Raw genomic sequence first — 72,089 nt, forward strand, 5'->3', positions numbered from 1 at the left:
TACCTGTGCCAGATGATTGCCTGAACTTCTGACCAGAACTTTCCTTAAAGGAAACTGTGACTGGTTGGAGCAAGTCCTCCTTCGTTGCCGTTAGGCTACATTCAGCACCTTCTTTTGCAAAGAAGATAATAGTGATGCTGTTTGCAGAAAGTACAAAAGCATCAGTTAGATACAGCAATCAGTTAGATATTGAAGAATGATGTTGAATCAGGAAATGTGGATATTCTGAACAAATTAATCTGGCTGGGTCACATGCTATCTTTCGGGAAGTGAAATTACAGACTTGGGCATATCTCAGCAGGATCTGGAAATCAAATGATTATGCTGCTACTTATTCAACAACCGAAGCAAGCCAAGCCGATTTTCCAGAGTTCTAGGTGGTCTCACTTAAGTTCCATTTGAGCCTTAATCAGCTTTAAACAATTCCATATGAACTCACACAATCTTTTGTTGATTTTTTTTTCCATGATCCTAATACTTAAGCAAGTTTTTTTTTTGTTTTTGTATAAAAAAGTTGTATCTATTTTCATAAATAAATCCATGGTCATGTCTTCCGAGTAATTCCAAGAAGCATATTTGGGTGAAAGCTATATGATTACAAGAAGATCATTATAATTTGCAGACAATTAAAAATAAAACACACGTTCGAGTAACATAGTTAGAGCTCCAACAATCCAAATATTCATAAGAGAATACTTCTAAGAACATGCAAAATAGAAGTTGAAAGAGTTATAAGTCATGCTGTGACGACCTCTGATTGATATTTATTCGACATCTGTAGGGGGGCCTTCAAAAGTGTTGGCTTATCCAACCTTGAGGGTGCAACTACTGTTGCTTGAGGCCTGCTAGTCTTAAGTGATCCAGAATGTTTCAAACTAAAGCGACCACCTCCTCAACAACACTATCCCTACATATTCATCCCTTCTAGAGATCTGCAAACTTAGATTTTGGTCTAATCAGAAATCTAAGATGGAGTTAGTCCCTCCTTTGAATGTAGTCATCCTTTAAACAGATTTTGATATGATTTCCCGACATAAATGTTAGCCTTTCAATGGTTGTGTGGCCATCCATGATCTTTGGCCTCTTTAAGAGATTGCAAGATTAGATTTTGCATCAACCAAAACAAAAACACTAGAAACTACTGAGAAACCCAAAGACCTTAAATGTAGATACAATGGGCAGGGAATCCCATCTCCTTTGCTTTGCTCAAGTGTGCACACGACACTTAGTCCACCCACCCTTGCCTTGGACCTACTAGAGACCCTTCGGATGATAGCTTCCCAAAGCATCTTGTATGAGCTAGTTCTGCAGAAATACAATGCCTATGGAAACCAAAATTAAAAACCATCTGTCTTCCTGCTAATAACTCTTCTTTGTAAGAAGTTGGCTGGACATCTAGGGGTAGAGAAACAGTGGGCAGTAAGAGCAGTATCAAATCGAATCAACCTCCGCATACTAGAAATGACTCAAAAATAAGAGTTATCAAGGTTCGCAGTGATGAAAGATAAGCTTCATCGTCGTCCGAGACGGAAGATCGCTTGGAACAAGTCGATACATGATTGGAGACGCAGAAAAGGGAGAGAACAAAAGTTTGATAGGAAAGATATAATTTTGCACATGAATAATACAGCAGCAAACATGTGAAACAACATTCATTATTATAGCAAGATAACAAAAGGAAAAAAAATATCACCTTCCTGCGACGGTCGCATCGAAGAAGAAGGAAACGAGGAATCGGCCTGGATTTTCCTCATCGGGCTCAACACCGAGAGTCTCTTTCTTAATATCAACAAAGTTCCTGATTGCTACGGTATTCTGATGTTCGAAATTCGAAGACGGAACAGCCAGAGGGCCATCAGGCGGATACCTCCCGCGACCCATCCACCCCGATTGACGAACAGAGTACTCTCCATGAGGTCCACCGATGACACGGTGGTACTGATATGAAGGCACCGGCGTCGCCAGTGGTGGAGGCGGGTGGTACCCGGAAGGATAGTACTGCGGGGGGTTTAGATTAGGGTATTGTGGCGGATAAGGCGTCGTCGCGGCGAACGCATGGAGATTGGAAGACGCCTCAGTCGGCTGTGGCGGGGAAGGCAAGGGGCCGAAGGGATTGGACTGGTGATGGCCGGAGTTACTCCGACCACCGCCGTTTCTGGTACCATTGCTCGCGGCGTTTCCCATGGGTCTAAGGAAACTAGTAACAAACAGAATACGATCGAATTAATTACGAATGTTTTCCATTTTTGCCCCTATAAAATTTATCTTCTGTAAAAATACCCTTTAAAAATATTAAATTATATATATGCCTCTAAAATTTTAAATTATCGAAATATCTTTTATAATATCAATCCAATATGGATGAAATAAACTACGGATGACTATTAGTTCTGGAAATAATAACTGACGTACGATAAAAATATTTATTTTAATTATACTGAGATTTAAATCTCCAACCTCAAGTTAGTAGCACCTGCATTAGTTACTAGACTATCTCGAGAGAATTCTTTCAAATACTTTAAGGTGGACATGGAAGGATGCTCGAGTCAGATTGTTGGTTTTAAAATTTCAAAGAAAACTTATTAGAGAACATGATTCAGGAGTAAATTTATCTCCCAAAAAACTAACATTGGATTTTCTACTATCAGTAAGTTGCAAAAAATTGACTTTTGGTTTTGCAACATGTTAAGTCATTTATTTATGTTTATTTTTTATTTTTTTTATAATCATATATTCTAAAATTTTATTCAATTAAATTGAATAATATTTTCTTTCAAATAATTTTAGATATTAATTTGTATTTATCTCAGAAATTAATTTACAGTGACCTACTTATAAAATAGTTCATTCACAACCCTATTTGTTCAATCAGTTAGACACCAATTTCCAGTGGCGACAACTTCAAAGAAGCGTTTTGCTTGTTAGCAATCAAAATAGATGAACAAGAAAAGAGACATGAAAAACAACTCAAAATTGATGCTGAAAGCAGCTTCTTACAAGGTTTTTGGAGATTCACCAAATTTATAGCCTTTTCATATCATGAATGAACCTGTTCATGATTGAAATGACTGAAAGATATAAACAATCCATGTGGTGATGCATTCTCAACTGTGCTGATCCAACCTCGAGTTAGAATTATACTCTGGAAGTTGATTAATGGAACAACCAGGGGCAGTCGTGCTATGGCACCCAAATAAATGCTATAGCCTGCAATCACTCTCAAATGATTATTGATGTAAATATGCTCTCGCAAACTACCAACAATCGACATAGTAAATAGTAAACAAAATCTTCATAAGCATAATAATCTTACTATATGAGTTTCTCCTACCCAACCATTAGGAGGCAGATAGCAGTAATTATCCAAGTTGAATTACCTTGTGAAGGGGAAAGAAAAACTACTTCATGTTAATCGAACCACAGCATCAGAGTTCCTAGATACTTGCCATCCTTTAGGATAAACAAGATCTTTTGCCTCTAGAGGGAGGTGCCAATTCATGATCCTTGAGCAACCATATGGTATGCCTTCCATTTGACTCTCATCCTCTACTATTTGCTCTATAAATGTTGTCTCCTGCAAACAATATGAATAGGTAATAATATTTACCCATGAATAAATGGACTCGAGTACCCAAAAAAAAACATAAACAAGATGCAGTAAGTATTTACCAATCAAATTGACAAGTGTATTTTGTACATAAGTGGTCCTGGGTTGTAATTATAAATCACAATTATGCGCCTCAGTGATACAATGTAAACCTCATTATCAGTCAATCTATGCCAATTAGTGTCACACCAAACCATATTATATTAGTAAAACTTGGCAGGTGCACGAAGTTCCCGTCAATGTAGGACCTCGATAAAGAGTCTAACCACATTGGATCTATTATTGTACACAGCTTTATCCTGCATTGCAAGAGGTTTGTTTATGCGACTCAAATCCGTGACCACAAGCTTACATGGCAGCAATTTTATCATTGTGTCAAGGCTCTCCTTATACAATAATTGCTTGGAGATTCAAAACTACATGGTATTTTATGAATAATAATTGATAAATATCTACTGTAGCCATTAAGGAATGGAGAGAGGTCATATGACAAAGTCAGATAAACCAAATGTGTATCCTCTCTATCTAGCAGTATGCCATCGATCATTCCATAGCACTTGATATGCAATGCATTTTTAAAAGATAAATAAAGCACATTTATAGGGATAAAATGGTTAACATGGATAATAAATTCTCCTAATCAACAATATCCTGTAAAATAATTCCACAAAACAATTGGAATCATCAAATGCAAAATAAACGATAGATAGCAATCTGTATTAATCAACAATGGAGAAGATATCACATAAGTAGAATGCATATAATTTATCAATTGCAATAGAATTAGCAGTAGATTGTATTTAAGCACAAAAAAGTAATCAAGCATCAATTTGTTAGCAATCTTGACAGCTATGGTGAGATGATTAAATTAGCCTTAGTTCATGAAGCAAACCCAAATTTCTAAAGCCAATGAACTATAGTTTTTCCAATTTAACTTTTATATGGTTCATTATGGAGCTGGAAAGGCCTAGAGGATTAGCAAGAGGCAATTGGGAGGTAATCCATAAATCTAACATTTTGAATTGAGGAAAACTCTTGAGGGTTCACCAATCAAGGCAGAACTACTACTCTATGACGAAAGAGGGACTAGTTGTCTGTTGTCTAAAATAGGTTGTTGTCCACAGGAACAAGAGTAAGCAAGGAATTTGCTTCTCGAAGATGCATGTGAAGAAGAAAATGTAGCTCAGTTAGAGGAAGGGTGGCGATATTGCCAAAGAAATATCGAGTCAGCTTAAAGGGGTGATAGATGGAAATGCTAACACAAAGTTCTACACATCAAGGAGATCACACGTGTAGAAAGTTCCATAAAAGGTCATGCAAAGATACTGCTTGTGTGCAGGAGTGTGCAAAGGATATTGTACAACTGAATATGGGAGGCAAGAATAGAGGCATCGCCTCACATGGAAGAGGCCTCTTGTGTATGAGACACTGATGATGGATTGTGTGGAGGAGTTGCAACATGTAAAACAGAGCCATGCATGCAGGAGAGTCAGATGATGGGTTGTGCATATGAGATTGGCCGAGTAGTATCAACCATGATGTCTCCAATACCATGTTGAGATTAATGGGGGAAATTAATAAGGTTTCTTACACTATATATATATTAATGTAACTTTACAATTGACACCCTGCAATAGGTTGCATTTGCATCCCAGCATAATTTACCAAGAGGTCCCTAACAAATAGAGTTGCCAAATATGCCTTTGCCAACAAAAGAGAATGCAACCAAATAACCAACCAAACATGAACTCCATTAGCTATTTTTACTTAACACAATAAAATGAATAGTAAAGAAGGCATTCACCTGCCCCAGAATAACAAGTGAAAGAATGACCTAAACAGACAAGAATCACAAGTTTATGCTCTTGATAATACCTAAGTGTATTGCTAGTGTTCAAAGAATGCCTTCACATTTGTGTTTCTAGTTAAACTGAACTATTGTTTTAGATCCCCGCAGTTTTTTGTTCTAACAATGCACTTTGCTGAGCCAGAGAAACTGATAAGGGAAAGCATACCTGAAGGCCCTTGTTCATTGTATCTAGTTGCTGAATGGCATCCATATTTGGACGATTCCATCTCCTGGTGTCCCATATTATGGAGCTGTTGAATGCAAAACCAGACATATCAACATGAAATCTCCTCAATCTCTTGCTTTTCTCATTAGTATGCCATCCAATTACTTGACTTCCATTACACACTGGACCTTCAAGTATAGCCTCGTTTTTGTTCTGAGCAAGCATTGCAACAGGCCAAACACCAAATCTCCTAAACAAACAGACCAGTATTGCATTTAACTTACAAATTTATCTATGAAAGAGAGAAAACTTATCGTACATATACTATATACTGATTATTATGGTTGAAGATTAAGAAAATAGGCAATGGACCAGATATGTGAATCCTACCAGAATGGATCCTGAGGGCGTCCAGGCTGCAAATTGCATAATGGAGGATCAGGTTGGATTCAAGTAAAATTCCAAATGATTTTTACAAGTTTCTATCGTTGTTGGTTTAGCAATAACTAATAAGGTTCACATAAAGAAATATTTGAGAAAGGGTTGCCAGTTGAGGGTATAGAACTTTCGAGTCAGAGGCTACTGTTGCATCCAGAAAAAGGAACAGAAGCAAAAAAAAAAAAAAGGTTGACTATCAGCAACATAACTATAATGACAATGTTAATGCATTGAGGTAAACATGATCCAAATAAGATGATGTTGATGAAGAAGATTTTGTTAAGCAAAATAACATTACATTATACGGATCCTCAAGTAATTAGTTTATATACCAGATGCAATTTTCAATTGCCATTAGGCATACAAGTATCTAGGTGTCAAAAAACATTTCTAAAATATTTTCCACGTGATCAACAGGGATGTGTTTCCTTTAAATTTATCAAATCTATGTTTGTGACTTCAAGACCTTGCAAAACTAATTTCACCATTTTTTTCACATTCATCAAATCTATGGATTTAAATTTAAAAGGATATTTGTTTCCTTTTCAAAACTCTCTTATCTCACTTTTACTCACTTTTGACACATTTTCTTTCTCTCAAAGTATCCCATAATTGAAAGTTAAATATTTCTAGTCAATTTTACTAATTTCATTTTTTTGTCCATAACACTTCTACTAATTTCTGTCACTTGCAACTTCAAATTTAGTGACTTCTTGCTACCAACAGATTTTATTATTAAAATAGTTGTATCTATTAGAACCAAAGGTGTAAAAGATAGATGAAAACTTAAAGGAAACATTAGTAATGTAATAAGCAATGATATAATTGGTACAAATATTACTAGTGATATAGTCGTCTTGCATAGAGCTTTAAAAAGAATAAGAGTCCTGTAGTCAACACCAATAGTTAGGACTTGAGAAAATGACAATGACAATGAAATTAGCCACTTCCTATGTAAAATTTTCTCAATCTATTCTTTGATTTATTTTTTTTTTTCATATTTCTTTATCCAATATTTTTAGCTCTTTTATATTCAAGAGAAATATTTAAATCCTAATTTATCTCTTTTTCTTTTGCAGCTATTCACATTTTTGTCTTCATCTTCACACTTCTAAAACATACTTCAATTCAAGGATTAAAGTATCATTTTGTATGGTAAGTTAAGTCTTCAACTAGAGCATCATGATTTCTGCACTGTGCTGGCACTCAACATAATTCAACACACTTCAAAGCATATCAAGATCAACTCAAAAGTGTTTTAATCCTATAATGTTTTGTTACTGACTTGTTGCCTTTTAAATATAATCATAGCAATATGAAAATAAATTTAAAGAAGATACCTGATCTCCCGCAGACGCTCGAACAGTTCAAGGGAATAAATGCTATCTTCATCTGTGAAGTGCACAATACCATCCAGGCGATGCCGCTCGATGTGCTCAAGCGCGGTGTTCCTCTGGTGGACGCCCCTGTTCATGGTGTCGGTCAAATTCTTCTTGCAGACAAGATGCCTGTACATGACGCCCGTTCCCCTGAGGATATCTGCTGTCTCAACTGTGGCTTCATTCATTTCCACCACTATCCAAAGTAGGGGTGGCCGCACCAGCCTAAGTGTCTGGCCCAGCCGACTCAGGTATAACCTTTGGAACGCCGGACTGTACGTGGGAGTGACGATGAGCAGCAGCTTCCCATCGCCCGACTGATCCTGTGGAAGCTTGAATGGCGGCGGATTGCTAGCGTCTTTAATAAATCGCGCACCATCGATCTGACTGGCACGGTAGCGCAAAGCGACGTTCCCCAGAGCACGACGGGGAAGGTAACTGTTACCGCTATTATCGGTGGCCGTCGTTAAGATTGCGGAGGAGGAGGAACCAAAAGAGAGGCGTCGGGGGCGAAAGCTGGAATCTTCGAGGTCAGCGAAGGGGAATAGTCCGAAAAGAAAGCCGAATAGGAAGAAAAGGAGCAACCGAAGCAGGCACCACCTCCGCCAAGAGTTATGGTGCTGCTGTAGCTTCCCGCGGGAGGAGAAGGAAGAGGAGAGGGAGCCTTTCCGGTGCAGTAAGGCGTGGTGGCGGCAGGAACGATCGAGGTCGGTCGCCGCCAAGAAGGTTCGCCTGATGGACGCCATCTGCAACCACGAATCCGTTCGAGACGAAAGGAATGCAGAGATCAGAGGGACCGAAGCAACGGAGGCGGAGGCAAGCCCTACCTCACGAAGAACTCGAGAACGGCGGCCAGTGGGAGTGGATCGCCCGGACGCCGGCGGCCACGGTCGCGGGTTTCGATTTGACTTCCCCGGGGTTTTGAAGGTCGCGTCCTCCTCCCGAAATCATAAAATTTTCACATGCCCTCGAAGCAGCATGTAATTCACCCTACCAACACCAACAACGGCGATTGGGTTTAGAGTGGGGTCCACCCGACGCGTGACGGTAATCGTTAGGGTTGGCGGGCTGTCCATCCAAGCGCCTCTGTCGAACTCTATACGCTAGGCAATAAACACGGTTTTCTTACCTCACTCATGGTTTGCGAAGTTAAGGACTGATATGTGGACCCCAGCTTCCTCGTCCAGTGAAATATAACGTACCAAAACATTTTAAAAAAAAATATATAGAAGAAGTCAATATTCTTTGCCTAATTTCCTAACTAATCGGGGGTTTTCTTCTTTCATATGAGAGCGGTGGACGCAACCGTTGAGAGGAAGTCGCCTAACTTGCCGGAATATTCCCATCGCCTCATTTGTCAATGTGATCATCTCCGTTTTCAACGTCACTTGGTAATTCAGTCCGAACCAATGTGACCTGAATAACTGCAGAAGCTTCAACGCAGAGCTGCACGAACAGTTTACTTTGTTTCAGTTCTACGAAAACTGCTAAACGTTCGCTCTAAAGATGGCAGTTTAGTGGAAATCTTCCTCTTGGCTGTGGAATTCCTAACTCTCTCTGTCGGGCTTGAATTTGGACTTATAACATGGTTTTCAGAACGTTGTTTGTGAAGTTTTGGGATAGATAGATGGATAGATACATAGATAGATAATAATTTAAAGAAAATTTTCTTAGTTCGTTTCATTTAGTTCGTGTAATCGAGAGTATATAACTATTTATGTTTGGATTGTATACGACTTGTAGGTAACAAACAACTTGTCAAAATTGTAAGATTTGTTTGGTTAGTTAGGTCTATTTAGTAGGCTCAATTTGCTTGCCTGGTCCGCTTGACCACCTTCTTGACTCATCTATGTCAATCTGTTTGGTACTAACATCGACATGCCCTTTATTGGCAACTTCAAAGGTCAGTCATTCTAAAGTAAAAGATTGATGCTTTAATGATTTAGTAAACATATCAGCACGAGATACTCCAACTCAATATTCCTTAAATTGACTAACGAAGTCTGGCACAAGTCGAGTGTGTAAACATCATCAACATAATTCTCGGTTGTTCCATCCAATTGCATAACCAGTGTTTGAAATGCACTTGAAGGTGGTCCCATGTCGATCGAGCTAAGCAAGTTCGTTGGATAGGCCGGACATGTGAGTTGGTAAATTAATCGATCTGCTTGGGCCAATCATTCTAGTTGATATGGTTAACCCAGTCCAATCATAAGGATTATCGATAAGACAATATATTATTTACGATCACTCTATGTCAACAAGTCGTGTACCATTATCTAATAATGTAGAGTCACATCTATATGACGCATCAAATATTGAAATTAGCATAAGATTAGTACTCCTTGACTAAGACAACACCAAATTTCAAAATCACTATTCCAATTATTAGTTCCAACTTATCATCCTTAAACATGGCGATCATACCAATTAGTGAGCTAACACACACTAAACTCTACCCCATCGATCCTCATAATAGTCTTTGTATAAAAATTTAAGGAAACTCATCCTCACTAAATGGAGCACAGATCTCCTGGACTACTTTTTTATGGTCTAGGGAATGTGTCATTCGTATTTGTGATCATCGGATCGTGGGCGCGATTCAATCGTAAATGGTTGTGATCCTTTCCTGGGTTCACCGTCCCCACCAGATTATAATTTTTGTTCGGAGCAGGCGGCCGGAGGCCTCTAGTGGTGCATGGATAAGTGGCCAGGTTACTGGACGTCGAGCGAGGGTGTCCTCCGGGCAGCCTCCGGTCGTCCGCTCCAAATAAAAACTATAACCTGATGAGAACGGTGAACCCAAGAAGTGATCACAACCATTTGTGGCTGGATCGCGACCACGATCCGACCGCAAATACGAGTGACACATCCCTAGACCACAAAAAGTGGTCCAGGAGATCATGCCTCCACTAAATGTCTCTACTATCTACACACAATCATAATTCTACCATCTCTAATAACACAATACTAATGATAGCTCATTTACAACACGTGTAACATCGCCAATAAGTTGGCATAAGCCCCCCGGGCATGGAGAGTTGGCAAGAGGTATGATGGATACACTCAGCGTCAAGGGTTCGATTCTCCGATCCAACAATATTCTTTCGAACTCTTGCGATGCTCTAAATATAATGTGTTGGGCCAAGTTGTAGGCCCGCTCATTTTCTGAATTTATTTGATGGGCAAAATGATTGATCATATCATCCACCTCAAAATTAGTCAAGTCATAAGATTTAGATATATGGCATTAAAAAAAAATTGCAATAAAAATGAACTGTCAACATAACGGTCACAAATACCCTAATAAGTTCAACTTTTGTTCTTGCATATAACCCCAAATCCAACTTGGCAGCAAGACAAGTGGGCACAAATTAAATTCAATTTGAACCCAGTAGACAACACGGTCAATCCTACATATAAATATAATCATCCATTCTTTATTTAAAATTGGAGTCCTCCTCCATACTTAATGATGTCCTTCTTCATCCACTCGACTCCTCTTCGTATTTTGCTGATGTTGCGGTGGCATGGGTCCTCGAGTGTGTTTGTTGCTGACATCCTATGAATCAAAGAACTTCAGTCGGAGACTAACATTGCTTGTGTGACCCCTCCGTTGATCATGTCAACAATGGGCTGAAGTGAGAGTTCTTGCGTGCATACGCGAGAGAGTGGAAGAGCTCAAAGAAGACAAAGAGATTGTCTTCGCATGCCAGAAGAAAATTATACCTTCGCTTACCTTCACAAAACGTTATATAACCGCGGAGGTGGAAGGTCTATGTAAGTTACCACGCAAGGCAGGCCTCTTGGACAACCACACGAGCAAAGCACCGCCTACTAACCAACTGCATGAGTGAGACATTACATTAAGGGTGACAACTGTTAGATCGTATTTTTGACGTTGTCTGGTCATTAACATGATATTGCTTTCATGATATACAACCTTGCTAGGTCTGTTTTATGTCAAGGGCTCGGAGGTTGAGGTTAGGAAGAGTCCATTGTGGCAGTAGCGGAGGTCAATGCCCAATGAGACCCTATTGCTATGGAAGATGTCGGTCAGTGTACGACGCCTAAGACCATCTCCAACCCACATCACAAAATTTGGTGTAATTTTCATACTAAAATAATGCAATTTCAACCCCAAATACTATTTCAACTCCAACACATCCACGTCATATCACACCAAGAAAGAATATTCTTTAGAATATTCTATTATTCTTATTAATTTTTTATATGATAATTATTATATTTAAAATTAATACTTCTTAATATTTGATATTTTAAATTTTTTTAAAATTCAGTATCCAACTATAATATATATATATATATATATATATATATATATATATAATTTTTATTTTTAATTTTATTATATAATTACTCAGACATAAATATATTTTAAAAATATTATAAAATCACACACAATTAGAATAAAATATTTTACTATTTTATATTTAAAACAAAAAAGGATACTTAATTGAAAATAAAATATTACAAGACTTTAACTTTAAGACTTTAAATTTCAGAATTACTATATTGTTCCCATAAATACTCAGGGGTGCTTGTTTGGGGGATTTGGAATGGGAATGGAATGAAACATGGTGCTTGGTTTGGGGAAATTATGGTGGGTCCCACGGATTGATTCCTCTAAACATAGGAATGGGCCATTACCCATAGGAATGGGTGGTATGGGAATCATTCCCATTTCATTATTATTGATAATCATTCCTATTCTCATTCCATTTCCCTTACCCAAACCAAGCACCCCATTAATACATTTCGAAGGGCAATATAAGCTTCTTTGTCTTTGATTTGTCTGTATCGAGCTAGAAACTCTTCAAATCGAGTATCATCATATACTGCGGGTTCAACATCTGGAGTCGTCACCTCAAAGTATTCCACGATTGGTGCATTTAAATCATGTTCATCTTCAATTATCATATTATGCATAATAATATATACATGATGTTAGTATATCATGTAAAATATTTTTCTGCCAAAAACGTGAAGGTCCTACAATAATTGCAAAGCATGATTGAGGCATGTGAAATGCTCGCTCAACATCCTTTCTACACACTTCTTGCTTTATTGCAAATAATTTATTCTTTCGACCTTGTGGAGCATAAATCGTTTGAACAAATGTTGACCATTTGGATATATACCATAAGCTAAATAGTAATCTATATTGCACTCTTTTCCTTGAATGACATAACAAGCAGGAATAGTAATACCTGCAACAAGATTAGCAAAAAAATGAGAAGATTCAGATATATTAATATCGTTTGTACCATGTACTTGTTTGTTAAACTTAGTTATTCATGCTTTTAAGTTTGTATTAGTAATATTTTAATTTAATACCATTACTATCTTTATTTTGTATGTCAATGTAATGGGTAATGTATTTTACGTTTATGCATATCAATACTTTTAATATTTTATTGTATTATGTTTATGAAATTAGTGATAATATATAAATGTAATTATAATTAAAATATATTAAATAAAATTAAAATAATAATTTTAATAAATTAAATATTTACAAATATACATAATAAAATTTAAATATGCTATTAAATACACTTAATTTAAATTTATAATAAATAATAATTACATTTAATTATAATATAAATAAAGATAAAGAAAATAATAATTATTAATTAATTACAATTAATTTTATAATAATATAATAAAATTAAAAAGAATTCTTTCCATCATAATATGATGTTACACTATTCATATCATCATATTTGAGGTAGGATTTGATGTATGAGTTAGAGCAATTTGATGTTAAATTTATATCAAATTTGATGTTTTGATGATGGGTTGAAGATGCCCTAACAGGGTGATGATCCTACCAGATTTACCGAGCTGTAATAATACTCCTGTGATATCCATGTCGTAGGGTGGGAAAGATAACAAACTGTTTATTTAAACAAAAAGTAGGACATGACGTGCTTGTGGCAGAATAAAAGTGGCTTCAAGTCCCATCGCCCAACTCATTTAATTCACCAACAATTCATTCAGATTCCATTTCCAGATTGTTTAATAGATCAGTATTAATTATCTTTCATGTGGGTGTTCCATCGAATCATGTTTGCTCTCTGCTGCCTAAAATCAATCGACTAATCCAAATAAACTGAAGAGGAACAGCGGCCATAATAATTAACTAATTATGAATTGCAAGATCATCGTGTCCTCATCAATGTAGTGGGGAAATGCAAGAAATTATATGTTCCTGAACCCTATCCCTGTACAAAAAAGTCTCGGCCCACTGCGTACTTGCCACCGAGCTACCGTGATTTACCTCCCTCGTGATGACCCTGGGCAGGGTGCGGCGGGGGCCCTGAGGGCGAGGGTTTCACCTTTTGCCACTGAACTACTATTGAGTTTTCAACCTGTGCTTTTCTCATAGTGGCTCACATCTCATGAGGTTGGTGGTTATTCATTTTAGAGATGCTATTAAGTATTAATCACTGTTGATAGTTGTGGTTTTGGATAGGGTTGATATCTCTGTTTTCATGTTAGTTTTGAGGTTTGGCGTTTTTGGACTTTTTGGTGGTTTGAGGGTTGATATCTAATATCTTTGCTTCCATGTCTTAGGTTTGAGGTTTGGCGTTTTGGGGTTTGCGACTTTTGGGGGTTTGAGGGCTGATATCGCTTTCATTTCTTAGTTGTGAGGTTTGGGGCTTGGAACTTTTGGGGGTTTGAGGGTTGATATCTCTGTTGTCATGTCTTTTTTAGCATTGAGGTTCGGGATTTTGGAGTTTGGGGTTTGGGACTTTTGGGGGTTTGAGGGTTGATATCTCTGCTCCCATGTAGTTTTGAGGTTTGAGGTTTAGGACTTTTGGGGGTTTGAGGGTTGTTGTTGCATGAGTTGATTGATTAATTTAATTAGGTTTAGTTTGTGGAAAGCTTATTAACTTCGACAACTCAGTGTGGAATCGTTTGTTTTCCAAGCAATGCATTTTTTTACTCTATTAAATTGTTTTTAAAAATCTATTAAAACCTATGTTTCAAATTTTCAATTTTTATATATGAAATTATTTTGAGGAGAATGAAGTCATTCGTCCTGTAAAATAACACTGGCCATCACAAGGACACTCGTGAAAGATATTTTACGATGGTGCTCTTCTTCTCGGGACTGTTATCTTGTCATATAGCATTAAAGTTCGACATTCAAAGGGTCCATGAGAATATATTTCGTCTACATCGCCTTAGAAGGCAACTTTTTTTCCTAAGCATATAGAAATAGAAACCTTTTGGAATGGGTTTGGCATACTCCCATTAGTTTTATGTATGCCAAGAGTAACTTTTTTTTTATTTCTCCACGAGGATGGATCCTAAGGCCTCCACAAGAATTAGAGAGCTCTTGACAATTTATACCTCTATCAGCAACCTTGACTCTACATACAGTCGAATCGAGTCCAGCCGAGCCAACCGATAAGTTAGCAAATACAATGCAAGGCCAAATTTTCTACTTAGACAAAGGTGAAAGGAAGGGGAAGTAATATCGAGAAACTAGTTTACAAGAAAACAAACTTAATTTCTTAATTCTTTATTCATGCCTTTATTTTATGAAAGTTATTATAATATCTAGTAAAGTGCCAAGGATTAGTATTCAAAATTGGGGGAAAGTAAAATTTTCCAAGCATGCTTCTCCCATCCCTCGTTAAACTAATACTTCTATGTCGTTTTCTAATATCCCATAATAATATGCAATTAAAAAGCTGGGATAGCCAAAGAGGCTAGCGCATGTGTAGATTAGACCGATCGAGTCTCAAGAACGCTCAGTACTTAAGTCTCCAAAATATATATATATATATATATAATATTCGACACTCAAACTCAAAATTATATGGTGCTCTACCATTATTAAGAACATTTTCAATAGTTAAACTTTTAAATGAAACTTTTTATAATTCCTAATGTGTCATTTCAAATCATATCAACAATATAAAAATATATTATTTTCTTCACAATTAAAAAACCTTCATATAACTTTTTGTGGGCTCTACATTATATATTACATATCTTTATTCATTATTATTATTATTTTATTTAGTATCTCTATATAATTTTCATTTAATATTTTAATTAATTATGATCTTTAATTTAATTTATTTATATTTTTAATTAATATATTAATTAACTTATGATTTTTAATTTAATTAAATTGATAATTTTTATTTAATGTTTAATTAAATTATAAATTTTAATTTAATTATAGTCATTTGTATTTTTTAAATTTATGTATTTATTTTTAAAATAATAATTTATTAACAATTTTATTTAAAATTTATATTTATATAAAAGAAAAAGGAGTTGTTATTATGAATGCATGTGGTTGCTATAAATTTGAATATATCTTCAACATCTAATGAATCAAGTTAATATATCCAAAGTGCAAGATAAATGCATCTTAAGAATGCAATATATATGAATCTTCGATTTATTCAAATGCATTTAGCTTTAATGTTGACTGTATCTACCCACCCTATAAATAGGAAGTTGTAAACATCATTTTGGTACGAAGTAACAAGGATTTCCTCTTTTCCCTCTTCTCATCCTCTCTCTTTAATAGTTATTCTGCTACTTTTACAACACCTTATCAGCATGAGGCTCTGACCAAGAGAGAAACCGTTATCAAGAGAAAAAGGTTGGAGTCGTTGATTTTCAAAAGCATAGCTTTGGTCAGTAAATAGTAATATCTTATATGATTCTTATTTTATTTGTTAGATTTACTAAACCTTAAAAAAATAGGAGTTTCCCATCAGTGTACTCTCCATTAATGATGGCAAAACATGTCTGTTGAGCAATCTTACTCTAGACATTACTCACTTTTGATGTTTGGTTAAATAAATTTAAGTTAGACATTATTTGTGATCTAACATAAATGTTGAGCAAGCAGGTACGAAGAAAAGACCAAGTATGAAGACTTGACAAGGAAAGTCCAAGAAGATAGACTTGGCGGATGAAGTCCCGTGCGGCCTCTTGCCAAAAAGAGACTTAGCATGACAAAGCCGAAGGTGACACTTGAAGACAAGCGCAAGGGTGAGAAGCCGTGGAAACGGAAGCATCCTAAGGGCGCAAGGTTGATGGAAGATGTTTGGAGGCATGAAGTCTAAGCTAAGGGAACAGTTTAAGTAAACAAAATATATATGTAAAGTGCTGTAAATCTTAGGTTGCAAAATGCTGTAAAACTCAAGCTATAAGGTACCAGTCGACTGGTATCAGGTAACAAAATGAACAGAAAGCAGTCAGACAGATTGTAGCCTAGTATCAGTCAACTGATACCGGTACCAGTCGACTGGTAAGTGACAGTTATGGGATGACGGTAGAAGATCTCACCAAATCTTAAGCTTCGTTGAAGTCTATCAGTCGACTGATTGGTACATCAGTCGACTGATGTTGGGAAAAACTATAAAAGCAATTCTTGAAGTTTGGATAAAATACTCACTTACTGTTCTAATCGAAAGTGCTCTCCAAGTGATTCCTAAGCTGATAGAATCCAGTCTCCTCCTCCTAAGCTTAGCTCTCATCTTGTAAGAGGAAGAGATAATCGTGTAAAGGTTTCTCCACCTTCATTCTTGGTGGAGGTGGAATCTCAGTCTCCTAAGCTGATAGAATCTCAGTCTCCTCCTCCTAAGCTTAGCTCTCATCTTGTAAGAGGAAGAGATAATCGTGTAAAGGTTTCTCCACCTTCATTCTTGGTTCGAAAAGGAGAAAGTCTTAGTGAAGCTTGATTGTGTGGGTGTGTGCCTTGGATTAGTCACCTCAAGGAGGTGGAGACCAAGTAAATCGAGGAGTTAGCTTTGTTTTCTTAGTATTTCACTATTTCTATTCTATTCTATTTGCTTCCGCTAACAAGTTGTAGGTGAAAATCGAATAAAAGCTATTCACCCCCTCCCCTCTAATCGGACGCAAAGGTCCTATCAATTGGTATCAGACCCCGTATCGCATAGGAAGAATTCATCGTCAACTTAAGCATCAAGATGACGTTTCAAGAGGGATATAGCATCGCTCGACCACCTTTCTTTGATGGCAACGACTTCGCATATTGAAAAGGTAGAATGGAGTATTACTTAATGAATGGTATTAAAAATTGGTTTAGTGTTGTAGATGGATTTGAGAACCCAAAAGATGGGTCGGGAGCACCTCTTCCAACCAAGGATTGGACAAAAGAAATGGCAAAGAAGGCTCAAGCAAATGCAAAGGCCACAACGACCCTACAATATGGACTTTCAAAGGAGCAATCAAGCAAAGTAGGATCAACCAACTCTGCTAAAGAGCTTTGGGAAAAACTCATTGAGTTAAATGAGGGATCAAGCGAATCAAGGAGGTCCAAGAGGGATCTCTTGTTGGGGCAACTTCAAACCTTCACCATAAAGACCAATGAGACCGTGAGTCAAATGCATGGTAGATTCAAGGAGATAGTAAATGAGCTTCATGTAATAGGTGAGAAAATTGATAATTGAGACTTAGTAAGGTATGTTTTTCAATCTTTTCTTAGAACCACCTTATGGGCATCAATGGTTGATGCGTGTAAGGTTTCTAGAGATCTTTCTTTAGTTAAGCTTGATGAATTATTTTGCGAATTTGAACTTCATGAACAAGCTAATGTGTCTTCTAAAGAGAAGGGTACAACTCTCTTTGTAGAAAAGAAGGAGAAGAAAAAGATGAAAGAAAAGAAGGTGGAATGTTCATCATCCGAATTCGAGCAAGAGTCATCGAATAGAAATGATTAAATGTCGGCAAGTGAAGTGGCTCATTATGTTAAGAAAATGATGGGAAGAACAAGAAGATTCACAAGAAAGGATATGAAAAAGATGTTTCAACCCTCAAAAGGTAAAAGTAGTCAAAGTTCAAGTTTTAACACTAATGTCATTTGTTATGGATGTAATAAGAAATGACACATCAAGCCAAATTGCCCAGAATTTAAGAAGAAAGAAGAAAAGGAAAAGAAGAAGAAGGAGAAAAAGAAGAAGGAAGCCATGGTGACCCAAGCTACATGGGATACACAAAGTATTGGCTCATCAGATGAAGATGAGCTATGCCACGTTACCCCACATATGACATTTATGGTGTTTGAAGTTGACAAAGAATCAAGTCAAGAGGAAGTGTCAAGTGAAGAGGATTCATCAAGTGAAGGGGAGTCAAGTGATGAATCATCATCAAGTGACGATGAGGTAAAAGAATCTCTAAAAGTAGAATTTCTTTATAAAACTATTGCTCATTTCAAGAATCCTTTTGTTAAATCACAATCTAAGGTGAAGACCTTGAAGGGAAAACTTAAGTCTATTAGAAATGATGCATGTACATCTAGTGAGTCAAGTATGCTCAAGGAAGAAAATGAAAAATTGAAGAATGACGTGATTGAACAAGAGCATGTCTAGAGAAATTCATAAATGGATCCAAATATCTAGATATGATCATTAGAGACCAAAGAGTCGTTTACAACAAAGTCAAAATATGATATAGACCTAAGGAAAAGGAAGTTGCATACATGCCTCTAATCAATGGTATTAGAAATGATGCACTTAGAAACAAAGTCAAGAAGAATCTTAAAGGTAAGGTAAAACAAGCTTGGGTGCCTAAGAAATATTTGAATGACATTTCTAAATCAAGTGCATGGGTACCAAAGAGTTGTATATTTTATGTTGCTTAGGTAGAAGAGAAGAAGGATGCAAGTATGTGGATTGTGCATAGCGGTTGCTCAAGACATATGACCAGTGATGTGAGCAAGTTCTCCACAATAAATTATATAAAGAAAGAAACGGTATAATTTGGGAATAGTGAAAAGCTCAAGATTATAAGCAAATGTATAATTGAGGTATCATCTACAATTATCATTCATAAAGTCATATTGGTTAAAAATATGAAGTTTAATTTGTTTAGTGTTAGTCAATTATGTGATGTTAGATACAGTGTAGAGTTTCACCCCGATAAGTGCTTAGTTAATCACAAGAGTCTTGAATATGTTGTGTTAAAAGGATATAGAAAAATAAATCTCTATTATATTGACCTTTCATATGCTTCTAACCCTTCTAATAAGTGTTTGATATCAAAAGAAGAGGAAGGATGACTATGACATAGAAGACTTGGACATATCAACATTAAGAACATAGCCAAGGTAGCCAAGATGGAGCTAGTAAGGGACTACCAAAAATCAAGTATATCAAGGATAAATTGTGTGATGCATGACAAGAGGGTAAGCAATCAAGGTCATCACATAAAGGTAAAACTTTAACAGTACTTCATTACCATTAGAATTATTGCACTTTGATCTTTTTTATTGTCATAGAACACATTCCTTGATAGGTAACACATATTATTTGGTGATAGTTGATGATTACTCTTGATATACTTGGATTTATTTCTTGAAACATAAGGGGGAAACTTTATAAACAATCATAGGATTTACCAAGAGGGTAGAAAATCAAAAGAACCTAAAAAATTGATAGAATTCGGAATAATCATGGTGGAGAGTTTGAGAATTTGGAATTTGCTAAGTTTTGTTTAGAAAATGGCTATAAGCATGGATTTTCTTATTCAAGGACATCTCAACAAAATGATGTAGTGTAGAGGAAAAATAGGGCTTTACAAGAGGTGGCTAGGACTATGCTTAATACATATTCCTTACCTAGCTACTTGTGGGACGAAGTGGTTAATACCGCTTATTATATCCAAAATCGTGTCTTGATTCATAAATTTTTAGGAAAAATACGGATCAATTCCTACAATTCATTATTTCAAAATCTTTGATTGTAAGGTCTATATTCTTAATACCAAGATGACTTAAGAAAATTTGAGGTCAAGTCAAATGAGGGAATCCTAATTGGATACTCATCTACTAGTAGAGGATATAGAATATACAACAAAAGGACTCAAACGATTGAGAAATCATCCAATGTTGAATTTGATGAGTCTACTAGCACTTATCCTAGGAAATCGTCTATTGATAAGGATATAATTGAACAAAAACAAAACATTACTTAAGGAATACAAGACCTACATTTTGGGGTATTGATCAAGGGAGAGGAAGAAATATTCCGAATGATGAAGAAGCAATGGAAATAATAAACATCATGAAAGTGATGATTCCATAGTTTCTAGGACCTTAAGGCATCATCAAGATCATCCTATTGATCAAGTTGTTGGAGATGTTGCGCAAGGGGTAAGGATTAGATCCTACTTTAGAGATCATGCTAGTCAAATTACTCTAATATCACAATTTGAACAAAAAACAATTGATGAAACCTTATTTGATACATATTGGATTCTAGCAATGCAAGAATAGTTGAACCTTGAACGAAGTAACGTTGGGAGTTAGTTCCAATACCTAATGATAGTACAATTGTTACAACAAAATGGATTTTTAGAAACAAATTGGATGATCAAGGAAGAGTCACTAGAAATAAAGCTAGGTTGGCAGCTAGAAGTTTCAATCAAGTAGAGGGACTTGATTATGATGAAACCTCTAGTAGCTTGGTTAGAGTCCATCCAGATCTTATTAGGGTACGCCGCTCACATGGTTTTTAAACTTCATCAAATGGATGTAAAATCAGCTTTTCTTAATGAGTTTATTAAGGAAGAAGTTTATGTAGAGCAACAATCAGATTTGAAAATATAAATTATCTAAATCATGTTTATAAACTTAAGAAAGCATTATATGATTTAAAACAAGCTCCCTGGACTTGGTATGAGAGACTCTCATCCTTCTTAATCTCTAAGGCTTTAGAAGAGGGATAATTGACCCAACTTTATTCTAAAGTCTAAAGATGAAGACATTTTTGTTGCCCAAGTCTATGTTGATGACATCATTTTTGGCTTAACAAATAATGAACTTCTTCATGATTTTATCAAACACATGGAAAGTAAGTTTGAAATGAGTCTAGTTGGAGAATTGAGTTTCTTTTTGGGATTACAAGTCAAACAAACTAGTAAGGGAACTCATGTCTATCAAACCAAATTCGCTAAAGAATTTATCAAGAAATTTGGATTAGAAAATGCTAAAGGAACATCTACTCCTATGGGAACTAATACCAAGATAGATAGTGATCAAGAAGAAAAATTGGTAGACCTAAAGCAATATAGGAGTATGATTGGTAGTTTGTTATATCTAACCGCTAGTAGACCAGATATATTATTTGTGGTAGGTATGTGTACAAGATACCAATCTTGTTCCAAAGAATCTCACTTAGTAGCGGTAAAGAGGATCTTGAGATACATCAAGAACACTCTTAATATAGGTCTTTGGTACCCTAGGGCTTGAAATTTTGACTTGATTGGGTATACCGATTCTGATTATGTGGGTTGTAAATTAGATAGGAAAAGTACTAGTGGTGGATGTCAATTTCTTGGATCCTCTCTAGTAAGTTGGAGTAATAGAAAATAACCTTGTGTTGCCTTGTCTACCACGGAGGCCAAATATGTAGATATGGGTAGTTGTGTAGCCCAATTACTTTGAATGATGCATACCTTAGAAGATTATGAGCTTCACTACTCCAAAGTTAAAGTGTTGTGTGATAATGTAAGACCATCAACTTAACCAAAAATCTAGTGCACCATTCAAGGACAAAGCACATTGAAGTGAAACATCACTTCATTATAGATCATGTGGCAAGAGGAGATATTGTACTAAATTATGTTGACTCTAAGTCAAATCTTATCGACATATTTACCAAACCACTACCCGAAGCGGAGTTCACCTCTCTTAGGAGAGAACTTGGTATGCGCTTTGTAGAATAATGGGTATAACATTGCATGATCCCATTTAACATCAAGAATATATATACCGCAATACATCTCACAAATGACCTAGGAAGCTTTGCTTGTGTATTTCTTCACTTAGACATTATGTGAGATGTTAGGATGATGTCTTTGGGCCATCATGTTTGTTATGATACATTACCTTGAGCCAATATGACATCTAGCGACATTAATCCTTCATTGGACTAATCATTGGGAAGGATTGTGCAAAATTAATATGTACATAGCTCCTTGAACATGATTAAAAATTTAACTCTATAGCACAAGTTTCATGCAAATTATAAATCATGCCTTATTGCATGCAAATTAGGATGAGATGTATAAATACCATACAAACAAATGCAAGGAATGCATTATACTCTAGTATAAATGGAGACATCATACGGAGGTCAAAATTAGGACTTTAGCTCAAGGATATACTACATCACTTAGCTAGTCTTGTGTCAATCTTGGGATCCGAGATACATATATTTTTAAATATATTTTCTCCAAGTATACACTACTAAAACACACCTCTCCATAAATTTTGGCAATTTTTAGAGGTCTGTAGAATTCTTGGTGAGTTTCTGAAATCTGTTCTGTTTGCAGAATTAAGCTGATATAGGATACCAGTCGACTGGTTCAGATACTAGTCAACTGGTAATAGTGATTTTTACGAACAGAAGCTTCTGTGTGTTTTTATTTAGGGTACCAGTCGACTGATGGATACATCAGTCGACTGGTAATCACGGTGATATAACTTTACGCGAGACAGGCGGCCCGACAGAAACCCTAATTCCACTAGCCGCCTGCCGTCGCCCATGATCCAAAACTTTTCCTCGTCGCCTCCAGTCACCTCCGGCCACCTAAAACCCCTCTACTTCTTCTATCCACTTCTTATTGCTTTCCTTGCTGTGTTTTGGCTTCCTATTTACTTCTCGGCACCATAGGCATCTGAGACACTAGGGCTACGATTTTTAGGCTGCCAACTCATCTCTTCTTCCCTCATCATTCAAATACAGTAGCAAAGGAACGAAGGTAATGATTTCTCACCAATATCTCTCAAGTTTGGTTGTGATTTTGGACTAATCCTTCCTCTTTGTGTGTCTATCCTATTTCCCTCTTCTGATTGGGTGCATATTACGCACATTTGCATTGCATTTACATGACTAGGGTTAGGTAAAAGCGCAGGGCTGGCGAGGGAACCTCCCGGCAGTCTGTCCTGATTCCTTCGGTGGATCGATTTTGTTCAGAGGTCGAACGACAACGGTTCGCAAATACCAACTTTTCTATGATGAATTGTCGGTATCTCAACCAAACGTTTTTTTAATGAGATAGTTCCTGATATCATGGAGATCATTATGTACTTTGGGTTAGATATGTTGGTTCATTGCATGCATATAGTTAATTTGGATTTGTACATGAAATTCTACAATAACCTGCATCCTAGCACCAGTACAGGTCGAGCATGGGTGTCTCGTGTTGGAGGGGTAGACATTGAGTTCACTCGAAGGATTCTTCAATCATTCTTAGGGTGTAGGGGTTCAGATATCACATTCACATTCTTTCCTATTGTTGTTGAGCTTTTTACTGATTCATTTTCTCATCTTTCGGTCGAGGTGATACATCAATATTACTTCAATGCTCCAAGGGCTCCACTGAGGCGTATCTTTGATGCCACGTGTATGTCCGCCCACAGTAACATTCTCTACAAAATTGTCATTGCATGTATCTTACCTATTGTCACTAGAGGGCAAACCAAGATTAGGCTGCCTCATCTGTTCCTGATGTATGTTATAGAGCACAGGATTGATATTGACATTGCTCTACAGATCTTTGAGTCCATATTGCATTTCTCTAGCCCTATCCAAGGAAAGTTATACATGCCATTTTGCCATATCTTGACTTCATTTTTCGCATCTAGAGGTATAGATGTCACTAGGGTGCAACAACATCAGTTATCTAAGGATTATGATCATATCGGGTCCCAACAGCTGTCTCTAGCAAGAATTGAGAGACGTCACGGAGTGATGGTCTGGCGTGGTCAGGCTGTAGAGGACTCTAACGACGAGGAGGAGGCGAATGTTCCTGCTCCAGCACTAGCACCAACTCCTGCTCCTATGACCGTCGTGGATCGACTGACTCAGTTGGAGGAGACAGTGCGTCAGGGATTTCGGGAGTTTCATGGTTTTCGATAGGATTGGGCCGCCTTTCAGCAGCATCAGACAGAGATGTACAAGATGATGCAACGTTGGGATTTGGCTTACCAGGCCCCTCCGCCTCCTTCTAGTGATGATTTTTAGACATGTTGCCTAGGTTCCAGTTGGTGTCGAGATCTTTTTGGTATAGACATATTTCTTTCTTGTTTATCTCGAACACTATTGTCACTATTCTAGTATGCTATGTTTCATGACTGCGCTAGTTGTATATTAGTTGTATGCCTCCTATGACATTGTATGACAGCTATGCGTTGCAATAGTTCTTATCATTTGCCTATGGTTATCTATGTCTTTCCTTATTACTTATTGATAAGTACGTCTATTTCAGGAGTGACTTATTTGGTTGTTTTCTAATTGTTTGCATTTTCTGACTTTTGATCTTGGAAGAAATTTTGGATTAAGGGGGAGTTTAGATTCATGCTGGCGTAGGTTTTCTCTATCTTTTTGTTGTGTGTCAAAGGGGGAGATATGGATAGTTTAAGTTAGATACTTCATTATGCTTATGCTTCATGGATATTACCATATTTCTATGCTTTATGCTTGTTGCATATTTAAAGACCTAACTTAAACAAATTTGCCAAACATCAAAAAAGAAGAGATTGTGAGAGCAATCTTGCTCTAGATATTGCTCACTGTTGATGTTTGGTTAAATAAGTTTAAGTTAAGCATTATTTGTGATCTAATATAACTGTTGAGTAAGCAGGTACGAAGAAAAGACCAAGTATGAAGACTTGGCAAGGAAAGTCCAAGAAGATAGTCTTAGCGGATGAAGTCCCGGAGGTGCGACCTCCTGACAAAAGGAGACTTAGCATGACAAAGCTGAAGGTAGCACTTGAAGGCAAGCACAAGGATGAGAAACCGTGGAAACGGAAGCATCCTAAGGGCGCAAGGCTGATGGAAAATGTTTGGAGGCATAAAGTTTAAGTTAAGGGAACGGGTTAAGTAAAAATATATATATATGTAAAGTGTTGTAAATCTCATGTTGCAAAATGCTGCTAAACTCAAGCTATAAGGTACCAGTCGACTGGTACTAGGTAACAAAACGAACAGAAAGCAGCTAGATGAATTGCAGCCCAGTACCAGTCGACCGGTACTAGTACCAGTCGACTGGTAAATGACCGTTATGGGATGACGACAGAAAATCTCACCAAATCTTAAGCACCGTTGAAGCCTATCAGTCGACTGATTGGTACATCAGTCGATTGATGTCGGGAAAAACTATAAAAGCAATTCTTGGATCTTGGAGAAAATACTCACTTATTGTTCTAATCGAAAGTGCTTTCCAAGTGATTCCTAAGCTGATAGAATCTCAATCTCCTCCTCCTAAGCTTAGCTCTCAACTTGTAAGAGGAAGAGATAATCGTGTAAAAGTTTCTCCACCTTCGTTCTTAGTTCGAAAAGGAGAAAGTCTTAGTGAAGTTTGATTGAGTGGGTGTGTGTCTTGGATTAGTCACCTCAAGGAGGTGGAGATCAAGTAAATCGAGGAGTTAACATTATTTTCTTAGTATTTCACTATTTCTATTCTAGTCTATTTGCTTCCGCTAATAAGTTGTAGGTGAAAATCGAAGAAAAGCTATTCACCCCCCTCTAGCCGAACGCAAAGGTTCTATCAATGTCTTTTAGATAGTGTGTTAACACACACTATTCTTAAAGATAAGAAATTCTTTTCCTCATTAGTAATGAATAATACAACTGTGTGTATATTATATGTGGTAGTATAAAAATGATTGAAGGTTATTGAAGAGCTAACATCCTTTTATTCAAAGAAACAAAAAACTTTATCGATGATGCTTTATATTCCCTTAAGTATAAGAGAAATATATTGAGTTTTACAGATATTTGTCAAAATGGATATCACGTTGAGACTTCAGATGAAGATAATACAGAATATTTATGCATTATAAGTATTATCTTGGGTAAGAAAACTATATTAGAAAAATTAATCGCAATATCACCTTTATGTGTATATATATATATATACTTGAGCAAAATAATTTCACCACATGACATGATTGATTGGGGCATCCTGAATTTATAATGATGCGATGAATCATTAAAAATTCATGTGGACATTCATTGAAAAATCAGAAGATTTTCTTCCTAATGAAATTTTATGCGCTGCTTGCTCATAAGGGAAGTTAATAATAAGGTGTCATCAATAATTATGATTAAGGCAGAGTCCTTAATTTTTTTGAACGAATTCAAGATAATATATGTAGGGTCATACTCCCACCTTTGGACTATTCAGATATTTTATGGTATTAATTGACACATCAACAAGATGGTCACAAGTGTATTTATTATCGACTCGTAATCAAGCATTTGTAAGGTTGCTCACACAAATTATTCGAATACAAGCTTATTTCTCGGATTATCCAATTAAAGTCATCTATTTTGATAATGTCGGATAATTTACTTCTCATGCTTTTAATGATTATTGCATATCCATTGGAATAAATATTGAATATCCTGTAGCACATGATTACACACAAAATGGCCTTGCAGAGTCATTGATAAAATGTCTTCAATTAATTTGCAAGACCTTTGCTAATGAAGACAAAACTTCCTATTTTTGCTTAGGTACATGATATTTTACATGCGAATGCGCTAATACGCGTCAAACGCGCGAGTTATCATGAGGTTTCCCCTTTACAAATAGTTAATAGTCAAGAACTAAATATTTCCCATATAAGAATTTTTAGATGTGCGATTTATGTGCCAATTGCTCTACCACAACACACTAAGATGGGTTCTCAAAGAAGGTTGGGAATTTATGTTGGCTATGAATCTTCATCTATTGTTAAATATCTAGAACCATTGACAGGAGATTTATTTACGACACATTTTGTTGATTATAGATTTGATGAAATGACATTTCCAACGTTAAAAGGGGAAAATAAGCAGTAGGCTGGAAAAGGAAATTATCTGGCGTGAGTTATCATTATCTCATTTTGATCCTCGAACAAAACAAAGTGAACTGGAAGTTCAAAATATTATTCACTTGCAAAATTTAGTCAATCAAGTGTCAGATGCATTTAATGACCCAAAGAAACTGACAAAATCATGTATTCCAGCTGCTAATGCTCCAATCAGAATTGATATCCCCGAAAGACAACCCAAAATTGCAAATGGGCCTAAACTACAAGTGAAACGTGGTAGACCTATCAGTTCCAAAAATAAATGTTCTCGTAAAAGAAAACAAATCAAATGCTCAAAATGAGGAAGTAATAACTCTAGAAGAGTCTCCAGTCATTGATAACATGATTCTAGAAGAATCTCAGGTACCTAATAATAAAGAGATCTCTATGTTGGTGCAATTTGTACTAATGATTTAATTCAGATTTTGATAAATGATAAGGGGACTAAAGTTAGAGTATTTTGTAATCTAATTGCTTTACCAAGTGTGCAGGAGTTGACATGTTTGAAGGACCTGACATCAGGCTAAAATCCAACTAGCTTCATGGGACCTGATAGCTGGTAGGGAACCTAGATAGATCCACAGGGCCAGATATTTGGCAAAAAGTCCGGTTGGGTCCGCAGGATCTGACAACCGACCGAAATCTAGTTGGGTCTGCGAACCTAACAACCGGCGAGAAGACCTGGTAGGTCAAACTCAAGTCAAGCGCCTACAGTTGGTAAATGAAGACAAGCAACTGGAGGAAAGATCTAGTGAGGACAGGTTCTCCGTTGAAGGAACTGTAGGCGTCGGTCCATCTTAGGTCTATTTGAGAAATCTAAGCTGAGATCTTGACTATATCCTGGTCTGTAGAGACAGGATTTAATTACTACTATTATTTTTGTTGTGCTAACTCTATTTTGCAGGATAAATATATTTTTTTTATTGTCTGGACTAACTTTTTATTGCAAGGAAGAAAAGAGACAAAAAGTGGTCCGGGCGCTCGGACTAATGTCGCTAGGGAAAGTGTCGCAGGCACCCAAGCGATCCCAAGTCTCGAAATTGGTCTAGGTTCCCGAAACACATAAGTTATCTCGAAGCTGAGTTGGAGCACGATGACTGGCCGAACTCACGTTAGTGGTCCAGGCACCCGAAAGTGGATAAACTTCCTAGATGAAGTTTTGACGAGAGATCGCGACGTTAGCAACAGTCCAGGCCCCGGGGAGGGGGGGGGGGGCGGGGGGTCCAGGCGCCTGGAATAGGCTTATATAAGGGCTTTCAATCAGTAGCTTCAGAACAACATTGACTACAACTTTCATATTCAACTGGTGCTTCGAAAAAGCTTTGACGACACCTACAGGCCGCTCCGAAGTTCAAGGAACAAGAGATTTTATTTTTCTTTCTCTTTGTTGGTAACAAATTTTATTTTCAGTTCTTATACTCAATCAATATAACTGATCCGACGGTTAGAATAGGGGACCCCCATTTTGAGGGGTCAACGCCACGTGGGAGTCAAAAGGTTAGGTGGTCGATCGGAGAAGGGTGGACCGGTCGGCCGACCGGAGAAGGATGGGCTTACCTGCCGTCCGGCCGATCGATGAATAGCCGATAGCGAAAGGCGCCCTGACAGGGGTCGGGGCTCCGACGCTCAAATGAACAGTAACGAAGGGCCAAGCGGAAGTCATGCTCGGCCGAAGACATAAGGTAGCATATTGCTAGTAGTCCCTACATAACACTTTACCGAAGATCTCCCTAAAATACCGATGCAGACGGAAGGCCGAATATAATGTGGGTGCCGTCCGGCCTGGCGTAAGATGAGGGTCGGCCGGCCGGACGCCCCGGCATGGGGTAGGGAGAGAAAGACAAGGAATATCTTTTGACAGCTGTCAAGTCCTATGACTAGGCCATACTCTAAGTCTGGCAACGAGGTGTTCTGCTGTCCTATCGAAGACGTGCCTGGACTGTAGCAGTATGGTGTCAGGTAAGCTTTCTGACAAACACATAACGAGGTATGGGCTAAGGACGCGTGTTTGCCTCAGTAGGTGTGCGTGAGCTCTTTCACCGCTCTATATAAGGAGCCTTATGCTTCGCCGGAGGTACGCGTTCTACAACTTTGGGAGCCATTTCTTCATTATTCGCTTACCTGACTTGAGCGTCGGAGGGTCGCCGTTGGGAACCCCTTCCCGGCCCGACTTCTGTGCAGGTTCGCCGGAGGTTCATACGACCAGTCGTCGACCCACGTCAGTGACCCGGAGAGCGCCACGTGCCCAGCGTCCGTTGATTCAGCATTCGGACAGGATCAATAACCTTTTTACGAACTGATAGTGATTGCTCAATGAAAGCGATCGACGATCGCGGGCCTTGGAATAGGAGTCGTCGAAGGCTCCGAACCAAGTGAAAACTACTTGTGTTAGTGTGTGATTGTCTTTTTCCTTCTAGTCCTTTTCTTTTATTATTCCTTTACGTAATTCACTCTCGATTTTTGAAAATTGCTATTTATCCCTCCTCTAGCTACTTTACGATCCTACACTCTATAAATTATGTTATGACCGGAAAAAGATGGAATCGAAATGAAATCGACGTTGATGGTATTTTTGCATATCATATTGCATGTAATATTGTGAAGGATGATGAGGATCATAAATCAAAGTTTGTTAATGAATGCAAACAAAGAAATGATCAGCCTAAATGGAAAGATGCGATTAATGCAGAATTGAAATTACTCACAAAACATAAAGTTTTTAAACCTATAGTTTATACACCAAAATATGAAAAATCGATCGGTTATAAATGAGTGTTTATGCACAAACAAAATGAGAAAAATGAGATTGCTAGATATTGGGCGTGATTTGTTGCTCAAGGTTTCTCTCAGAGACTTGGAATTAATTATAAGGAGACATATTCTCCCATGGTGGATGCAAGGAATCAATTATAAGGAGACATATTCTCCCATGGTGGGTGCAACAATATTTCGATATTTGTTAAGTTTGACAATCCATGAAAGATTAGAAATGCAATTAATGGATGTTGTTATTGCCTATTTGTATGGCTCACTTGATAATGACATATACATGAAACTCCCCGAAAGATTCAAAGTGCCTTAGGCATATGATTCGAGTCACCTAGAATTATACTCAATTAAGTTATGTAAATCTCTATATGGATTAAAACAATCTGAACGTATGTGTATAAACATCTTAGTAAATATTTGTTCAAAAAGAAATGTCTAAATGATCTCATATTCATGTGTATTTATTAAGAGATTCGAATACAAATTTATTATAATCTCAGTATATGTTGATGACCTAAATATTATTGGTGCTATTGATGCACTTTTTGAAATGGTAGATTACCTAAAGGAAGAGTTTGCGATAAAAGATCTCAGAAAAATAAAACTCTGTCTTGACTTGCAGATTGAGCACCTTGAAAATAGAATATTTATCCATCAAACTATTTATACATCAAAGATGTTACAGAGATTTTATATGGATAAAACACATCCATTAAGTAGCCCAATAGTCATAAGGTCCTTGATGTAAATAAGGATCCATTTCTACCTTAAATGAATGGCGAAGAATTTATTGGTCCTGAAGTACCATATCTGAGTGTTATTGGAGCAGTAATGTATCTTGCCAGTCATATAAGACCTGATATAACATTTGATGTAAATTTATTAGTAAGATATTATTCTTCCCAACAAGAAGATACTGGAATGAAATTAAACATATATTTCAATATCTTCCAGGTATGATGGATATAAGATTATATTATCTTCGTGTGCCTAAAGCGAAATTGATTGGGTATGCTGATGCTGGTTGTTTATCTAACCCTCATAATGGTAAATATCAAACGGATTATGTATTCACATGTAGTGGTACATCAATATTATGGAGATCTATGAAGCAAACAATTACTACCACATCTACTAATCATTTTGAGATTATAGCAATTCATGAGGCAAGTCTGGAATGTATATGATTGATATCTGTAATAGATCACATTCGAGAGGCATCTAGTTTTCTCTTAAATAAAAATGTCCCGATGACATTATATGAGGATAATATTGCATGCATTGCTCAACTAAAGGAAGGTTATATTAAAGGTGATTCAACAAAACACATATGAACAAAATTCTTTTTTATGCATGATCTCCAAAAGTGAGGTGATATTGATGTTCAACAAATCTGTTTATCGGATAATTTGTCCGATTTATTCACAAAGATTTTGCCTACTTCGACATTTGAAAGACTATTATGTAACATTGGGATGCGAAAATGGAATGATATGATAAGGAGAGGGAGTAATTATACCGTACACTTTTTTTCTTTTACTATAAAATTTTCCACTAGGTTTTCTTGATAAAATTTTTAATGAAATAATATCATAAATGATATCCAAGGGAGAGTATTATGAATATATGTGAATATCATAAATTTAAATCTATCTTTAACATCCAATGAATCAAGTGAATGCATCCAAAGTGTAAGATGAATATATCTTACCAATGCAATGTACATGACTCTTCGATTTACTCAAATATATTTAGCCATAATGTTAATGTATCTACTCACCCCATGAATAAGGAGTTGTAAACACTATTTTGATAAGAAGTAACAAAAATTTCCTCTTTTCCCCCTTCTCATTGTGTATCTCTGGTGATTATTTTGCGACTTGTACAATAGTTATTATTAATTTATAAAATAAAATATTATAATTAAATACTTCATAAAATTAACTTCATTTCACAGATAAGATGATTTATTTTAAAAAGTCAAACAGATAATATTATTTTATTATTAATTATTGGCTAAAAGAAAACAGTATATTTGATTTTCATAAACGACTCTCCAACTAAAAATTACAAGCATTATCTTCATAATAATTAAAGCGTTTTTATTGAGCTTTTTTAATTTTACAAACGGGTTACAAACATGAGATTACAGATACCCTAAGAGCCTAGGAAAATTTTAAATCAAATGAAATCCAATAAATAATAATGAAAATAGTAATATTTAAGTTCAAGTTCAAAAAATATATAGGATATTCAAATTCGATTTAAAATTCAAAAAACAAATAATTTTGATTGCAGGGTTTAAAATAAAATTTGAACTAAATTAAATATAATTATAATTTAAAATTATTTAAATTTAAATTGGAACTAAATTAACCGAATTTTAATTTAAACTTATTTAAATTAAGAGCGCTCTGTATCGTTTTTGGAGCACGCAATTGGCATTTAGCAGAGCAGAGAGCGGCTGCTCCTCCATTATTGCCCTCTGCGATTGAATCTGCACTGCACCGCCCGCCCGCTCAGCCATGGCAGACACAAGCGTGAGCTGGCTGTACGTCACACCGGTCGATTCGCAAGGGCCTGCCCTAAACTAATATTGACGGAGGAGGAGGTGGCGCCTGATCCGGCTTTGACTTCGAGATCCATGCGATGCCGAATGCCAAGGTGAGGGGAAAGGGCGAGGGAGGGTTAATTTTCTCGGGCGCGGTGTCGGATTAACAGTAGGAAGCTCACCGAGATCCCAAAAAAAGTCGGGATCGAATGGAAGAGACGATGCAGTGCAGTGTGCAGCACAGGAAGCGTGTTCTTCTGCTCTGCAGCCAGATCGAGATTTTTTTTTTTTTTATGTGCGATCGCAAATGGAGCTCACCTCCATCGCTGACCGTCTCCAGGCTGAACTGGACTTGCTCGGGGAAAAGTAATTAAATGAATTTGAGGTCTCCTGTTGCAGCGGGAAGAAGATGTTTATTAATATCCATGGCGATGGTGAGGCGGTTTTGTGATCTGTGCAGGAATTTGAGATCTGGAATAGGAATCCAAAAGAGAGATTTGTAGAAGGTTTGAGTGCAGTGAGGTATGGGAACGGGAGGGTGGCGGAGAGCCTTCTGCACGGCGGTCCGACGGGATCCCGGCGTGACGGAGGCGGCGGGGGAGAAGAAGCAAGCAGGTGATTGCGAGAAGCAGCCGCAGCATCGTGCCGGACCCAGCCACGCGTTGAGCTGCGCCAAGTTGAGTTTTTTCTCCGGCGGTGGAGACGGGTGTGGCGCGTCGCCGGAACTCCGCTGCCGGACGAAGTCGAACGGTTGTAGCGACGCGCCGACGCCGACGGTGAGCACGCGCACATCAACCGCCGCCGCCGTTGCCACCATGGCTAGGAGGCGCAGCAGCCCTGCGCTGTTTCACCGGAAGGCCTCCTCTGCTCCTTCCTCGCTGAGATCCGCTTCAGAATTTGGCCTCTTGCAGCACCTCTCCAAGGTACTTTTCTTCACCGAAATTCCAGCTTTGGGCCGGCTGTCGGCTTTGATTGCAGAACGATGGAGGAAAAAGCGGAGTGATTTCGCCTTTCTTTTTCCTCTGTCATTCCATTTGTTTTTTTTTTTTTGGCTTTTACAAGCTTTTGTTGTTGAAGTTCATCGTTTGTCGGTGGGCAGAGTCGGTGCCGGATATGTTGGCAAAGCCTGAGGGCGAGCCAGGATGTGCCGGTGTTCACGGCGGAGTGTTCCCACGCGTTCCACTTCCCTTGCATCATCGCCCACGTCAGGACCCATGGCAGCGTCGCCTGCCCCATCTGCTCAGCCGCCTGGCGCGAGGCGCCCTTTCTCTCCGCCGTGCAACGCCAGGAGGAAGACACCGAGCAGGTGATCGACGGCGAGGCGGATAACCGGAACCCCAATCGAAGAACTTCCAGCAGAAGCAGCCGTAGCACCGCCGGTGGCCGTGAACCTATCAAGATTTATGATGATGATGAGTCGTTGCTTCTTGCGCTGCCCAAGGCCAACCAAGGAGGCGTGCGGTTCAATCCTATACCGGAAGTGGCCAACGAGGACGAAGAGTGCAGCGGCGAAAAGGGCTCGGAAAGAGAGGACGAGTTCCATGGGCTTCTCGCCGGAACTCGTCGAGCAACGCCGAGGTCGAGGGTCGGCGGCGTCCATGTGACAGTTATGCCACAGACGGCCCTGCTCTCCAAGGGGCAGAGACACTGGAACTACGTGGTGGCGATCAAGGTGAAAGCTCCGGCGTTGCGGCCATCGAAGCTCCTCGACCAGACGCGGGGCCGCGCCCCGATCGACCTGGTGATGGTTCTGGATGTGAGCTACGGCATGGCGGGTGAGAAGCTCCAGATGCAGAAGCGCGCAATGCGGCTGGTGGTGTCGTCACTGGGTTCCGCCGACCGCCTCTCCATCGTCGCTTTCTCGGCCTCAGCGGGCCCCAAGCGGCTCCTCCCTCTCCGACGGATGTCGAGGCGGGGCCAGCGCGCCGCCCGACACATCGCCGAGAGGCTTGTCGCGGTGGATCCGTCTGGAGAGTCGGCGAGCATCGGCGACGCCCTCAGGAAGGCTACCAAGGTTCTGGAAGACCGCAGGGAGCGCAACCCAGTGGCCACCATCATGCTCCTCTCCGACGCCGGCCGAAACCTAGAGGAGCCCAAAGACAAGCTCACGCACTCGCCTCGTGGCCCCGTCGCCGCCAACACTCGCTTTGCGCATCTGGAAATCCCCGCCGGATTCCCGAAGAAGCAGAGCGAGGTGCCATCAGAGGACGCTTTCATCAAGTGCGTGGGCGGCCTCGTGTCCGTCGTGATGCAGGACGTCTGCGTCCAGCTCGGATTCCCGTCAGGCGAGATACGCGCCGTGTATCCTTCCGGCGGAGGCGACAGCGACGTGACTATTGGAACAGGGGGCTCTGTTCTTCGGCTGGGGGATCTCTATGCCGAGGAGGAGAGGGAGCTTCTGGTCGAGCTACGAATGGCGGTGACTGGAGAGCAACAGATCGAGCGGCATTGTTTGTCTGCCAAGTGCAAGTATCGGGATCCGGCAACCCACAATCTCTCGTTCGACGAGGAGCAGCTAGTTCCCCTGCCGCCTCTCCGCCCCGATCTCCGCGACGCCGCTTCCTTGTGGCTACGCAACGCTTTCGTCACGACGCGGGCGATGGTGGATTCGAAACGCCAAGTCGAGGACTCGGAATTCACCACCGCTCACCGCCTGCTCTCCTCCGCCCGCGCCTTGGTGCTGCAGTCGGCTACCGATGCGCAGGACTCCCACCTGGTCCGACTACTGGACGCCGAGCTCGCTGAGGTGCAGCGGCGGCGGGAGGTCCACGTGGCGCATCCAAAGGAGGAGGCGATTTCTCCGGCCGAGAGGCATCGGCAGCGGAGAGGTCCAGCGGAGGTGCGGGAGGAGTCGCTGACGCCGACGTCCGCCTGGCGCGCCGCCGAGCAGCTGGCGAAGGTGGCCATCATGCGGAAATCTCTGAACCGGGTGAGCGATCTTCACGGGTTTGAGAACGCACGGTTTTAGGAAAAAGACCAAGCCGAAGCAAATCTTATACAAGTAAATTTAAACCGAACCGAACCGAACCTTCCTGTACGTACTTTGAACCATGTTATTTTCTCGAATGAACAACTGGTATGAACTAGTAAGATATAATTGAATTATACGATTTGAGTTTATTTATTTGGAAAAATGATTAATAAATAAAAATTTTAAAGTGACATAAATTAACACCATTATAAAATTAATTTGTTTTGATGAATTAATAAAGATGATTTTTTATGTAATATAATTTAATTATTTTTAATAAATAAATATTTTTTATTTAAGATTTTTTGTTGGTTTGAATGCCTGATTCATTCAACATAAAGATGAATTTGTTTTGGGTTACATATTTCAAAACTCTCTTTTTTTAATTTTATTTTCAAAACTCTCTATAATCATGTAGTAAATTTACAACATGAAGCAAGGGTTAAATTTTTGTGAAGTTGATAAAAATGCCCTCCCACGTGGGTGTATTTGGTATCTGATTTATTCCCTTAATAATCAGAAGGGGCCATCAAGTGACAGATTTTACCATTCACAGCGTGACTTATCGGTGAGGTAATGTCCATTAAATCCAAGGTAAAATCATGAGAGCCCCTCATTTTTTTCGGAATATAGTTAAAGTAGCATCACGTTTTAATTTTTTTTTTTTCTCGCATCCTTTTGTAAAATGCCGTAGATGCCCTCTGGTGTAATGCATGTGCACCTTGCCTATACACCTTGCCTATTTTTCATTCTAAATCCAGTCACATTATGGTAATTATAAAATTGTAGTTAAGTAATAAAATTATATTATAATAGTTACGGAATTATAGTTTAGTAAAAGAAGATAATACTCAATTCAGATGACTTAGTCTCACAAGCTCCCTGATTAGTTATAGGAAAATAAATCAAGGGTGAATCTATATTATGACATGAGAGAACCGTCCTCGTAGCTCTCCCTCCCTCCGATTTTTTTTTTAATAATATAATTTTATAGAGAAGTTTGTTAAATTTTATTAGTATATATATTATTTTACCCAAATTTAAAACATATGTATAGTTGATGTAATTATAAGTTTTAATTTTATTTTAACACATCTCTTGAGTTGAAATCTTTGTAGGATTGAATTTAAGTTTTTTCCTTTTATTTTTCACATTTCAACTAAATATTATGCATTTTGAAAGTTTAGAGAGGTTATTATTATATAATACATTTAATAATTATTTTTATCACTTAGTATACAACCTCCTAAATTTAAAATCTTAGATCCACCCCTGAGGTAAATTATGAGAGGTGTTTTGTCCTAGAATAACAATTCTTTATATAAGGGAGGTTAGATGCTTAATGAGATATTTTACATCCATTAAGAATTGACCCCAAGATCTATTAGAGCAATCATTCATATAATTACCTATTGTATCAATATGTGGTGGCTAACTACATACCCATAGTGGTTACAACTGAAAGTAGTGAATTTAATATATTATGATTATTTAATTAATTACTGAATCACTTATGATATGATCTTTTCTTTTAATATTTTCTTTCTTTTAGTAGTTGATCCTGTCTGAAAGTGAGTGAGTGAAAAATTGGGGAGATGGTGGTTTCACTGATCGAATGTGGATTTCGCTCCGCTCTGCAAAACAAATAATGTTAGTGCCGAGCCGAGGAAGGGGTCTTAGGCGTTAATCCTCCGATGCTCAAGTCAATCGCCAGAATGTGGAGAAGAAGTGAAGCAATAGTAGAATTATGCGCCAAAAATGGACCATGCGTACCTTCACCCGTGATAAACCCCCCTTTATATAGAGCATTGGTGGACAACGTACACACTCCTCGTGGGCACGTTTTCTGATATGTTCATGGTCACGTCCTCCAACACGTTCTCCAATATGTTCGGGGTCACGTCCTCCACTATGTCTTATAAAAGGATGTCGTGAGGATCACCGTCCCGTTGCTTAGCCAAGCGGGTCACCTGCTCGGCCAGGACTGCGCTTTGCCCACAGTTAGGTCTCATTGTTTGGTTGAGCGGGTAGTCGCTCGGCTGGAGGTCTTTCGCTCTGTCAACTTCAGTTGCCATTCTGTGCAGTGTTTGTGTAATAACCTGCCTTCCTCTGTTTGGATAAAATGATCCGATCTTCCTCAGCATCTCGATAATATGACTTGAGCCGGAAGGATTGTCCGCTCGAACATGTCCCCCGCTGATTGAGCCCTACTTGTCCCAACCGGCTGTTGCATATATCCTCCGTTCGACTCTTTGGCACTTGGGCGTTGACCATCTTGACTTTGACCTCCACCTGGCGGTTGACCCCGTGTCAGGTGGGCTTATTCCTATCGTCGCATCACATGCCTCCCCTTCAAATCTAGTTGAAGGAGACTGTAAGTCCGACTGATTGGACAAGATGTGTCTTCATCGACTCTGAGACCCGATCGGCCCATATGTTCAAGGTACTGATCGGCATACACGTCCACGTCGCTCGGCCTTCCTTCGCTAGACTGGGTCTGTCACTGTTGATCGACCCAACGTTTCGAAGACTCAGCTGTTCAGCAGTGTGATAATTGCTTATCTGTGATCGGTCGGAACGACGAGCGATTATACATGCGACAATTTTCTCTGTGCTCCGAGCGCTTCTCGGCCGAGCGCCTTGACGTTATCTAAATTTCTTAAAGATCGTGCAAATCTCTGCTCATTATAGATGAACACGTGGTTGTACCTTTTAATTAAGCCTCATTAATGTTGTCCGATAATTGAGCTCCACGTGCCCAACTTTTTGTCGCTGCATGTTTGACGTGACAGACGTATATCCATTGATGACGTGATAGGCGGCTTTTCGAATTCAACGGTTGGAACTCCTTCTAGGTTTTCATAAGTCTGGATCGGACGGCTGAAGCCAATCGACTGCGCGATTTATAAGCTTCACGCGCGTCGCCGTCTTCCTCACTTTTCGTCTCTTCGTCTTCAAGCTTCACGGTGACGCTTTGCTTCCTTGTACTCTCCGACGATCCTTCCCGTAAGCCTCCTCCCCCTTTCAGTCGAATCTTTTCGTTATTCTTTGTTGATCTCTTTATTTCCGATGGCAAGCTCCTCACAACCTCCCGTCGTCGTCTTTGGGCTCTAATACACATCCATTGAGTTTAGGTTCGACGTAGGCGACGCTGAGAGTTTGAGAGTTGCTTACAAAATTCCGTCTGACTATCAAATCACTCTTCCTTTGGCTTTCGACCGTCCGAACGAACCACCTCCTGGTTTTGTATGCTTCTTTAGGGACCAGTTTACTGCCGGTCCGCGGTTCTCGGTCCATCCATTTTTTTCGCAGTTTGTAAATATTTTCGTATCTCTCTCCATCAATTAGTGTCGAATTCTTTTGGGCTGCTATGCGGGGTCGATGTCCTATTTTGCCTGCACGACATTCCTTTAACCTCTCGGCTCTTCCACTACTTCTATTATCCCAAATTGTTCGAGCCAGGAATCTTTCTATTCCAAGCCCGAGTGGGCTTAGTCTTCTTTGATAAGATGTCGTCCTCCAATAAGCATTGGAAGGACTAATATTTTTTTGTTCGTTTTCCCGAGTGGTCCGATTTCCCGACCGACTAGTAGTTGGAAGTGGCGAACCCGCCAAAACTCAAGAAGTATAAGAGTTGATCGGACTACCTCCATGCAGCTTCACAATTGGTCGGTTAGAAGTACCACATCCACAAGTTGCTGCATGAGGGAGCCCTCTACGTGTTCGGCTTAAGCTCGATTTGTACGAAGCTCCTGTTCAACCTAGGTATGCTCCTCTTCTTCTTCTTCTTCGTTGAATCTAACTTATTTTTTCTCCTTTTTTGCAGCTCGTATCATGCTAAGGGCGTGTCTGGCCGACAAGAGCAAATTGGCGGACACAGAGATCAATGCTACTACCGCGACCGAGTTGGAGTGCCGAGGCTTACAGCCGGTCGACTCCCAGAGGACCCGCTTTGTGGAAGCGAGGGAGCACTGTTGCAGGTGAGTGAAGGAGGAGGCAGTCGGACGGTTGGCAGTGGGACAGCGACTACAGCAGATCTCCCACTAGGGCAACCTCCTGCACTTCCAGTCGACGTAGCCTCAGAGTCGGCCTCTTCTGGGGAACCACTAAGAAGTTGGTAGAGGCGCCACATGGAAGCTGCATCCCAATCTGCTACTTCCGCAATGTAGACCCCAATTCGAGCCAGCTCACGCCCTCTATCTGAGCGGAGCGAGACCTCTACACACGCTCCTCCTGAACAAGCGGTGACTGTCCTCCATACTTCGATTTCATCTGATTGGACGTCGTCCTTGTCCGGACTGCCATGGAACCATCTGCGCGTCGCCGGTTGCTTTCATACCGCCTCCCCCGTTGCCAGCGACCCAAAAATCATGCATATGGCTAACAAATGTTGCTCGATTGACCGACCGAGCGACCTCCACCCCGTTCGGTCCGAGCGGCCAGCGCCACATAACGGCAGTCATCCATCTGCCAACAGACGAATGGCGCGACCCAGATGACGCCACATCCTAGGCCCAAAGCACCAAATAGTTATTCAAGGGCTACTCGCCCGGATATAGGCCGACACCCGGGTCCGTGCGGCGATCATGCCCCCCGGGGCACTCACCAACAGTTATATCTAGATGCCCACTGGGTAAGTATTTAACGTTTATGATTGTTTGCTCTGACCTTTCTTGTAAAATTTCTTCTTTCCTTGCAGTATTGGGTAGAGAGCTTGGTCATGTGCCAAAGGCTCGCATTTTTAGAACATGAACTCGAGCAGCTACGTGCCCCGAGTGGCAAAGAAACTGCATCTCAGGAGCGCCTGGAGCAGATGAACGCTGAGATCACCCAACTAAAGGCTGATCTGAATAAAAGCTCCGAGCAGCTCGAGGCGGAGAAGGCCAAAAGCGTCGAGCAAGCTACTCAGTTGGCGCGGCTGAATAAACAGGTGAGCTCCTTTGAGTCCAAGATCAACTTGGCCAACACCAGGAAGTTTCGGACCATCGAAGACTTGTTGATCAAAAACAAGGAATTCCGGGTGTTGGCTCAGAAACTCAAGGATACGGAGGTGTCTCTTAACGCCGAGTAGGGGAGTCAGTTGGCCGAACGCTCCGCTGCAAAGACCCAACTCCACGCCAAAGATGAAGAACTGACCTAGTTGAAGGTAGAGCCGGAAGCCTCCCGAGCAGCCCTAGAGACGCATCAGGGGGCCGAGTCTAGAAGATTCGAGCTCATGAAGCAGACCTATATTAGCTCGGACGTCTTTAATGACAAGGTCGTCGATCGGGAACTCCGTCTTTTCAATCTTACCATCGATGGGGCGCTCACCCAATTGAAGGACGACGACTACATTCCAACCACTCTGACAAGCAAGGTCGTTAGTCGAGACAAGCTGATCGAGTCACTGCCCGACTATGCTTTGGATTACCTTGAGTGAGCATGCTCTCGCGTATCCCGTCTCCTTTTTATACTGCCTTCTTGGACTTGTAAAAAAGTATACAAGTATTAATGAATGGTCGCCCGTTTGGTGGACAATTTTATTTAATGTCGATCCTTCATTTTGCGCAGTTCAACTTTTCCTTTTCATATTTTGTGATTTGTTCCACTATCCTACCGCTCAGGGTGAAGCAGGACTACGAACCGCTTACCCTAAAGCGAAAAACTTTATAGTGTGGCTTCGTGGCACACCGACTGATGTCGTATTACTTGCTCGGACAAGCTATTTTTCGCCAATCTCGGGTTTATAGCTGCCGCTCGGCTGTTGATTGGGATGTGGGTTTAAGGTCACCGCTAGATCGTTGATGAGGACAAGAGTTTAAGGTCGTAGCTCGATTGTCGATGAAGATAGGAGTTTAAGGTTGTCGCTCGATTGTTGATGAAGATAAAAGTTTAAAGTCGCCGCTCGACTGTTGATGAAGACAGGAGTTTAAGGTTGTCGCTCAACCATTGATAAAGATAGAGTTTAAGGTCGTCACTCGACCGTTGAATGACGTAGATCTGAGTTTAAGGTTGTCGCTCGACCGTTGAATGTCGTAGACATGGATTTAAGGTCGTCTCTTGACCGTTGATGAAAACAAGAGTTTAAGGTCGTCGCTTGACCGTTGAATGACATAGACATGGGTTTAAGGTCGTCGCTCGACCGTTGATGAATACCAGTCTGATCGGCATACGTGTCTTGAATACACTAATGAAATTCATAGTTTTCCTGCATTCACAAGGCACATTCATGCATTTACATTGGGACTCATTCACGCACCTCTCACCCAACTCTATAAGGTTAAAGGTGGTTCGTGCTCCAAGGATGCTTGAGCTGTCTGCCATTTTCGTCCTGCAGGTAGTATGATCCTAAGCGGAGCTTTTGCACTACTTTAAAGGGACCTCTCCAGGGAGTTTCGAGCTTGATTACATTTTCGACCGACTTTATTCTTTTCCAAATTAGATCACCGACCTGGAAGGATCTCGAGATCACCCTTCAGTTGTAGTTTTGTGTCATCCTCTGTCGGTATGCCGTGAGCCGAACGACAGCCTTATCCCGCACCTCATCCACCAAGTCGAGCTCTATTAGCCTCCGCCCGACGTTCTCTCCGTAGTAGAGCTGTACCCGGTCGGACTCCACCACGACTTCAACGGGGACCACTGCTTTGCCTCCATACACTAGCTGAAATAGTGTTATACCGGTCGCCTCTTTTGGAGTTGTACGAAGTACCCACAGGACACTCGGGAGCTCATCGACCCAACTTCCTCCCGTGTGGTCGAGCCGAGTCCGTAGACCCTTAAGGATCTCTCGGTTCGTGACTTACGCCTGACCGTTGCTTTTGGGGTAGGCCATTGAGATGAAAGTCTGCTAGATGTCGTAGCCTTCATACCACTCTCTGAGCCTCCGACCGGAGAATTGCCTTCCGTTATCCGAGACGAGCCGGTGGGGGATGCTGAATCGACATAAGATGTTATGTCATAGGAATTTGATAACCATCTGCTCGCTTATCTTTGCTAGTGACTCAATTTCCACTCATTTTGAGAAGTAGTCCACCGCGATAAGCAAGAACCTCCGCTGACCGGTCACTATGGGAAACAGTCCAACAATGTCCATGCCCCATTGGTCGAATGAGCAACACACCGTGGATGTCTTTATCCTCTCAGTCGGTCGGTGTGAGATGTTGTGATACCTTTGGCAGGACAGACAGTTGGCTACTGTCCGAGCGACATTCTCTTGGAGCGTGAGCCAAAAATATCCAGCCAGGAGAATCTTTTAGGCCAACGAACGATCACCCGGATGGCTTCCACAAGAGCCATGATGTACTTCTTGGAGTATATACTCCATGTCCTCCTGGCCCACATATTTGAGTAGCGGTCTTGAGAAAGATCTCTTATAAAGCTGGTCTCCGATTAGAGTGAATCGTCCGACCCTCTTTTTTAGTAGTCGAGCTGCCTCATGGTCGACCGACGTGCTACCTGATCGGAGGAATTCAATCAGCGGCGTTCTCCAGTCGCTCGGGAAGACCACTCCCTCCATCCGATCAATGTGCACCACCAATGAAACCTGTTCGATTGGCTGGCTAATCACGACCAGTGATAATGAACTAGCTAATTTAGCCAGTTCGTCCGCTGCTTGATTATCCGATCGGGGGATCTTCTGAACAATGACCTCTTGAAAATTTACCTTCAGCTTCTCGAAGGCTTCTGCATATAACTTGAGTTGGGAGCTACTAATCTCGAACGCCCCCAATAGCTGTTGGGCGACCAACTGGGAGTCTGAGTGAATGAGGACTTTTGTGGCTCTGACATGCCGTGCTGCCTGTAAGCAGACTTTCAAAGCTTCATATTCAACTTTGTTGTTGGTGGCAAGATAATCCTGTTGGAATCCCCAAGGTTGTTTTGGTGTGATCAACAAGTTAAGGTAGGTCATGTTTGTTTTAACCTTGTGTCTAAGTGTGCAGGAGCTTAGGAACACAGGTAGTCGAGCGGAAGACGCAGCTAGCGAGAAGGACTGTAGTCCGAGGGACGAGGTGCTGCGGAAGAGTACACCGACGGACGGAAAGGAAGCATGCGGTGGTTCCGAGAGACGAAAGTTGGAGCGGAAGATTGCTCGGGGAGCAAGAGACGCAGCTAGCGAGAAGGACGGCACGAGGTGCGTCCAAGGGACGAAGACTGCGGATGAGTACGCCGGCGGACGATAAGGAAACACGCAGCGATTCCGAGGGACGAGAAGCCGGAGGGAAGCTCGCTCGAGAAGACCGGAAGTTGGGTTCGGGTGAGCCCTTTTCTGGATGGCAGAGATCACCCAAGCGAGCGGATCCGGAGGAGAAGAACCGGACCGAGGAGGGACTGAACCAGAGAAGAGGTCTCGGATGAAAAAGTCAACTCTGTTGACTTTGGGCTCCGGGGCGCCCGGAGCCATCCGAGGCGCCCGGAACCTTTCCGGGCGCCCGAACCCTGATTTTGACCAGGATCGCGATTTACGCGATCTGAACGTTGGGGGATAAAGTTTTAACCCCCCGTCCAGAAGCTTTTCATCAACTCAGTAATTAACATTCCAAACACTTGTGCTCTCACTGTTCTAGTTTAGCTTCTGTTTTTGTGCTTTCACCGGTGTAAGAGGCTTCTCCGCCCGAAGGAGTTTTTAGTGCGATCACTTTCCTTGGATTAACAACCTCCCCGGTTGTAACCAAGTCAAACACGGTGCCTCGTTTCTTTCTTGTATTTCTGCTTAGCTAATTTTATACAAGTGTTAGTTTAAGAGTTCGAGAAGGGTTGCTTTTGTTTTTTTTAGGGCTATTCAACCCCCCCTTCTAGTCAGCCCAACGGTCCTACAAATCCAACCGAACGGAAATTTGCATCCGATCTTCCCGAGGTGAGATAAGTAGAATGTCGATCTTGCTACCCTGCTGAGTGGACGAACCATTGACATATATTCTTCAAACAGATTTCGAGTCGACGTTCTGGACCTCTGTGACTAAATCAACCAAGACCTGAGCTTTGATTGTCATTCGAGGCTGGTATTGAATGTCGAACTCACTTAGTTCGGTTGTCCACTTGATCAGCTATCTGGACGCCTCTGGGTTAAAGAAGACTCTTTCCAAGGCACTGCTCGTCATCACGACGATCAGATGTGCGAGGAAGTATAGGTGGAGCCTCCGACAAGCACCAATGCATAAGCTAATTTTTCAAGACCAATATAGTGGGACTCGACATATTTCAATATATGGCTTAAAAAGTACACGGGTTGTTGTTCATGGTTATTCTGTTTAACTAATGTCAAGCCGACTACATACTCGGTGGACAACAGATAGATCTAGAGCGGCTCCCCAGCACTTGGCTTTGTTGGTTGCTACTCGGAAAACCTAGAGGTTCCACTGTACAAAAATTTTGTACAAAGGTCTGAACCTTTTCCTAGCTACCATGTGTTCTTTTAAATTAAATTTTGGATCGCCTGCGGAACTTAACACGTTTGATCCAAAACTTAATCTATTTGTTCTTTTAGGTTTTGACTTGGATCTCCTGCGGAACTTAACACGTTCGACCTAAGTCACCTTAAGTTATTAATTCCATTAAATATTAATTTCCATAATTGGTTCCCAGTACTGACGTGGCGAGGCACATGGCCTTCTTGGATATGTGAGCAACCACCACCGACTAGACAAAACCTTTTATGGAAAGCTAATATTTAATTTCCTAAAATAACTTTAGGTTAACCGAAAAGAACAATCAAATCACAAGGAAAAGAAAAACAAAAGAACACTATATCGAAAACAAATTCGAAACTCTAGAATCGTATGCCTCTTGTATTTAGTATTATTTCCAAAAATAACTAGTATGATGCGGAAAGAAAAATTACTAGTTATAACTTTTAGAAAAACCTCTTGATCTTCTACCGTATTCCTCTTCTAACCTCGGACGTTGTGTGGGCAACGATCTTCCGAGATGAGAACCACCAAGCACCTTCTTCTTCCTTACAAGTTTCGGCCATCAAAACTTCTCCTAGGATGAAGAGGTTCGGCCACCACCACCATGCTCCAAGGGATGCTAGAAAAGAGGCTTCTTTTCTCTCCTTCTTCTCCTTCTTAGATCCGGCCACCAAAGCTATCTCCACCATGAGAAGGTTTCGGCCACACAAAGGAGAGGAGAGGAAAGAAAGGGCAGGCCACACCCAAGGAGAAAAGAGAGGAAAAATAGAATAGAGTTCTTCTTCTCTGAAGCCTCCTCTACCCCCTCTACCCCCTCTTTTCCTTGGCAAATAAGGAAAATTTAATAAAAACTTCCTTAATTCTTTTGCCATTGAAAAAGAAAATTTATTTAATTAAAAATAATTTTTTTCTCATCAATTCATATGGCCGACCATATTAAAGCTACAAAAAAGGAGAGTTTTAATTAATTAAAACTTCCTAATTTGTCTCTAGAAATTTATAAAAAAATTCTCCAATAATTTTCATCCCTTCATGATTGGTTAATAAAAAGGAAATTTTATAAATTAAAATCTTTCTTTTAAACATGTGGATAAAAAGAAAGTTATCTCTAAAAATTAAAATCTCTTTTAATCTACAAATAAGGAAAGATATCAAATCTTTTCTTAATCTATTGTAGAAACTTATAAAAGAGAATATTTAATTTTTAAACTCTCTTTTAAATCATGAACATGGTTAAAAAGGAAAGTTTTCTTAAAATTTAAAATCCTCCTTTAATCAACAAATAAGGAAATATTTCAAATTTTAAACTCTCTTTTAAACATGTAGATGATTTACAAATTAGGAAAGTTTTTACCAAAAATTAAAACCATCCTTTTAAACTACAAATAAGGAAAGAGATTAATCTCTTCTCTTAATCTTTTGTAGAAAGCTATAAAAGGAAATTTTTAATTTTTAAACTCTCTTTTAAAATCATGATATCCACATAAGAAATAATTTTAATAAAATCCTTTTAATATTCTAGTGGCCGACCACCTAAGCTTGGGACCCAAGCTTTGGCCGGCCACCTATATGGCTCATCCACTTGGTCTTGGCCGGCCCTAGCTTGGGTTCCAAGCTAGCTTGGCCGGCCCCATTGGATGGGTAAGAAGGTGGGTATGCGGTGGGTATAAATCTCTATATACTAGAGGCTACGATAGGGACCGAGAGGAGGAATTGGTTTTGGTCTCCCGATGAAATTAAGCATCCCGTGTTCGCCCCGAACACACAACTTAATTTCATCAATAATAATTCATTCCACTAAAGAACTATTATTGAACTACCGCACCAATCCCAAATTACATTTTGGGCTCCTTCTTATTATGAGTGTGTTAGTCTCCCTATGTTTAAGATAACAAATGTCCACTAATTAAGTAAGTTACTGATAACTCACTTAATTAATATCTAGCTCCAAAAGTAGTACCACTCAACTTCATCGTCATGTCGGACTAAGTCCACCTGCAGGGTTTAACATGACAATCCTTATGAGCTCCTCTTGGGGACATTCTCAACCTAGATCACTAGGACACAGTTTCCTTCTATAATCAACAACACACACTATAAGTGATATCATTTCCCAACTTATCGGGCTTATTGATTTATCGAACTAAATCTCACCCATTGATAAATTAAAGAAATAAATATCAAATATATGTGCTTGTTATTATATTAGGATTAAGAGCACACACTTCCATAATAACTGAGGTCTTTGTTCCTTCATAAAGTCAGTATAAAAGGAACGACCTCAAATGGTCCTACTCAATACACTCTAAGTGTACTAGTGTAATTATATAGTTAAGATAAACTAATACCTAATTACACTACGACCTTCCAATGGTTTGTTCCTTTCCATTTTGGTCGTGAGCTACTGTTTATAATTTATAAGGAACCGATAACATGATCTTCTGTGTGTGACACCACACACCATGTTATCTACAATATAAATTAATTGAGCAACTACATCTATCATAAATGTAGACATTTGACCAATGTGATTCTTATTTCTAGATAAATATTTATACCAAAAGCTAGGCTTTTAGTATACACTCTAATAGGCTTAGCTAACACATGCAAGGAGTTAAGATACTTTTTGAGCTCTTCCAATGCCCAGTCGTACTCCGCGCCCCACTGGAATTTTGACACTCGGCGCATCACCTTGAAAAATAGTAGGCTCCGGTCGGATGACTTGGATATGAATCTGGACAATGCTATGATCCGTCTGGTCAGTCGTTAGGTTTTCTTTAAGCTGCGTGGTGGGGGAATGTCTTACAGCGCCTTCACCTTACTCGAATTCTTCTCGATCCCCCGCTCGGTGACGATGTAACCCAAAAACCTACCGCTCCTCGCACTGAACAGACTCTTGTTTGGATTCATCTTTATTCCATAGGCCCTAAGAATCTGACACGTGTCGTCGACGTCTGCACAAAGGTCGATAACTCGGAGCGATTTTATTAAAATGCCATTAACATATACCTCCATATTATGGCCGATCTACCGTCGAAAAACCTTGTTCATTAGCCTCTGATAGGTGGCGCCGACGTTCTTCAGTCCGAACAACATAACGTTATAGCAATACGTTCCATCGACCGTAATGAAGCTGACCTTTTCCTGATCTTATCGGGCGAGCGACACTTGGTGGTATCCCTGATACGCGTCAAGCATGCAGATCAACTCATAGCCTGCTGTGGAATCCACGATTTGATCTATCTTAGGCAGCAGATAGAAATCCTTTGGGCACGCCTTATTTAAGTCACGAAAGTCGATGCAGACCCGCCATTTGTTGCCCGGCTTGGAGACCAATATCACATTAGCAAGCCAACTCGGGAATTGGACTTCTCGTATATGACCGTCCATCAATAGTTTCTCTATCTCCGCCCGGATGATCAGATTTTGTTCCGCTCTAAAGTCCCTTTTCTTTTGCTTTACCGGTCGGGCGTCCGATCGGACATGAAACTCGTGTTGCGCCACGCTTGGAGAGATTCCGAGGAGCTCGTGGGTCGACCAAGCAAACACGTCATGATTTTGCCTGAGGCAGGCGACCAGCTCTGCCTTCTTCTCGCTCTCTAGATCAATGGCAATGAAGGTGGTTGGTTCCGATTGGCTTGGGTAGATATGGACCACCTCATTTTCTTTGTACACTAGCGTAGGAGGCCTCTCCATGATAGCATTCACACCCAAGCGTGGATTTTTTTTAGCAACCTTTGCTTCTGCTTTGACCATCTCGATGTAGCATCGCCGAGAGGCCAATTGGTCCCCTTTGACTTCTCCGACCTCGTTGTCCATCGAGAATTTGACCTTTTGACAGTAGGTGGACACCACTGCTCGGAATTCGTTGAGTGTTGGTCGGCCCAGAATGACATTGTAGACCGAAGGTGTGTCCACCATAATGAATTTGGTAGTCCTTGTCCTCTTCAGGGGCTCCTCTTCGAGCGAGATGGTCAGTTTGGTTTGGCCGATCGACAACACTTCGTTGCTCGTGAAGTCCTAGAGCGGGGTTGTCATTGGCAGCATCTCGCTCCGGTCGATTTGCAACTGATCGAATGCCTTCTTGAATATGATGTACACTGAACTCCCTGTATAATGAAAGTTCGGTGAATTATATAATTGGCGATTACCGCTTGGATGATCAATGCATCGTCATGAGGAATTTCCACTCCTTCCAAATCTCTCGGGTTGAAGTTGATCTCGGGTCCTTTGGCGTTCTCTTTGCTACAACCGACAACATGGATTTCGAGTCGCCAAACGTGTAACTTCCACACTCGGTTAGAATCACTGTCAGTCGACTCACTAGCGATCATTCCTTTTTCTCCCCAAGCGACATTGCTCCGGTTCTCCTCCTCCCATTCCGATGGTCTAATCTGCTCGACAGATGCTCTGGCGGGGCTTTTGTTATTCCTTTGCGGAAGTTGATGATGACGTGGCTCAGCCGTCCTCCTTTCCTCCTCCCTTCTTCCCACAAACGGCGCCCAAAATGATTCTATTCAAAAGCAAGCAAGTGAAAAGCTAGGGAGGTGGTGGTTTCGCTGACTGGATGTGGATTCTGCTCCACTCTGCAAAACAAACGATGTTAGTGCCAAGCCGAGGTAGAGGTCTTTGGCGTTGGCCCTCCGACGCTCAAGTCAGTCACCGTAATGTGGAGAAGAAGTGAGGCAATAGTATAATTATGCGCCAAAAATAGACCATGCGTACCTCCGCTGGTGATGGACCCCCCTTTAAATAGAGCTCTGGTGAGCGACGTACACGCTCCTCATGGGCATGTTTTCCGATATGTTAGTGGCCATGTCCTCCAACATATTCGTGGCCACGTTCTCCAACATGTTCAGGGCCACACCCTCCACTACCCTATGAAAGGATGTCACGAGGACCACCGTCCTACTATTTGGGCGAGCGGGTGACCTGCTCGGCCAGGACTGCGCTCTGCCCACGGTGAGGTCCCGCTGTTTGGCCGAGCGGGTAGCCGCTCGGCCGGGGATCCTCGGCTCTGTCAACTTCAGTTGTCATTCCGATCGATGTCTATGTAATAACCTACCTTCTTCCGTTCGGACAAAATGATCCTGTCTTCCTCAGCATCTCGATAATACGACTTGAGCACTTGCCTATGGTATTCTCCTGAGCTAGAAAGATTGTCCGCTCGGACATGTCTCCTACCTATCCCAACCGACCATTGCATATATCCTCCGTTCGGCTCTTTGGCACTTGGGCGTTGACCATCTTAACTTTGACATCTATCCTAACGGTTAACCCCATGCCAGGTCAACCTCTTCCTATCGCCGCATCAATAGTCTTATAGATACGTTTGATATTGAAGGTATATCATAAATATGAAGTTTATTTCTTAATTATCTCATCAAGTTAGAGAAGGACATATCATAATTATTCAATTACTAACTAAATTACTTGGAACATAGAACATACACATAACAAAAGGTCATCAATTAGATCTTTTTAGGGTTTATATGTTTAGACTTTAGGATTACCGAGTAAGCAACTTATAAATAAAATTGTCACTCTTCTCTCAATCAAAAAATTAATTCCGGATTCCTCTTGGGCATGGATTACTGTTGTAGCAACCCAGGATGGAATCATGAAAATTATATGGAGGCCTCCACGGGTTGACGTAATTAGTACTTATATGGATAGTTACTCTAATAAATCTTAGAGTTAATTTTTAGGTGTAAAATATCTCGTTGGGAGTTTGATCTTTCCGTACAAAGGACCGTTTCGTTAGGGCAAATGTCCATCATGATTTATCCCCTTCAGAGAGTATGAGGTCGTTATGAAGGAGCCGTTAAGATAATGATTTTACCTTTTTTTTTCTAATGAAAATCATTTGACATTATCAATTTATTTTGTGATAAACAATTATACTAGCATAGAGTGATAAATTTTCTTTTGAATTTGAGAAGAAGTATTTTGAAATGTATTTTTTAGAATAACAAATCTTACATCATCGTTATAAGAAGTTGTGTATTTTATGATTTCTATAAAATTGTCACAATTATGTGAGTCTTGAGATTCATGGTGAGCTCTAAAACTTAAATCTAAGAATGCACATAACTTTACATGATCAATTAAAACTTTAAGTCGTAAATGATTTTTTATAACTAACTCCAAAGATTATTTGTCTATAATATTATTAATATGTTGCAATTAGTTTATTTAATCATGGGAACTTTTTATAGCATTTTTGTATACATAATTAGGATCAATCCCTTCATGAATAAAAAATAAACAATTTTTATAACTATTCACATTTTTTCAAGATTGAATCCTTCAATAATAAATGGATTGACCCAAAATATGTATTTAGCTTGACAATAATAAAACATGGAAGAAAATAAGCTATATTTTTTGACTGAGAATATTCCAGCAAATGAGAAAATTACTTATATCAAGTAGATAAAAATTTCTTTTTATTTTTGTTAACAAATTACTTCATAAGAATCGACAATCTTTTTCTATTCTCATTGCCATTGCATTCCATTAGCAAACGTAAAATAATTCCTCATTAACTCAACATTTACATAGACTTCGCAGAACTGTCCAACCAGCACATTCCTCACAGAGCAACAGATACATTGATAGATAAATGATACAATTATTGTTACCTTTAAACAAGCAAGTGACTCAGAGCAACAGATACACTGGTATCTGATCGATGTAGCTATGTTGTTACCCTCAAACAGACTATTGAACCCAAATCCTGACTGTTCTATCATTATGAAGGCCAGCAGAAGCAATTTTGTTTTCCATGGGATGACAAGTAACTGAGATGACTGTGTCGGTGTGGCCTTCCAGTTTTTGAATTATCTGTTTACTTTGAAGGTCCCATATATAGACGCAGTTATCTTCTGAGCCGCTGACTATATATTTACCATTTGTGACAGAAAAGGTAGAAGTGATGCAGTATTGTCGGTTGACATGGCCTGTATAAACCTTTAAGAACTTCCCCAATGCATAATTGCATAACTTCTGCATGCATAATGTTGGAAAGAGAATCAACGGTTGAAACAAGGTAAAAATAGGAGACGATCTAAAAAAAATCAATTTCAGATTTCAGACTAACATAGTGCTATAATGTTGAGTTATGTTAAATTTGACGACTTTGTACTTGGGAATAAAGACTAGTAGTGTTCATCTTACCAAACATATGTAAAGAAATCACAAAAATATAGTCGTCTATATTTCAGACTAACTTCCTTTATGTTGGATGTCTATATTTATTTAAATATAGATGATGATATAGTAGATGATAGAGTCCAATGATGTAGAAGGATCTATATAACCGACTCTACCCAATGGGATACGACACAGTTGTTGTTGTTTTATGATGGATGTCGACATTATTTTGATGTGGATGACAATTACTATAATGCCCTAATGCACAAATTAGACGGTGCATCAGGTGTGATGGTCCATGTCAAGTCTAACAGATGGGTTAATTTGTTAAACTAATTTCAATCTAATAAACAAACAAATATAAATGGATGACATAGATTGAAATCAAGAATTACTTAGGCTAATTAACATTTATTATTATATTTATGTATTCTATGTTATATGAGTTGCTTAAATTCATATGCAAAATTCTTACATGGATTTATGGATTTCATTAATTTGACATGCTAAGTGACAAACAGCACTTTCCATAAGGATTTCTTAGGTTAATGAATGTGATATATGGAAAATATGTAATTTTTTCCTTTTGTATAGACAATATATCACGATGCATTGTTAGGAATATAATTGACAAAATACTACTTAATGTGAATTGCATATGTGCAAATTTATACATTGTTGAGAAGACTCTACAACATCATGATTGCTTGTGCATATTTAATATTAAAGCCTCAGTGACTAAGCAATGTTAAACAACAATGCTTCACGTGAAGTAAAAAGAAGAAAAAAAAATAATATCTACAAGATGTGTCTTGATGTGAATCGAGATGGAGCTCTTCAAGATATAGGTGATGGACTACCCATTCTTTATACTTAGATGAGTTGAGATGGTGATACTTAATTGAACCAACTGCCAAGTAAGCAACAACCAGCCCAGTCAAAGGGAATACATGGACACATACTAATTCTATACCCATCTAATGTTTGCTTCCCTTCCTCTCGCTCTTCACTCAAAAAATCCAATGGCATTGTCACCCAAAAGAATTTCCCTCCTGGTCAAGTTAGTTTGCAAGAGCCATTAACATAATGTGTTAAAGTATGATCGCTTCACACATATCCAAGTGAGTGAATAGAGTTCAGATATTGGATAAGTATTATGGTTGTCCAAAAAAACTTTAGCATGAATCTTTATGTGTGGGCAAGTGTGATATGCACCATACTTTACTTCAATATGTTCACCTTCAACATCTAGACCCATAACGCCATTGAAGTGTTCGCTATATAGAAATAAAGAACTATGTCATGTTCATCCTCAATATTTGCCCTCGTTATCCTCCTCACTATTATGTTCCTCTAAAACTACTATAAGCATATATGTCACCAAAAGACTGATCATCTGTTCTCCAAATGGATACGCATTCTGATGAGCCTGGTAAAAAAATATGGGCTTCTTCAATTAAATCCAGACAGAGCCCTATCTCTATCTTATAAAAAAAACAAATTGAATATGAAACCCTTAACCTTAGCCCTATCTCAATTAAATAACATGGTTATTGTCTAATTCTTCCAAGGTCATCTACAGTAAAATCGATGATAAGCAATGCCAATCCCAAATAAAGGAATGAAAGAAGAAAATTGATCTTACCAGGGTGTCATCGAGGGTAGCAATAAGAATAAACTTTCCATTGGGGGCGAACTTGGCGAAGGACACAGCAGGTGTCTTGTCGTCGATAAGCACCTTGAGGCACGCCCCTGACACCGCGTCCCAGATCTTACACGACCCGTCACGGCTACCTGAGACGATGATCGATCCATCCCGAATAAAGTGGACAGAGGTTACTGGTTCGTTGTGCGCCTCAATTGTCTTGACGCACTTGCCACTCTTGACATCCCAGACCCGCAGAGTCTGATCGAACGAGCCGGAGGCGATGCGATCGGAAGGGGGGTTGAAGTCGACGCAGAAAACCAAGGAGAGGTGACCGCGGAGGATCCTGACGCAGTCGGTTGGGGGCCGAACGTCCCAGACGCGGAGCGTGCGATCGTCGGAGGCAGAGCAGATGTAGTGGGAGTCAGAGGACCAGGCGACGTCAGATATGCCTTCAGCATGGCCGATCAAGGTAGAGACAGCGGCGAAGGTTTTGGCGGACCAGATGATGACGGTCTTGTCGAGAGAGGCAGAAGCCAGCAAGAGGCCATCGTTGGAGAACTTCACGCATGAGACGGCGCGCGAATGGCCGGTGAGAACGTGCGCGAGAGTGTAAGGCCGATAGGGAGGCGGCTCCGCCGCGGTGGAGGAGGCACCACCAGGGACGGGGGCGGACATGTAACCCTTTCGATGCCCTAGTCAAATTTCGTACTTCTGCAGACCGAGCGAGCAATGAGAATGTCGGCTTTTCAGCACTCGATTTTAGAATTTATAGTAGGGATTATCTCGATTTGCCGTAACGAACTGTATTTTTAATTATTTTTTTCCTAAAATAACTTTCGTTCTTTAAAAATATAAAATATTAATAGTTCCGTATTATTTGTCACATATATTAAATTATAAATCATTCAGCAAATTTAACTATTAAAAAAATTCGTATGGTAAAACCCGTATCTACTATAATATTAATTAAAATACGTAACTACTAGTAGTTAAGATTTTATAGTTATTAACTTATTATATTTGTCTTCTTTAATACTATTCATACTATAACAATTATGATTTTACAAGAGTTATAATAAACTTATCTTATTTAAAAATATATAGGTTATGAGACCGGTTCAAGATTTAATATGTATAACAAAAAATTGTTATCTCCGGGTAGCTTCTGGAGTATGTAAATTGATCGTCGAGGCTAGTGTTTGACACTATTTCCGTAAACGATATTGCTCCGCTACGGTGCTTAACGGATTGTTGCAATTCGTTCCCAAGATACAACGACGACGAACATCTCGGAATCGTAGCACTCCGACTTCCGAGACCAGCGAACCTTTTAGTAGACTTCTTGGACTCTTGAATGCACAAGATGAGATGAATGCTTGAGGAAGAGAAGAGAGGATTGAGTGAGTATTCCATCATCTGGAGGGTTCTATTTATACTGAAAGAAGAGGTTGAGTGCCCTTTGGGTGAGTGGATGTGTTCCTTGGGCTGGATCGATCTAGATCATCTATTCTGAAGGGTTGTAACCCTTCATCTATTCTGAGGTTGAGTGCAAAGTACGCCTACAAAGCTCCCATTGTGCACGTGCGCACGTGGCGGGCTCACAGGTGCGAGCACCTGCTCGCCCTGGCCATCATATCTATTTGATCAACGGTAGCCATCCATTCCCTAAGTCAACTGTCCAGTCATCTCCCTTTGCCCACGAGGATGCCGCATAGGCACTGCCACGTCAGGTAAGAGCCTGACACGTCACCCGAGTACAGTGCAAAGTGCGCCTACAAAGCGCCCATTGCGCACGTGCGAACGTGGCGGGTGGCGGGCTCACAGGTGCGAGCACCTGCTCGCCCTGGGCTAAGGGGTCACCTGTCCTTTTATTTTTTGTGTTAACTCCATTAACACATCTTCATTAATAAGTAAAGAATACACATCGAGAATTTCCGATGTGGGACTATTCTCCTATGCACTTTATTAATGAATAACAAATGTTATTTTGGGTTGACTTTAAACATTAATTTCTCATTCACCCTTAATTGGTTTTGAGCAAATTAATAGTCTAAATCTATCTACGCGAATCGTAGATTTCAATTTTGAAGTCAATTACGACTTTCAACAATTGATGGCTTCCTTCCTCTAAATCGTTTTGGTCCATTTAAGGCCCCAATATCCAACAATCCCCCACATGAATGGAAATTAATGCAATGCGTGTATGCATGTTGACATTTTACAAGAGTCCAATCGATAAGTCACTGCATCGGGAGAGGTAGCTTGTGGCTTTGAACCTTCCGTAGTGAAATGCTATCGAGTATACTAGACTGCGCAGTGAACGTGATGTCTTGAACTGCTCAGCTGTTGGTGTATACGGAGACAATAACACCCACACAGAGATCTATCTCACCTACTTTAGGTTCTCATGGTTGGTTCCGTTTCGGCCATGGATACCATCTTGGATTCATGAGTGTTTCATTGAAGCGGCCTGTCTTCACACTCACATAGGTGACACTTCTATCAAGAGTATCTTACCATACTCCACCTTATCAGGTATAGAAGTCACTAAAAGCATAAGCTTAACCTCACTACATGAGGTAGGGCAGCACAAATTCATCCTAGGATTGGGATAGAGATAAACTATCTAATGTGCTGGATCACAACTTCTGTAACTTCGTTGTCCCATTGAACCAAGATCTTGGGATCTCCAGTCAACAAGGTTGGGTTACCGCTACAGTCGTTTTTAGTTGTAGATTTTTTAATCTCATTCCTCTTGATGAGCAGTATACTTGATCTCGACTCAACCCCTTCGTTAGAGGATCTGCCAAATTATCTTTGGACTTAACATAGTCGATTGCAATCACTCCATTCGAGATCAACTGCCTAATGGTATTATGTCTACGACGTATATGTCGTGACTTCCCATTATACATATTACTCTGTGCCCTTCCAATCGCCGATTGACTATCACAGTGGATTAGTACGGCAGGCACAGGTTTCACCCAGCTAGGAATATCTTCCAAGAAATTTCGCAGCCATTCAGCTTCCTCAATTGCTTTGTCTAGTGCTATAAACTCGGATTCCATAGTTGACCGAGCAATACAAGTCTGCTTAGTGGATTTCCAAGATACTGCTCCCCCACCGATCATGAATACATATCCACTAGTGGATTTGGAGTCTTTTGTATCTGATATCCAATTAGCATCACAATATCCTTCCAACACAGCGGGATATTTTCCATAATGTAATCCATAGTTCATAGTATATTTCAAATATCTGAGAACTCGCATCAATGCTTTCCAATGGGTGTCGTTTGGATTACTCGTAAAACGACTCAGTTTGTTGACCGTACAGGCAATATCCGGACGTGTGCAGTTTGTGAGATACATCAAACTGCCTATTATCCGAGAATATTCCAACTGCGATATGGTCTCACCATGGTTTTTCGCTAAGTGTTGACTTAGATCCATAGGTGTTTTCACTGTAGAGAGATCGTACGCATTGAATTTTTTCAATACAAATTCTACATAATGGGATTGTGTTAAAACTATCCCTTCTGATGTCCTGAGAATTTTAATTCCCAATATAACATCTGCTTGACCCATATCTTTCATATCAAAATTCTTGGTCAATATTTTCTTTGTACTCATGATTACCTCATGATTACTGCCCATTATAAGCATGTCATCTACGTATAGACAGATCATGACCTTCAGGTGTCTTTTTAACATAAATGCATTTGTCACATTCATTTATTTTGAATTCGTTTGACAGCATTATTTTGTCAAATTTTTTGTGCCATTGTTTAGGCGCTTGTTTAAGTCCGTACAATGACTTAATAAGTCGATACACCTTTTCCTCTTTTCCTGGAGCTACGAACCCCTCGGGTTGCTCCATATAGATTTTATTCTTCCAACTCACCATTTAAGAACATAGTCTTAACATCCATTTGGTGTATTTCAAGGTCATACAGTGCTGCGATGGCTATCAACACTCGTATGTATGTAATCCTTGTCACCGGTGAGTAGGTATCAAAGTAGTCAAGGCCTTCCTTTTACTTGTACTCTTTGGCTACAAGTCTGACCTTATACTTGTCAATTGATCCATCAACTTTATACTTGCATTTTAGTATCCACTTACAACCTAATGGTTTGGTACCAGAAGGAAGGTCTACTAGTTCCCAAGTATGGTTATTCATGATGGACTCGATTTCACTATTGACGGCTTCTTTCCACATTGGGGCGTCGGGACTAGAGAGAGCTTCGCTTAATGTTCTTGGGTTCATTTCTGACATAAAAGTCATGAAGTCTGGCCCGAACAATTTCTCAACTCTAGCTCATTTGCTCCAACGTGGCTCTTCGCTTTGATCGTCAATAGTCCTTTTAGTACAACTAAGTTCGGTAACGTCATTTTGTTTGAACTTCCGTTGTTATCACTTTCAATGTTTCCCTTTTTATTTGGGAATACGTTTTCAAAGAATATCGCATTTCGAGATTCTATGGTTGTTCCCACATGTATATCAGGAATATCTGATTTGTGAACTAGGAAACAATATGCACTACTATTATGGGCATATCCGACAAATATCGCATCGAACGTTTTAGGTCCGATCTTTACTTGCTTTGGTTTAGGTACTTCGACCTTTGCCAAGCACCCCCACACTTTCAGGTATTTGTACGATGGCTCGCGGCCTTTCCATAGTTCATATGGAGTTTTATCATTTTTCTTATGCGGGATTCTGTTGAGAATGTGATTTGCCGATAATATTGCTTCCCCCCACAAGTTTTAAGGTAAGCCTGAATTTATCAACAAGGCATTCATCATTTCTTTTAGTGTCCGATTTTTACGTTCGGCAACATCGTTTGATTGAGGTGAGTAAGGTGCCGTTGTTTGATGGATAATGTCGGATTCTGTACAAAATTCATCAAACGGTGCACCATATTCTCCACCTCTATCGCTTCGAATTATTTTAATTCGTTTGTCAAGTTGGTTTTCAACTTTGTTTTATAGGTTCTAAGGCTTCGTCTTTACTTCTTAAAAGAAAGACATAACAGAACTTTGTGCAGTCATCGATAAAAGTAATAAAATATTTTTTACCTCCTCTAGTTTGCACAAATTTCAAGTCACATAGATCACTATGTATTAACTCTAGAGGAGTTGTCGTCCTTTCCACCGAATGAAAAGGTAGTTTCGTCATTTTCGCTTCCACGCACACTTCACATTTGAGTGTTCCGTCAACATTGACGTTTGGTAATAAATTTAATTTGACGAGACGTTTGAGAGTATTATTATTCACATGTCCGAGTCGATCATGCCATAAATTAAAACACTCAACAACATAGCTGGAAGCATTTATTTTATTACCATCAAAATTTTGAAGTACAGGCATTACAACCATTTTGAATAGACCCTTTTCTAGGTACCCATTTCCTACGAAGACACCATTCTTCGTAAGTACAAAGTTGTCTGACTAGAACACTAGTCTAAATCCGGCCTTGACCAATACCGCTCCAGAAATTAGGTTCTTACTGATGTCGGGAACATGGAGTACATCGATGAGTGTTAGCTCCTTTCCGGACGTCATCTTCAGAACAACCTTTCCGAGTCCAACAATTGGCGACGTCGTGGAATTACTCATATAGAGCTTCCTGCCATTTATCGGAGTATACTTGGAGAACATCGCTTTATCGGAACAGATATGACGAGTTGCTCCAGTATCAATGAACCACTGCTTCGGGTTGGTATCCACCAAGTTGGCTTCAAATACAACCGCAGTGAGATCCAAGTCCTCAAGAGAGGTTGCGACATGATTCGCAGCATCCTTTGGCCCCTTGGTTGGCTTCTTTGGGCGTCTGCAGTCCTTGGACAGGTGTCCTGCCTTTCCACAGTTGTAGCAGGAGCCTTTGAACTTCTTTGCTTGAGCCTTCCTTTTGAACTGCTTTGGCTTTTTAGCGTTCGGCTCGACCAGGTTGGACATTTCGTCTATAGTCCGCTTGGTTCCTCTGGAGTCGGATAACTTTCGATTATCCTCCTCTATTCGTAGCCTCAGGATCAGGTCTTGCAGCCCTATTTCCTTTTGCTTGTGCTTTAGGTAATTCTTGAAATCCTTCCATGACGGAGGGAGCTTCTCAATTACCGCAGCAACTGCGAATGTCTCGTTCAGCTTCATGCCTTCGGCGTCCAGATCATGCAATATTAATTGCATATCTTGGACTTGAGATGAGACGCTTTTTGAGTCCACCATCTTGAAATCCAGAAACCGACCGACGATGAATTTCTTCAATCCAGCATTTTCGGTCTTGTATTTCTTCTCAAGGGATTCCCACAAAGATTTTGCCGTCTCCAGAGAACAATATACGTTATATAACGTGTTGTCCAAGGCGTTGAGTATATAATTGCGGCACAGAAAATCTCCATGAGACCACGCATCGCTAGCAGCCTTACTTCCTTCCGTAGCGGCTGGCGTGTCTTCGTGCAAAAATCGTACAAGGTTTAGCGTTGTTAGATAAAACAACATCTTCTGCTGCCATCTTTTGAAGTCGGTTCCGGTGAATTTCTCCGACTTTTCTCTGTGCGGAATGGTTGTCGGAACGACGGTCGGAACGGCCGTCGGAATGTCATTGGTAGCCATATCAGTTTGCAGGAAATATCGTTTACGACTGTTGATCTTCCGCACGGAGTATGCAAACTGATCGTCGAGGCTAGTGTTCGACACTATCTCCGTAAACGATATTGCTCCGCTACGGTGCTTAACGGATTGTTGCAATTCGTTCCCAAGATACAACGACGAACGTCTCGGAATCGTAGCACTCCGACTTCCGAGACCAGCGAACCTTTTAGTAGACTTCTTGGACTCTTGTATGCACAAGATGAGATGAATGCTTGAGGAAGAGAAGAGAGGATTGAGTGAGTATTCCATCATCTGGAGGGTTCTATTTATACTGAAAGAAGAGGTTGAGTGTCCTTTGGGTGAGTGGATGTGTTCCTTGGGCTGGATCGATCTAGATCATCTATTCTGAAGGGTTGTAACCCTTCACCAAGCCCACTTCAATCTCATCCATCAGATCTGAGGAGTTGTGACCCTTAGATCCCGCCTATTGTCATCAGCCATCGGATCTGGATCCATTGATTCGATGCTTCAGATCAAGTCTCATCCCAGGCCGTCAGATCGTTACTCTTTACGATCCAACGCTCTAGATCGCATCACAAGCGATCCATCATATCTATTTGATCAACGTTGATCAACGGTAGCCATCCATTCCCTAAGTCAACTGTCTAGTCATCTCCCTTTGCCCACGAGGATGCCGCATAGGCACTGCCACATCAGGTAAGAGCCTGACACGTCACCCGAGTGCCACGCAGGCACTGCAATGTCACCTGGAGCATAAATTTAAGCTCTTCAATGTGCGTACGTGCGAAGTGCAAAGTGCGCCTACAAAGCGCCCATTGCGCACGTGCGCACGTGGCGGGCTCACAGGTGCGAGCACCTGCTCGCCATGGGCTAAGGGGTCACCTGTCCTTTTATTTTTTGTGTTAACTCCATTAACACATCTTCATTAATAAGTTGAGAATACACATCGAGAATTTCCGATGTGGGACTATTCTCCTATGTACTTTATTAATGAATAACAAATGTTATTTTGGGTTGACTTTAAACATTAATTTCTCATTCACCCTTAATCGGTTTTGAGCAAATTAATAGTCTAAATCTATCTACGCGAATCTTAGATTTCAATTTTGAAGTCAATTACGACTTTCAACAATTGATGGCTTCCTTCCTCTAAATCGTTTTGGTCCATTTAAGGCCCCAATATCCAACAAAAATAATAATATCAAACAAAGAAGATTGATTGGCTGGGGCTGATTGAAAATAAAAAAGGACACCTTTGATTGTTCCCGATAAAATGAAACGTCAATTTAAATTTTATCCTAAAATATTTTTTAAAAAATTAAGGCAATGAAAGCCACTTCCTGGAATTGTGGCCCGCAGACATGCATGATCCAAGGCATCGGAGGCCATGACGACTAACCACGATTAGCCTCTTTGTGGGCACGATAAACTTAAACTCTTAATTGTAAAATTGCAGCAAAAGATTCTATCAATCTCCTGGCCAAGCCAAAAGGTCGCAACTAACTTGGCCATAATTCATATCTCAAAGTCACGTGACCAATCTATCCGCTATCAAAGATCATAATTGTCAGCACCATCGGTAGAGATTGCTAGTAAAATAAGGGCAAACTTATGCTCTTGGTTGTAAAATTACAGCCAAAACCTCTACCAACCTCCTGGCTACGAAGCCAAAAGGTTGTGAGTAACTTGGCCATAATTCATGTCTAAAGGTCACGAACAATTTGTCCCCTATCAAGGATCATAATTGTCAGCACCACCGGTAGAGATTGCTAGTAAGGATCATAATCTCACTGTGATGATGCTGTTAGGACCAATGCAACTTAAAGGAGGAGGGGGTAAATAGTTTCAATCATTTCGTCTCAATCTTGTGTTAGTCATTTGAATGTGCAACGAAAACCATGATTCAAACTTGACTTCACATGTGCAACTCCAAATTTTTATGTGATATCTATCTCTTTTAGGTGACTAATCTAAGCTATAATCCTAGTGATATCCCTCTACTATGAACTTCTCTGTTTCAGATACCTTCTGGAGGCGAAGAAGACTCTTACAACAAATTCCCGATAATACAACAAGGAAAATAAATACAACTTACAAATGAAAGCAAAACAACTTTATAGATGAGAACTTCGATTTGATTGTTGTTGGTAGCTTCGGAATGCCTCTTGTTAGTTTAGAAGTGTAGCAACGCTTCGTCCTTAACCTCCAAGAACTGGCTATTTCAAATCAACATGCAACCGATTGCTTTAGATCAATTATTCCCAAGCTTTCTATTCATTGGCCACCTTTAGCTAATCAATTACTTTAAGTCAATCACTTTTTGTTCACTGGCTACCTTCTTCTAATTGATTGTTTTAGGCTAATTGATTCCCAAGTTTTCTATTCGCTGGCCACCATTTTCTAATCAATTGCTAGCCACCAATCAATTACACCGCAGTGTTCTGTCTCTTAGAAATAAGCTATCAATCAATTACTCCAATTGATTGCTTGAATCTATTGAACCAATTGATTACTCAAGCAACAAACTCGGAATGTTGAGTTTAGGGTTTGCCAACCACTCGATTGTCAACACTAATTTAAGCCTTTTCAAGGCTGAATTAGCATCTTGCCTTGTATTCAATTAACTTCAATCTATCAGGACTTTTTCTGTCCAATATCCTGTCATCCGTGACCTATTGGGACTTTCCGTTGCTCAATATCCCACCAACCTTAATCTATTAGGACTTTATCGTTGCCTAATATCCGATTAACCTCAATTTACTAGGACTTTGTTGTTTCCTAACATCTGGTCAAACTTGATCTACAGAACTTCCTCACTTATGTCAAGTGTTCAGTCCTGTATGATCCACTTGGACTTTCATTCACCAAGTGTTCGATCAATCTTGATCCACTTGGACTTTCCTTTTGCCAACTTCTCATTGAACTTTCAATCACCAAGTGTCCAATCAATCTTGAACCACTTAGATTTTCCTCTTACTAATATCTCGTTGAACTTTCACTCGCCAAGTGTTCAGTCCTCCGTGACCCATTTGAACTTTTCTCTTGCCAACTTTCTTTTGGATTTCTGATCACCAAGTATTCAGTCCTCTATAATCCACTTAGACTTTTCTCTTTCCAACTTCCCATTAGACTTTCGATCACCAAGTGTTCGGTCGTTCATAACCCATTTGGACATTCCTCTTGTCAATTTTCCGTTGGACTTTCGATTTCTAATCAAGTATCTGGTCAACCTTGACCTACTCGACTTCTTACTAATATATTAATCAAATATTGAAACTCAAACTCGAGTCAACCCGAGCTTGGTTATCCTAATCAACCTTGACTTGAGGTTGATTTCACCAACAAATGTGACGGCAAAAATCCACCTCGCACTAGAGATCAATAATGTCAAAGTTTTATCTATTGGTGAAATCGACCTTCAGGGTTTTGATGTTTGTCAATATGTTTAATAGAGTTTAGTCAAACTTGACCTAGCCAAGTGGGAAGTCCTAACTGAAGGTTAGACAAGGGTGAGAAGTTTACCGAGTGACTAGTCATCCTAATTAGAGGTTAGACAAGGGAAGGATGAGAAGTCTACCGACTGATTAATCCTAACTAGAGGTTAGCCAAGGGAAAGTCCTAGGGGAAGGTAACCCTAGGTAGTGAAAAATCTTAGAGGAATTAACTCTAAGCAAGGAAAAACCCTAGGGGGAGGTAACCCTAGGTAATAAGAAGTCTTAGAGAAGTGAACTCTAAGCAAGGGAAAACTCTAGCGGGTAACTCTAGGTAATGAGAAGTCTTAGAGGAGTGAACTCCAAGCAAGTGTGACCAAAAGGTTTCCGATTGATCTCGTATGGTTGACTAGACCATCGAATTTTGAATGCTACTAACACTGTTTTACTTTATTATTTTATATTAATTGTGCTAACTTACTGTTGTAGGAAAGTCTTAGTCATTAGGTTGATTAAACATTAAACAGGATTAGAGAAAGTCCAAACAGGTCTGGGGGACCAAATATTTGATGGGTAAGTAAGGTAAGCAACTGAAAAGAGATTTCTATTGAGGACGAGTCCTAATGGGACTGTAGGCACCAAGGGTATAATCGAGCCGAGCTAAACTCTTGAATGTTTGAGTTTGTCTCGTTTATAATCGAGCTGAGCTCGAGCTTGATTTAACGAATATATTCATGGCTCACGAGTTTATTCGAGCTTTTATCGAGCCTAAACGAGGTTAATAAATATAAATTATAAATTTAAATATTATTAAAAACTAAATTATATATTTAGAGAAAATTATAATATTTTTATTAAAATTTACAATTTTATTCTAATAAATAAATTTAATATATTTGTCTATATTTTTCATAAGTAGGGTGTAAAATCTATAATTTTAATATCAAAACTATTATTTTTTATTTAAAAATTAATTCATGAGCTTACTAACGAACATGTTCACGAGTTAATGAGCCGAGTATTGTGAAATTTGATCTTGATTTATTTATCTTAACGAGCCTCATTAAACTAGCTTTTATCAAATCGAACTACGAATAACTCATGAGTGTGGCTTGGTTTATTTACACCCCTAGTAAGCGCTAATCCAACTTAAACTCAATGTGGAAAGCTAAGTTGAGATCAAGACTAAATCCTGATCTTGATAAGACAAATTTTAATTCAGAAATATATAAATTGTTTATGCATATATCTTTCTAACTCTATATTGTAGAGACATACGTAGATCTTCGAATTCTACACACGTGGCCATTGACAGAGCCTAATTATGTTAAAATACATAATGCGAAAGAAAATAAACATACAATTATAGAGAAAACAATTACTTCTTTATTATTGATTAATTATCATAGGCTAACAAGTATATTTATATAGATGGTCAAGCTAATATATGTAAAAGTATTATGATAAATATGGTAATATATTATGACAACTATGATAATAATGATAAATATGGTTTGAATTACAATTCAAATATGATAAATTATCAATAATTGAAATAAATCTCTCTACTATTTTTGTTGTCATTACCCTCCCCACACACACACGCCCTCAACGGGAGATATTGAACATTGAGTTTGATTGCTAATAACCAATTAAATCTGCTAGAGCAAAAATCACTAGTATGATCAACGATACGACAAATCTATTGACTTTGTCCTTGATGAAAGAATACAACAACTAGGAGATGAGGAGTTGTTGTTTGAAAGCTAGAATTTGATATCTCCGGAATCAAAGTAGCAAAGAGAGAAGATTGTATGTTGATGATTGAATATGCTAGAGTAGAGGAAGAATATCTGCTATTGTGTGCTGAGCAAAACCTAGAAAGTGTTTGCTATTTGGCCAATCAGAAGATGGCTAAAAAACACTCGTGGAGAAAGACTGTTGCAAAGTGGTTGTTGTTGAAGAGGAGGGAGAGAAGGAGAAGAAAGGGAGAGGAAGATAAATAAGGATGAAATTTGATTAAGAAGGATAATAATATTGCTCTTGATATGAGAAAAACTAGAAAAAGAAATGAGAAAAGAGGAGGAATTGAACCTGGCTATTGTTGGATTTCTTAAAAGAAGAAAGAAGAAGATACAACGGAGAAGAATTGAAGGGAGGAAGAGAAAAGAGCTATAGAGCAACTTGTTATTGCTGCTTTTGGGAGAAGAAAAAGTAGGAATAATTGTTGGGTGGTGAAGCCAGTCCGTGGGTGAAAGGAGGACAACGGAATTGGGACAAACCATAATAAGAAGCTGGTGGGAAGTTGTTGTTGTACCTCAGCAATTTGTGGAAAGCCGTCGATGGACAGCAAGGTGCTTCTACTGTAATTTTAAAGAAAAGAGAAGAAGCTCTGCATTGGAGAAAAGAAAAGCATGGGTGGCTCAGGCGATAGAAGAACCTAGAAGTAAGGAAGAAGAAGGAGAATAAAAAGAGAAAGAACAAAGATAAGAGAACAGAGAGATGGAGAAGGGGAGCTTCGATGTGCGCCTTGCGGCGGAAGAAAATAAAACATGGAGTATGGAAATAATTTTAGTTTTTTTTTGCTTTATAGGGAATAAAAGGGAAGAGAAACTAAGAAAACTCATAAGAAAACAAGTAAAAGGAAAAAAAAACTGTTATACGGTGGAAAATAAAATAAGAACTTGGAAAAAGAGTTTTTATTTTAAGGAAAGAAATAAAAAGGGAATAAGAGTAAATTAAACAAAAGAGAAAAAGAGAAGGAAAATACCGATGAAGAGCAAAAGTTGTTGGCTGTTATTAACAACTACTGCGATGGCGATGAACATCAATAACAGTCTGTGTGTGCCGCTTTTGGCTGGGGGAAGAGGCAGAAGCTCTTACTATTGGCTGAAGAAAAAGAAGAGATAGAAAATAAAATAAAAAAGAGAGAAGTGATGGAATTAAAAGAAGAAAAAGATGAAGACAAAGTTACAAGAGAATAATTATTAGAAGACTATCCAAGTGGTGACGTTGAGGTAAAAAGAAAAGAAGTAATATGAAGAGAGGAGAAAAAGAAATAGAAAATAATTAATATATTGAAAAGTATTATGATAAATATAGTAACAATTATAGTAATAATAAATATAGAAATAATAATAAATATGATAATAATAAAAAATAATGATAAATATAGTTTAGATTGCAATCCAAATATAGTAAATTATCAATAATTAAAATTAATCTCTGAATCTCCTAAACTATTATTTCTATCGTCATTCTAACTCTATGTAGCATAGTCATACGTAGATCTTCTAATTATGCAAGAGTAGCTATCACAGAGTCTGATTAGAGTCCCAAATCAAAAGTTATGGCTTCCTGAAGATTGTCGTGTTGAACCAGTGGATTGGAGACAACTTGGATTGTTTGGAGACATCTGAAATTGAGGCATAATCCTGGGTTAATCGAAGACATCCTGGATCAGAAAAGTTATCAAGATGATAACACAGATCAAATCAACATTCATGGAGGCACCCTGGTACATTGGAAACACCACCAATGTAGTATAAAATGAGTGATCGGTCAGTGCTTTCTTCACCAATTCCTGTATGAGCTTTCAAGTTAATTCTGCTGTGCTACTTACGGCTAACTGCTTGCTTGCTGTGATTCTGCTATGCCCAACTGCTACAATAAGAACGACACCGACTTTGAGTTTCGATCTTCAATCAAAATTATTGTTGGTAAAAGATTGTTTCTTTTTATTATTCTTATTATACTTGCATGAGAGGGTAGGTTGTTACACTTTCTTCATTTCTGTATTTGACTTCTCTGTCCAAAGGTTCTTCATGAGAGAATTTAATGAATTGCCTAATCGAAACGGTTCAAGAAATCATGAGCCTTATAGTAGTAGTAGTCGTGGGACTACGAACCAAGTAAAAATAAACATGTTTTTATTTTTCACGACGTATTTGATTTTCTGAAAAGTGTTAAAAGGCGTAAAAGAAAAGTTTTAAAACGAGATTAACCCCCTCCCTCCCCCGGTTCGTTTCAAACCTACATTATCTTCATGACATGGCCAACTCTACGAAGAATAACATGCGTCAAAAGGCTCGCCAGGAGTTACCTCGATGAGGTCCCTCCAAAGTCTAAGTCATCATGGAACCTCAAAAATATTATAATAGAAAGAAAAAGTTAAGTAAAAAAAATAGAGTCAAGGCGATGAGATCGGATTATATTAGAGAGTCCCGCTCCCCTTACCTTATATAGGTATAGAAACTCAAGAGACGTACCTTATGGAGAAAAAGTCAAAGGGACACATCTCACTAAAGAGGATTATTGTAACTACCGTGTCCCTTCTCATTATGGTAATTATCATGTTCCTTCACATTATAGTAATTGTCTTGTCCATTGGCATGCAAGGAGATCAGACCAGCGACAGGCCAAGAGTTCTATAAGTCGGGTGGTTAGGAAGTCGACATGGTGATAAGTTAGACCAGCTCAAGTCAGACCAGCTCAAGTTAGGAGGTTGGACCAATTCAATAAGTCAAATACTGATGATATTTACATTGATCGAGTCCTAAATCTATCGTATGCCTTGTCATTTCCACCTACTATGTATTTTAAGAAATAAATACATGATTTGGTAAATAAAAATTAGTTGCTTTTTTTTAAAGTATTTTTAAAAGTTAAGTGTTTTTACAAAATTACCCATTTTGAAATTGAATTTGACTTCAAAAAATAAAATACATATTTTTTAATCTTACTTTGATGAAAGATTTTACGGATCTTATGTATAGACTAAGGGAAGATAACTTTGGAACTCTAACTATTATGAGACTGTTATAAAATTATATAAGCAATTGCATATAAAAAGGAAATATTATTAACCTTTTCTCTTTTTTCTTTTTCTTTCTTACTCATTAAAATGAATATACATATGTATTTATAGGTACATAATCATATTGAAATTCCTCATGAATTTATATAACTTAGGAGTTTAAAAGATGATAGGTTATGTAGATGAGGGAGTTTATGAAATCATTGGGGGTTATGGACATCCACGTAATTTATTTTACAACACTCCCCCTTGGATGTCGATAATTAAGGAATTCGCCTCATTAAAACCTTACTAGGAAAAATCCAATGGGAAAAAAATCTAGTAAGGAAAAAGAATACGTCATTCTGCAACTGTATCACTATAAATTTACCAGACAATATAATATGGTATAGTGAAAATTTACTCCCCCTATTTAAAATATCATTTGAGATCTCTGTACCGCCGCATTCCAATACCATGTACTAATTTCTTAAATGTTGTTGTAGGTAATGCTTTAGTAAATAAATCTGTCAAATTATTGCTAGAGCGAATCTGTTGAACTTTAATATCAACATTCTTTTGTAGATCATAAGTGAAGAAGAACTTTGGTGAAATATGTTTAATTCTATCCCCTTTGATGTACCATTCCTTTAATTGAGATATACATGCCGCATTGTCTTCATATAATATTGTTGGAATTTCCTTATTAGTAGCTAAACCACATTTTTCCTTGATATGTTGAATCATTAATCTCAACCAAATACATTCCCGACTGGCTTCATGTATTGCAAGTATTTCAGAATGATTCGATGATGTAGCGGCTATGGTTTGTTTGATAGATCTCCAAGATATGGTTGTTCCACCATATGTAAATAAATAACTAGTCTGAGATCGACCTTTATGTGGATCAGATAAATATCCTACATCTGCATAACCAATTAACTCTGAAGTAGACATATTAGAATAAAATAAGCCCAAATCGATGGTATCTTGAAGATACCTAAATATATGTTTAATTCCATTCCAATGTCTACGTGTTGGAGAAGAATTATATCTTGCTAATAAATTTACAGCAAATGCTATATCTGGTCTTGTATTATTAGCAAGATATATTAATGCACCAATTGCACTTAAATATGGTACTTCAGGACCAAGCAGTTCTTCACCATTTTCACTCGGTCGAAAAGGATCTTTGTTCACATCAAGTGATCGAACAACCATTGGGGAACTTAATGGATGAGCTTTATCCATATAAAATCGTTTTAGAACCTTTAGTGTATAAGCTGATTGATGGATAAAAATTCCATCAGCAAAATGTTCAATTTGTAATCCAATACAAAATTTTGTTTTTCCTAGATCTTTCATCTCAAATTCTCTTTTCAAGATATCAACTGTATGTATAACTTCTTCAGGACTTCCAATGATATTTAAATCATCAACATATACAGAAATAATGATAAATTTTAGTCCATCCTTTTTTATAAAAACACATGGACATATTGGATCATTTTGATATTTATGTTGCACCAAATAATCACTTAGACGTTTATACCACATACGTCCAGATTGCTTCAATCCATACAAAGATCTTTGTAATTTAATGGAATAAATATTTTTAAAATTTGAACTTGATGCTTCTGGCATTGTGAGCCCTTCAGGGATTTTCATATAAATATCATTATCAAGTTTTCCATACAAATAAGCTGCTACTACATCCATCAAACGCATTTCAAGCTTTTCTTGTGCTGCCATACAAAGAAGATATCGAAATGTGATTGCATCCACTACAGGGGAATATGTTTCTTCATAATCAATACCAGGTTTTTGAGAAAAACCTTGTGCCACTAAACGAGCTTTATATCTTATGATTTCATTTTTCTCATTTCGCTTTCGTACAAAAATCCATTTGTACCCTACAGGGGTTACACCTTTTGGTGTTTGGACTATAGGTCCCAAAACCTCACGTTTTGCAAGTGAGTTTAATTCCTCTTGAATTGCATCTTTCCATTTTTGCCAATCATGCATACTACGACATTGTTCAATAGATTTAGGTTCTTGATCATCATTTTCATAAATAATTTCAAGCGCTACATTGTATGCAAATTTATTGTTGATAACTAATCTTGATCGATTCAATTTCTTCCCTGTCTTGACATAATTTATTGAGATTTCTTTATTATTTTCAAGTATCTGAACCTCTTCTGGAGTTTTATCAAAAGTTATGTCAGTTGTCTCTATAGGAGACTTAGGTGCTTCAAAATGAACATCTTGATTAGTTGTTCCTTTCCTTTTTCGAGGATTTTTATCTTTAGAACCGATTGGTCTACCACGCTTCAGGCGAGTTGTAATCTCATTAATTGATTGTCCAATTGGTACATCAATATGAGTCAGAGCATTAATAGCTAGTATATGTGACTTAGTCACTCTCTTCAAGTTAGTGAATGCATCAGACAATTGATATGCAATATTTTGCAAATGTATTATTCTATGAACTTCAAGTTCACATTGATTTGTACGAGGATCAAATTACGATAATGATGCATGCCAAGTGACTTCTTTGGGAAACTCTTTATTTTCTCCCCTAGCTTTGGAAAAATTATTTCATTAAAGTGGCAGTCAGCAAATCGCGCCGTAAAAACATCTCCTATCATTGGTTCCAAATATCTTATAATTGAAGGAGAATCATATCCAACATATATTTCCAATTTCCTTTGGGGTCCCATTTTAGCGCGTTGTAGTGGGTTAATTGGCACATATACCGCACATCCAAATATTCTCAAATGGGATATATTAGGCTATTGACCAAAAGTCAATTGTAAAGGGGAGAATATATGATAGCTGGTTGGCCTGATAAGTATAAGTGTTGCTGCATGCAAAATAGCATGCCCCCAAATAGATGTAGGAAGCTTAGTTCTCATAATCAATGGTCTAACTATTAATTGGAGGCATTTAATAAATGATTCAGCTAAACCATTTTGTGAATGAACATAAGCAACAGGATGTTCAACAGTTATTCCAATAGATATACAATAGTTGTTAAATATTTGGGGTGTAAATTCACCCGCATTATCAAGACGTATTTTCTTGATAGAATATTCTGGAAATTGAGCTCTCAACCGAATTATTTGGGCGAGCAATCTCGCAAACACCAGGTTGCGAGTTGACAATAAACATACATGTGACCATCTTGTAGAGGCATCAATTAGCACCATAAAATATTTAAATGGTCCCCATGGTGGGTGAATAGGCCCACATATATCACCTTGTACACGTTCCAGAAATACAGGGGATTCAATTCCAACTTTAAATGATGAAGGCCGCATAATAAGTTTTCCTTGAGAACAAGCAGAACATGAGAATTCATTAAATTGGAGAATTTTCTGGTTCTTTAATGAGTGTTCATGTGAATTCTTGATAATTTTTTGAAACATTGTAGAACCAAGATG

General features: G+C 39.3%; 4 protein-coding genes across 5 annotated transcripts in view; 1 reads left to right on the forward strand and 3 right to left on the reverse strand.

The window, feature by feature from the left end:
- The window catches only part of LOC122047052 (probable E3 ubiquitin-protein ligase LOG2), a 3,825-nt gene extending 1,611 nt beyond the window's left edge, over nt 1–2,214 (reverse strand). Inside the window, exons 1-2 of the mRNA XM_042608085.1 lie at nt 1,694–2,214; nt 1–137 (exon numbers count right to left, since the gene is read on the reverse strand). The exon at nt 1–137 is cut by the window's left edge and continues 365 nt beyond it. Of these exons, the coding sequence (XP_042464019.1) occupies nt 1–137; nt 1,694–2,184 (628 nt within the window). The 5' untranslated portion in view covers nt 2,185–2,214. The remainder of the gene's footprint in view (nt 138–1,693) is intronic.
- Nucleotides 2,215–2,952: 738 nt separating this feature from the next.
- Nucleotides 2,953–8,423, reverse strand: LOC122047054 (probable beta-1,4-xylosyltransferase IRX9H). 2 transcript variants are annotated; one of them, XM_042608087.1, is made up of 5 exons: nt 8,267–8,423; nt 7,401–8,185; nt 5,623–5,872; nt 3,378–3,574; nt 2,953–3,207 (listed from the first exon to the last, which is right to left on the reverse strand). In XM_042608087.1, exons 2-4 carry the CDS (start codon nt 8,183–8,185, stop codon nt 3,404–3,406), a joined length of 1,206 nt encoding a protein of 401 aa, XP_042464021.1. In that variant the 5' UTR covers nt 8,267–8,423; the 3' UTR covers nt 2,953–3,207; nt 3,378–3,403. The 2 variants fall into 2 exon arrangements, with proteins under 2 accessions (XP_042464021.1, XP_042464022.1); XM_042608088.1 differs by having other exon boundaries at nt 7,401–7,955; nt 8,040–8,411.
- A 24,088-nt stretch (nt 8,424–32,511) lies between these two features.
- LOC122047055 (E3 ubiquitin-protein ligase WAV3-like) lies at nt 32,512–35,749 on the forward strand. Its single transcript, XM_042608089.1, has 2 exons — nt 32,512–33,567; nt 33,744–35,749. Exons 1-2 carry the CDS (start codon nt 33,169–33,171, stop codon nt 35,610–35,612), a joined length of 2,268 nt encoding a protein of 755 aa, XP_042464023.1. The 5' UTR covers nt 32,512–33,168; the 3' UTR covers nt 35,613–35,749.
- Nucleotides 35,750–51,471: 15,722 nt separating this feature from the next.
- On the reverse strand, nt 51,472–54,540 carry LOC122047057 (COMPASS-like H3K4 histone methylase component WDR5B). Its single transcript, XM_042608090.1, has 2 exons — nt 53,802–54,540; nt 51,472–52,009 (listed from the first exon to the last, which is right to left on the reverse strand). The coding sequence occupies exons 1-2, from the start codon at nt 54,477–54,479 to the stop codon at nt 51,725–51,727; spliced, it is 963 nt and encodes a 320-aa protein (XP_042464024.1). The 5' UTR covers nt 54,480–54,540; the 3' UTR covers nt 51,472–51,724.
- Nucleotides 54,541–72,089: the final 17,549 nt, after the last annotated feature.

The sequence above is a fragment of the Zingiber officinale genome, chromosome 2B (genome assembly GCF_018446385.1).
Source record: "Zingiber officinale cultivar Zhangliang chromosome 2B, Zo_v1.1, whole genome shotgun sequence".
Taxonomy (NCBI): domain Eukaryota; kingdom Viridiplantae; phylum Streptophyta; class Magnoliopsida; order Zingiberales; family Zingiberaceae; genus Zingiber; species Zingiber officinale.

Coding starts and splice junctions, on each gene's coding strand:
- LOC122047054 (XM_042608087.1), bottom strand. CDS start 8,185: ATGGCGTCCATCAGGCGAACCTTCTTGGCGGCGACCGACCTCGATCGT. Junction 5,873..7,400: donor GAGCGTCTGCGGGAGATCAG/GTATCTTCTTTA, acceptor CTGTTTGTTTAG/GAGATTTGGTGTTTGGCCTG. Junction 3,575..5,622: donor CAATGAACAAGGGCCTTCAG/GTATGCTTTCCC, acceptor TATTGTTTGCAG/GAGACAACATTTATAGAGCA.
- LOC122047055 (XM_042608089.1), top strand. CDS start 33,169: ATGGGAACGGGAGGGTGGCGGAGAGCCTTCTGCACGGCGGTCCGACGG. Junction 33,568..33,743: donor TCTTGCAGCACCTCTCCAAG/GTACTTTTCTTC, acceptor GTCGGTGGGCAG/AGTCGGTGCCGGATATGTTG.
- LOC122047057 (XM_042608090.1), bottom strand. CDS start 54,479: ATGTCCGCCCCCGTCCCTGGTGGTGCCTCCTCCACCGCGGCGGAGCCG. Junction 52,010..53,801: donor CTACCCTCGATGACACCCTG/GTAAGATCAATT, acceptor TTATGCATGCAG/AAGTTATGCAATTATGCATT.